General features: G+C 46.3%; 2 protein-coding genes across 2 annotated transcripts; both read right to left on the reverse strand.

The window, feature by feature from the left end:
* Positions 1–6135: 6135 nt before the first annotated feature.
* LOC309577581 (TLR adapter interacting with SLC15A4 on the lysosome-like) lies at positions 6136–7062 on the reverse strand (the record flags this gene model as incomplete). Its single annotated transcript, XM_082289708.1, has 1 exon — positions 6136–7062. The coding sequence occupies one exon, from the start codon at positions 7060–7062 to the stop codon at positions 6136–6138; it is 927 nt and encodes a 308-aa protein (XP_082145834.1).
* Positions 7063–12720: 5658 nt separating this feature from the next.
* Positions 12721–43036, reverse strand: SH3BGRL (SH3 domain binding glutamate rich protein like). The gene is made up of 4 exons (XM_082289160.1): positions 42923–43036; positions 20440–20625; positions 17715–17795; positions 12721–14775 (listed from the first exon to the last, which is right to left on the reverse strand). Exons 1-4 carry the CDS (start codon positions 42965–42967, stop codon positions 14743–14745), a joined length of 345 nt encoding a protein of 114 aa, XP_082145286.1. The 5' UTR covers positions 42968–43036; the 3' UTR covers positions 12721–14742.
* Between the last annotated feature and the right edge of the window lie 8169 nt (positions 43037–51205).

Below are 51205 nucleotides of genomic sequence, written 5' to 3' on the forward strand. Positions count from 1 at the left end.
GCTGACAGGCACCTTGCTCCTGGTAGGATGAGGAAGACTGGGAGAAGAACAGAGTTATTGTGGGATGTGATACCAGTGACCAAAATTCAGGCTCCTGCAATAAAAATGTGACATTTCCGCACCTTTTTCCCCAGGGAAACACTCACCTCCTGACCACAGGCAGCCCCACAAGTACCATGGTGGATTATCCGTGAGGGAGCTCTTGGCTTTCCCTAGGGAAACCCTTCAGTGCTCCATGCTGAACTCTGGGACAGAGATCAGCCAGACGATATTTGGGAGCACCCAGGTGATGTTTTAGTGTTACCGCTTTTTCTTTTTCTTGGTCCCTTTTTAGAAGCAAGCCTTTTGTTTTCAGCTTACCCTAAAAAGCTCCAAACCACTCATCCCACTTCCCCTTCTGGGAAGGATCCCACCCGCAGCTATTGCGGGCAGCAGGAACAGGAAACCCTGGAAAACCCCGAGCCATCACGTGGGGTTTGTCAGCACATCACAGGCCACGGGGACACAGAAATAACCTGGTGCTGCAGGGAACTGGGGAGCCTCGGGGGCACCCAGAGCCCAGGCAGGCTGAGGATTGATATAACATCAGTGATTCCAGTCAAAAATCTGCGTTTAAGGAGAATTCCAACACAAGTACATTAAGCAGCTGGAATATTGATAAGGAACAAGTTAAAAGGATACATCTCAGCAGAGGTGTGAGCACATTCTGCCTCCTAACTAGTGAGATCTTGGATATTTAATTCATGGATTTCATCGCAGATCAGTTCCCATTTATTGGCTGCCCTCAGGGCACCACATCCTGGTCCCACACATTGTCAGGTGAAATCCACGCTTTCCCTGAAGATTTTTACCTGCTGGATGCACCCTTTGGTTTCTCTCCATGGAATAAACATCAGCAGGTGGCTATTCCCAAGGATGTCTTTGTTATATAAAATACTCAATAAAGCTGCCCCCAAGCCATTTGCCTGGGATCAGTGACCTGTCCTTGCTGTTGGATGGCTGGAGCAGAGCCTGGAGAGCAAAGGGAAAGGGAGCTGTGCCCGTGGCCTTTCCCAGAATGCAAACACCACCAGCACCAACATCCACAAACAGCATTTCACACTCTGATTTGTACAAATTTAACATGTGCAACATGAATGATTTCTGCTTTCTATTCCAGGAAAGCGTCTTCTTGTAATTCAACTACCAGGAGAGAGGAACAAAATTTGTTCATTTAAAACTTCAAGGCAAGAATTTCAGGCAATTAGTGTGTAGTTCTCTTCCCTATTCCATTACATTCACAAATCCCACTCATTTGAAACAAAGAGCCAACTCAGCTTAAAATAAAAAAAAAAAAAAAAAGTGAGAGCAGGTCTGGATGTTCTCTCACTTCTCACTCATCCTTGTTAACTTTTGTTATCTCTCAGATTAGTAATTGATTATTGAAATATCAACATCGTAGACCTGAGCAATAGAGCAAGGGAATAAATGGTCTGTGGGCATTACAAATTTGGCAACAGAAAGCAGAAGTGTGTAATCACTACAGATGGGGAATGAGAACAAAAAACAGCAACACAGCAGATTAAGAAATTGTATGATTGCACAAAAGTAGAAACGTACTTGAGGGGAACAAGGATCCCTAAATAGCAAATGAGAGCCCAGGAAAGCAAAGCCTCTGTCTCCCAACACAGGAGTGAGAGGCAGGCAAACCCTCCTTGCACCAGCATGGGGAGAAAGGCTAAAAAAATTACGGGATGACAGACTGGTTTGGGTTGGAAGAGACCTTAAAAAAATCATCCAGTGCCACGCCCTGCCATTGTCAGGGACACCTTCCACTAGCCCAGGTTACTCCAAGCCTGCCCTTGGACACTTCCAGGGATCCAGGGGCAGCCACAGCTTCTCTGGGCACCCTGTGCCAGGGCCTCCCCACCCTCACAGCCAGGAATTCCTTCCCAATATCCCATCTCTCCCTGCCCTCTGGCAGTGGGAAGCCATTTTCCCTTGTCCTGTCCCTCCATCTCTTGTCCCAAATCTCTCTTCAGCTCTCCTGGAGCCCCTTCAGGCACTGGAAGGGGCTCTAAACCCTCCCCAGAGCATTCTCATCTCCAGAGCCCCCCCAGCTCTCCCAGCCTGGCTCCATAATAGAGTTGATATTCCCAGAGAGTTTCACAGAGTCCAGAGCCTGTATTTCAGCTTTACCCAACTAAAGCTGTACTTAGGAAAGATGCTGTTCCCACTTACTCTCAAGGAGGAGCAGCAGTGGTGGGACACAGAAAACCCCTGCAAATCTCAGCTCTTCTTCTGGGGCTGGTTTTAGTTCTAGCTCCTCAGGATCCCACTGTTTCCCTTCTCCAAGGGAAGCTCCTCAGCTCCTTGCTCACCTTTCTTTCAAAAACACCACAAAATAAAGCCGCAGGAAAAGTGGTGAGATGCCACATTGCTCCCAAGGCACTGCAGTTTAAAGGTTGCAAAAATAGCAACAAACTTTCTCCTCCAAAGAGAGCCCCAAACACACATCCCAAGGAAAACAAAGCCCTGACGGACACAGACCACACAGGACTCCCCACACATTCTGTGCAAGTTTCAGTAATTCAGCTCCAGAGACAAATCTGCCCCTGCTTTGCTCCAGTGTAGCAAATATTCCTCCAGATTTCCTGCCTTCCCAAGAGCACGGCCCACAAGTAAAGGGGAATATCCACAACCCCTACAAGGATCAGGATGGGAAAAGGAAGGTCTTCAACCTCCTGGGAGTCACAGCTCCATACTAAACCCTTTTATTTCCCCACAGAAGGCAGCCAGGATGGTGGACGTGGGAGTGGAAGGTTCATTAGCACCTGGGCACTCATTTACCAAACAACCACTGACCCTCACAAGTGATTTATATTCCCAACAGATTGATGGGATTACCACAAATAAATGAATTCAAAGGAAAAGCAGGCAAGGATTAAGTGGTGAGGATCTTCTGGTAAAGAAAAAGAAAATTAGGTTAATTACAATCAAGTGTCTGGATTTTTGAAATCTGTATGTAAAACGGGCAAAACAGAGAGGAAAAATCAGTTTTGCTATGCCATGTATAAATTAGCAGAGAGAAAGAAAGACACTGCTAAAAAGTAGATTTCAGCCCATGAAAAGCAGATTAGTATTTTACATTTTGGGTGAAAAAATAAGCCACTCAGATTTAGTCTCATTTGCTCAACAAGCAAATGGCATTTTCCTGTTTAAAAGAGAGATGAATGAAAAACACAGGTATTTAGTGTTAGAGATTTTTCTGATTGTCAGATTTTTCAGTCCCAAAGGGAAGGGTTTGGCCTTCCAGGTTTTAAAACCTTCTATATTTTAACTTGAATAGAACATTAATTGATGGAAGTGGTCGTTCTGCACACCTGGGCATCCTTTTTGCAGGAAATAATCCTCCCTCCAGAGAAAGACAGACTTTGAGATTTCATTGCAAAATGGTTGTAAAGCTCTGGAAATCCTGACCTGGAAGGTACTAAAGGAAACCACCACTAGATATCACCATCTGACTATTTAATAAATCTCAGAAAGATTGTTAATGTGTAAAAATCCCAATTATCCTCTAGGCAGATGAAGTCACCTTCTAGAGGGGCTTAATTCCCACAGCTGAGGCAGACTGGGGAACATCCTGACCAAAGGATTGGGGGAATTTAACTAGAGTTCAGCTTTCTACAGGGTCTGGGTCCCAGGACCTGGTGACTATTCCTCTGTTGGAACACGGAATGAGAGTTGGATATGAAGGTAAAAATTCCCTGCCAGCATTTCTCCTCCAACATCGATTTTCTGGCATGTGGATAAAAATCAACTCCAGGCAGAATCTGGCCGTGGATGTCTGCCCTGTAAAATATGGCACTGCTTTCCTTCGTAATGAAATCCAGCTGCTGCCCTTCAGCGGGCTGGAAAAGCACCTTTCCAGGGATTTTCCCCATGGAATTTGGGTTCACCAAGGCATTTTTCCTGCTAGGGAAAACTGGCACAGGTCCAGTGCAGCTGATAGAGCTTTACTCAAACACAAAATGGGACTCAGCATCTTCCAAATATAAATAGATCCAAAGCAGGTCACGGATTGCAACATGTCAATTAAAATAAAATTGAAATTAAAATAGTATTTAAGTGAGTAATAGATGAGTTTGTCTCATCTTTTTAGAAATTCCCAGATTTTGCCCCTAAAATGTATTCTGCAGCAACATCTTTCTTTCTACAGAGAGAAATTAATTCTGAGAAGTTACCTAAATTCTGGATTAAACCTGAATAACAAATGCTGGGGCGGGCAGAACATGGACAATATTTTTCCATGGGCAAAACTACATAAAATCAATAACAAAACACACTCTACTTTCCATTAACCACGTGCATTTATCTGCACCTTCATTTGTGCTGCGAAAACACAAGTCATTGGGGTGGCTCAAATTACCCATTTTCCTCAAAACACTGCTGTTGCGTGGTTTTATTTTCATTCCAGCTAAAATTATCCACATATGTAAAAAAACTAATTAAAAAATGAGCTCTGAAACCAGGCCTGAGAAGGGATGGGATGAACACAACTTGCCAATAACCTCAGGTTGTGCCAAACTCCCATTATTTATGTGTTTTCTCCTCTGCCACTCCATTTCTGTCATGGGGATAGAGAAGCAGATCCATCAGGGATTCTCCCACGGCAGCAGCTGCTGCTGATCCGCTGACTCCAATCCCTGGGGCTGGGACTGAGGTGAGTGGCACAGCAGAGAGGGGCTCCTCCAACGCATTCCTCAGCGCTGGGAAGGACTGAAAACCACCGGAGTCTGGAGCTCAGATTTAACCTCCGACTTCCTCATTTCCTGAGGAAGAACCGTGTGCAATTAACTTCTTTCCAGATTTCGGCCTGAACTATAAATAGATCCCGGGGGAACCAAGGGCTGGGGCATGGCAGCACAAATGCCACAGAGCACTTCTTGCCATGGATTAATTGCAAACCCTTTGGCTACTGATGCCCTCTGGAGTATTTCCCTCTCACCCTCAGTTAACTCATTCTCTGCACCTCCACCAAGGAAATCTGGAGAGCTCTGCCCACCCTGGACTCCTCTGGAATTTAATGAAGTCATTTGGCTTCTTCCAAAGGACTCCTGGCTTGATTTTGAATGCTGAAAAGGGGATTAATGAGACACACATGGAATTAGGGCAATGCATAGGGAAGCAAATCATCCTTTTCCTCTCATGCTCCTAGCAAGCAAGGACAAGATTCAGTATTGCTTATATTCCTTGCACCAAGGTCAGTGGGAATTATGGATCAGGCAATGACCAGTTAGGTCTTGGATGTGTATAAGTCTGATTTTATTAATTAATTTCCTTATCAGGAATTATCTTACCCTGTCATTTTAATCAGGACAGAGAAGTCTTTACTTTGCCCACTCAGATCACTTCTCCCTCAGGAGCAGCTTCTTCTCAATCCTACTGATACTTTCTTTCAGCTCAGAGATGATTTTAAGAAATGTCCAAGAAATAAAGATACTGGATTAAAACAACAAAAAAACACAAAAAACCAACCACAAGCAAGAACACCCAACAAAAAAACTTTATTAGAAAAAACTTCTGCAGAGCAGGTAACAGTCCAATTCATCTATCATTTTACACTGATGACATAATGAGTAATTTCCAGCTGAAATATTTTCTGAGAAGCAAGAGCAAGGGGAGAAAATGTGTTTGAAAGCTAAACAACAGTATTTCCATACCAAAATCTGCACTTAAATTTCCAAATGCAGATGCAGGAATCTTGCACTACTTTTTCAGGAATGCTGCAGTCATCTTTGCTTGCTGATTTTGCAGAAAATTAAATGCTTTCACATGTGGATGTGGCACTTGGTTTAGTGGCGCTGGGCTAATGGTTGGACTTGATGATCTCAGTGCTCATTTCCAACAGTTCTATGATTATATATATATTATAGAAACACAATTAACCAGTATTTTGGAGAGAAATTAATTTCAAATTCTCCATTAGAAAATGGAAAACAGTGACCTTTACTTCCCTTGCTACCAAAGGGGTTTAAGCCTTAAAATATTAATTACAACAAATGTAGTGTGTAAATGTTCCCATTTCCCAACCTAATCCTTGGAGTGAAACATTCATACCCAAATCCCATCCCTCTCCTGAGCTCAGCAGCTCAGTCAGGATGTGAATTCCATCCTGCAGCTCCATTTTGCACCCACTCTGTTGGAGATTTGGAGGTTTGGCGTGCTGAACTCGGAGCTGTTCCTGTTGGGAGCGTTGCGGGAGCTGAACAAAGCCAACGAGTGCAAGAGGGCTCCTCTGGCTTTGGATGTTTCTATGCTCTGCTCCTGGGAGATCTGAACACTTATCTGGTCCAGGCTGTTCCTTATCCAGCTGCCAGCGAGGAGGTTTGTTATGGAACCACATCTGGCCAGGCTTTCTTCAAAAAACTGTTTGTAGAGCTCTGCCACTTTGGCTTCCATGTACTTGTTGAGTGTGGAGTTGGAAAGAGGCTCCTCACTGAGCACAATGCTCCTTTCTCCAGCTTCATCTCCAGGCAGGGACATCGCACTGGGATTTTTGGGATGCTCACACGGAATGGGGGACTGACCTAGCGGAATATCTATGGAGAGCAGGACAGGGCCGTCGGGAAGTTCATCCCACACATGGTCCAGGACACAGCCGGAGTCACACGTGTGGCCCCCCACACGGTCCCCCCCGATCTGCAGGTCAGGATAGTTCTGGTAAATGCTGTTGCATGGCCAGGATCTGTACAAATCCACCCGGTCTAGGCTTCCTCCTCTCTTGGGGATATGTAAAGCTGGGGATGCAGTTCCTTTAGCCAGCATTTCCTGACCTTTTGAGGGCTCCTTTTCTATGGATCCCCATCGAGGGCCGCTCCCGGCTTCCACTTTGCTGCTTCTGGCAGAGAGCTCCCCCTGCTTCTCACATCCATCAGCAAAGCCCTTAATTTTTGGGATGTCTACAAGTTTCTGTCTCCAGATTCCCTCTTTAGCCTTTTGGGATGCAGGAGATTTGCGAGGCTTATCTGGATGACAGCTTTCTTTATAGATGAGCCTCGTTAGGATGCCTTCTGCCAGCATGGTGACAAGTGTGAGCAACAGGGATCACCAGAGTTCCATGGAGCCCCAGGACTGAAAGACAGGCACAATACAACAACAACAACTATTATATAATAATTATATTATTATTACTATTATTATTATCAATGAACAATGCACTTCTCACAAAGACAGTGATTTTTCTTTCTCTCTCAAGCATTTATTTTTAGCAAACATTAAACTGCATGCTTTTCCTCTTTACCATGTCCACAAAAATTATTCTGAAGATACAGGGAGGGCACTAATCAGCTGCTTCATCTGTAACATCCCAGGTCTCTTCTGCATCATGGCTACTTGAGACAGATTGTACTTTATAAGCTGTAAAAATCAGCAAAATCATTTTACTTGTCAGCATCAATACCATCAGTAATCAATCAATGTTTTCCATTAAAAGACAACAATTTCCAAGAGCTAAAGAGGTGACATAGAAAAGAAATAAAGATTAAATTCATATTTAGAGGTTGTTTCTGACTTGAGCCCTCCTGTAAGGTGCCAAGGAGCTTCAAAAGATACTGAGAGTTCTGCAAGTATAATAAAACTGTATTCAAATTCAGATCAAATGTATTTGGAGTCCCTCTTAATGATGAACTTAAAAGACATAAATAGTTAATTTGCCTTCCCCAACAGTGATAATAGTGAAGAGATAAGTGGCTCAAAATAATTTACTACATTTAATGATTCCTTATCATTCCTTTCCAATTCATTGACTGTTAAAATCAATGGGAATCTTCACACTAAGAGTCTGACCTGAACTCCCTGAAGAGATCATCACCGCTGCTTTTATGGAGGAATGGGAAACATGAACCTAAGAAAATCATTCAGTTCTTCAAATATCCTTTTAATCTCTCATAATCAAAGTATCCACATACCCAAAGGGTGCTTGTGGCTCAACACTTTTCACCATGCCTGTACACCCTGGTATATTTGAAACTCGCTACACTGGGTCACTTTTCAATCCCAGTGCTCCTTCCAGGAGATATTCTAAAACTTCAGTTATTTGAGAGACAGAAATTTTCACCTTCCCCCTGAAATTTACATGTTAGTACAGCACAACTGTTTGATTTTTTATTTTTGTGGGGTTCTTTATTTGGGGTTTTTTTATTTTTCCCTTCCTGAAGCTGAAAGTAATATTGGAATTTTGAGGCCAAAACAGGCAGGAAAGGCAGGAGACCTGGTTATCTACAGAGTTATTTACATATGCAAAAAGCAGGGCAACACTTTCTTCAGCACTTCAGGGACTTGATAAACCAATCTCCAAAAAAAGACGAATACTTGGCAGTCCAAATCTTGCTAAAGGTTGATGGAATTTGGAATGCTGTGTGCCTCGTAGGATGTGGGTAACCAGGTCCTTATCCTGGTCTGTAGGACCTCAAGGTACCCAGCTCCTTCCCTGCTGATAAATTTTGGTTTATTGCTTTGAAAGTGCTTGTGAAGAGCTAAAATATGGTAATCTTTGAAAAACAGATCCTCTCCAAATAAAGTAAGTGGTTCCCACGTTCTGGAACAAAGTATAAGGAAAAGAGAAAGGCACAAAAAGTCCAACTTACCAAGCCCAGTCGGGTCCGAGGAGGATTTCCCCGAGCCCAGAGCTCTCCTGCTACAGCTGCTGGGAGAGGGCAGATGCTTACACACTCTTTCCTCACTGCTGTCCTTGCAGAAAAAGTCTGACGCACTCATGATGCAGTTCCCCGGCTCTTTTTCCTCATAAAACAGAAGTGACCCCACTGGGAAAGGGTGCGGTTTTTGAACACAAAGCAAGGGCTAAGTCTAAAAGAGGATGTCTGAAAATGAATTGAGATGTTTCTGACCACAGTACAGTGCGGAGGAGCTGCTGACTGCCAGAGCAGGGCACGGGGAGGAGCAGAGGGTCAGGACTGTGCTGGGCGGAACAAAATCAGAACCAAATTCCACTTCCATCGGCAGGAGCTCGGTGCTGCTCAGCTGACTTGTGGACTTACACCACTTCCCCTCTGGAAACACGCAGCTAAATTTAGAGTCTTGTGATGTGCCACTGATAGGAAAGAAGTTGGCAACTTCCTTCCATCCGTTTTTTGATTAAATACCTTGTGTCTATAAAATGCAAACATGACCATGTGCCAATCTGAAAGCAGCAGCCAATGGACAGCTCTGCGCAATCGTGTTGCTCGTTGACCAAAACCACTTTTATGGGGCTCAGAAATTACCTCTGGCACGTCCCAGGTGTTCCCATGGTGGTTTTAGGTGTCCTCTTCTAGCTGAAGCCAAGTTTATGCACCGAGCCACTCCACCCCTCAGCACAGGGTCCAACCCACAGACAGTCTGAGGAGTCTTCTGTTGAAGCCTTTTCTAACTTTCCTTTTCCCAGAAGATTAAAAACCCCCAATACATAAGAAGCTGAATCTCATCTAAGTACTAGATAAAGGATTCTAAAAAGACACTGTTTAATGACAGGAGCAAGACACAAATGTTTATCCAGTGCCACCCCCTGCTTCCACTGTCCCAGGTTGCTCCAAGCCCTGTCCAGCCTGGCCCTGGACACTGCCAGGGATCCAGGGGCAGCTACAGCCGCTCTGGGCACCCTGTGCCAGGGCCTCCCCACCCTCACAGGGAAGAATTTCTTCCTAATATCTAATCTGACCCTGCCCCCTGCCAGAGGGAACTCATGCTGTGCCTTAGAAAGTAGGTTTGGAGTAATTCTGGCGATACAGGTTCAATGAAGTCTGTAAAATTACCCCTCTTCCCTCCTTTTCACCCGTATTTCACAGAAGACTTCAGTTTTAATGGAGGCAAAATGAAAGCTATTTTTACTCCCACCAAACTTATAAAAAACTCATTTAATGTTTAAAAGCTGTTCAAAATTATCTGATTTTTAGTAAACTTATATGAGCAATTTCTGTACAGAAAGTGTGGCTGGGACTCCAGCAGAATCACTGCCCACAGTCTTGGCGGGCAGGAACCAGGATGGATCAAATTCCAAGTAGTTTTAAACCTCGCCAGGCTTGTAATTAGTGCCAGCTGCAGCTGGAATTCTTGTGCAGCTGTTTCAACAAAACACAAAAGTAACAGAGAGAGAGGAAGGAACCAAGTCAGGTAATTTGTGTGGAGTGATTAAAACCAAGTCAATTTCCATTGCATACCCAGCAAGCTGATCTGTGGAAGATGTCCCTGCCCATGGTGACAAACCAATCTGGGATTCAGGTGTTAAATGTATCAATATCCATGGAAATCAATGTATTCTCTCAATAAGATCTTACCAAAAAGAAATCCCCTTTTATTTACAAAAATAAAAGTCAGAACGAGATAGAACCAAAGTAATTTCAGAAGCTGAGCAGAGTCTGCAGTTAGCACAAACAGCAAGGCAAGGATGTCAGAATTTAGAGACGAATATATATTGAAAAAGAATTAAAAATTACTCTCACAGTACCATTCGTATATGGAAAAAATAAATGCTACCACACTGAATGATATTATAGGAACTGTGACTGCATGAAGAGACCCTTCTTTCAGCACAGGCTGAGTATTGCATGCACATAAACATGAAATAGATATTAGCTGATTCGAAACGTTTTATGTTGGGGATTTTTCCCTAAGCACAGCTGTTGCGAGCCCTTTATTTTCCATTCCAAAGGGAATTTCACCCGAACAGCCCAACACCACCGCTATTTCGCAGGACCGCCACACAGAACTCCGCCGGCCGCCCTCAGCCGGCGCGGCTCAGGCGGGCGATGGGCGGGGCTTAGCGCTGACTGACAGCGGCATCGCCCAATAGAAAAGCGAGGAGGGCTCGCCTCGGCCGCTGAGTGGCTGCTGGTTGCCACAGCAACGGCGCGTGGCGGCGGCGCAGCGGGGCCCGGGCGCCATTGCGGGCCCTCACAGCGGGGCCGGGCGGGACGTGGGCTCCGTCCTGGCTCTGATCCACTTCGCTTCGTGTAAACACAGAATAACCTCCCCTGCGTGCTGCGAAAGGGCTCAGGAAAGAACTGAGGCCACATGGGAATTATAGCGCTGCTGGTATTGTATTAATGATGTGCTGGTTTCCTTTTATTTAAGGGTTTTGAAATACTGAGCAAATTAAAATGAAGAAATGGCCAGGTTCCTGATGATACCAATAAACTAACCTGTGAGAGAAGGAATTACTGTAAGGAATTATAGTATATAGGAATAACATATATTGTGTATGTGTATAAATATAGATATACAACAATATTAATAATTACTATATATTCTGCTACAATATATACAGAGCCAAGTCTGATACTTCAAGAATACAACACATGTATTTTGTACTAAATAAATTTATTTTGCATACTCAGTACTCACTACTGTGCTCACCTGTAGTAATCCAGCAATTTCTACTTCATCACCTCGATTTTTACAATCCTTTTGCATTTCCAAAACTTTACCAAGACAGACCAAAATTTTTAATAAAAAACTTCAAAATTGTCATAATGAACCTTTTAATCTAAAACATCCTACCAAGATCACAGAATATGGGTAAGTCACAGAATATTTCTGCAGGAAACTAAAAAAAAGGTAAAGATTTGGGAATGATTTATTTGTGCCATGGGATTAGGATCTGAGCAACCTGGTGTAGGGAAAGTTGTCACACATTGTGTGCACACATGTAGCTTGGTTTTTAAAGATTTTGCGAAACTATTTTTATTGAACTTTACATTAATGAATAACAAGTGGGGTTTTCAGACTTTTTAATTTAAAAAAAGCAAGAAAAGCAGCGATTTTTCTGAGTTGAACAAGTGGCGTGGATACACAGGGGAAGTAAATGGTATTCATTACAATTTAGAAATGGCATTCATGGCCCTCTTCCCATCTCATGGGCCAGTTCTAAGACACTACAGAGGGACAAGTGTGAGGGACAAGCAATAATCCCCTTGGGAAGGCATCCTGTGACTGATGGCGCTTGGCTGTGCTTTAGCTGCTCACACAGCAGCTGATCCTGTAAAAATTACAAACCACTCTTTAAAAGATCAGGTTATTGGTTTCCTCCAGAGGATGTGAATTGAAGTCTGGAATTTGGGCAAATCCCAGGGCAGGTCAGAGGCAGAGAATGCCATTTCTGTAACTCTTCAGATCTTCCAGGGGGTGCAGAACTTCCAGCGCGTGAAGCCGGAGGGAGGTGCCTGCTGATGTACCAGGCAAACAGGGAAGGTAAAAGTGAAGTTTCAGTTTAAAATTTATCCTGCACTGCCCTGTGGCAACACAAATATGAAATACCACAGCTCCCTGCTGTAAGCAGCATAAAGCTAATTAATTACAGTTTGTAAACAAGCGGGGGAGGGGTGGGCGAGCTCTGTGAGTGTGGGAGCAGCTGCTGTGTCCCGGCCACTTCCAACCGGTCCCTGCCCTGGGGAATGAGTGGGAAGGCAGGATAATGTGGGAAATAACCCAAACCTTGACACACTGGTTTGGGTAGGTATATCCTAAATTAAATCCCATTTAGTAATTAAATCCCATTAGCTGCAACAGGTGAGGGATCCAGCCCAGCAGACTTCACCCACAGCAGCAGCGAATCCCTGACGTTCACCTTGTATAAATCCTGAACTTTTAAAAAGCAGTATTTTCATCTGAAAACTCCACTTTTTTTCAGCTTCAAACCGTGAACAAAACATGCAAACAAGTCATGGTGTGAGAAAGTGTCCTAAAACAACTTTATTGGAATGATAAAGGAATGGTTAATATACAGGTTAAATCCTCAATGACTGCTTTCTACATAGGAAAAAAATAAGAAAGAAAAGAAAAAATTCAGTTCTTGCACCCATGGAAACAGAAAACCAGCACAGAGGTAACAGATTCCTGGCACTCCTAAAGTCATGCAAGAGATCTGCATCAAAAAACTCAAGTTTTACACACACAACAAACAGATTTTCGGTATTTTGTGTCGGTGCCTTGTTCCCCAGACAAAGGAATAATTCAGCCTGGCTCACCAGAGCTGCCTTAGGAATGCTGATACAGTTTGAACACTCCCATATGGCAAGGGGGGGACAGACGAGGGCAGTGACTTTGCTTTCTTAAACTTGGCCATTTTCTTGACTGTTGAGACAGGGATTGACCTCGTTCCAGAATGTTTTGGGTCGCTGAACTGACAGAATTTGGCAGCAACTTTTAATTACAGCTTCTCCAAAATAATGGCTGTAATTCACCAAACTTGCACAGGAAACACAGCAAATTGGGGTGGGTGTAGAGACTTGTGTGTCAAATCCCACTTTCCTCACCAGACTTCATGTAGTATTCCACAGTTCCCAAACACTTGAGCAGGAATTTAGACACAGAGGAAGATTCAGCCAATATTAAGAAAGAAAAATCACCTCGTTCAGAAAGATGAAATCATAGTGAACAACAAAAATCTGATGCTGGATTTAAAACAACCGAACTTCCATCCCCAAAAGATCTTAAATTTCACAGAACTGCAGTAATTCCTGACGAAAGCTGTTAATAAAAAAGTACAGTTGTGTGTGTTAATCTTTAAGGCAAGGCAGCATCCATCCCTCCCTCTGCCTTGTGATACTGTGCTGCTTTTGTAAGCACAAGCTTCAAACTGCTTCCCAGGCTCCCAAAATGATAAATCAGGAATTAAAATATGGCCAGGAATTACAGGCTCCCTCATGAGCACTGGGAGAACACACAGGTTAATATTGCACGTGGTAAATTCACCCACACAAGACACTGAGAGATTTGCAATTCCTGTGATAGCTTTATGATATGGCAATAAGAGTGGAAATGAAGTTTTTAAACCTTAAAAAAAGAGAAGTCTTGCTTAATTACAATAACTTTTGCTATTCAAACATTTATTTCCTCATTTGGAAAAATACTATATGAACCTAATGGCTACTTGCACATGCAGTGAGATGTTTAATGCTCTAAGCAGTGTGAACTGGTATTTTTGTAGAGAAATACATTAAAGGCTTTCACCCTTACACAGGTAAGGAAATGCCATTTCTGGCCGTTTTGGCTTGTTTGCAACATTGAATCTTGCCCCAGATGTGTCATCGCTCGTGCTTAGGCAGCTGTGAGGAACCTGTGTCCATTGCCCACATCCCTTTTTGTCCAAAGAGCCCACACAGATCACTTAAATGAGAAATACATGGGGTTTGTTGGGGTTTTTATCATCTGTACAGTGTGTAACAATACAAACCTTAAATATCCATTCTACAGAAGACAAACACAACTTTCCAAAGTGACTACAATGGTCAAACTACACGGTACCACCTACAAATTCATCTGAAACCAGGAAAGACACTGAAAAATTACTGTGTAACTCAGTAACATTTTTGAGGCAGCTCAGGCACTAAATTAGTATCTGACGAGGTTTTAGATGCTGTTTTCCATAGTTTAAATAGCCAGATCTCTAAGTAAAACCCATCTGCATTTTTAGTACTAAAATAGTTTCTTTAAGTTTACACAAAATGGATGAATTGCCAGGACAGTTTAAACTAAATGTAACTCATTCATGTCTGATTGCTTCGGCTTCCATCAGAACCCGCTCCTGCTCCCTACCCTGAAATTCCCATTTCCATCCTGTGTTCAATTTGTGTTACTGACAGTGAATGCTGCAAGCACCAATCAAATGTTAGAAATCACATCTACATTTCTTGAAGCAGAGACAGTTGGACTATTTTATAAAAAGCTGTGGAAATTCCCTTTACAGACATTTAAGGCAGTTGAAATTCACGCTTGCTGCTTGGCCAGTGCTTCAGCTTCCTGAAACAGCAGAAGAGAATTGCATGTTAGTAGTTTCTCAGTATGTTTCAGAAACAAACACTGTAAAACAATAACCTGCATTTTTCAGTCTTCTTTCAGCCTTTGTAAGGTGATCACAAATGGGAACAGAATTACAACAGAAGAAATGCAAAAGGAATTAATTTCCTTTTGGTTTCTCCGAGTGTACTTTTGACTGCAGATTAATTCAACTACCTGCTAGCAGCACCATGACCTACAAGGAGACAAATGAGAGACAAATTCCCATTGCCCTCAGTGCAGCACCTCAGTGGGGACAGCCTGGCTCATTCGAAAGGACAAAGTTCAACATTTGCTAAGATGTGTTGGAGCCATTTGCTTTTGTGACTGCACAGAAATACTCAAGATAACAGATTCAGTATCATTGTTACCATGAGCCAGCATTGCTGAACAAACAAAACACATGAGGAGAAAGGACTAAGAGGGGAATTTCCAAGAAGTCTGTAAGATTTTTTTTAAGAGAGGAGACACAGTGGGCGACCCCAGCCTGCAGGGCAGGAAGTCCCACGCGTATCTCCCGTATCTTGGACGTGGTGGATCACTCTGGTTTTCCTGGCTAACTGCCCTCATTCTGCCTTTGAACTCAGGGCGTGGGAAGAGCCTGGCTTGGAGCTGCTGTGCTCCTGGCCCCTGCTCTGCTCTGCTGGCCTGTCATGGGTCAGAGAGCGGGGCTACGATGGTACTGTGCACCCATAGGCCTCATGCGAGGACATCCCGGCCATCCGCGGCACAAAAGGCAGGTGAACAATGAAAGGAAGATCAAAAAAGAGCTACAAAGCCTGGAAAAAAGCAGCATGGTTGATATTCTCTAAAAGACAAGCGGTTCTTTGAATGGTAAGAAAGAGGAGAAGGTTCCCGTGGCTTTGTAACAACTCCCTTAACCAGCCCAGGGCACTGCAATGGTGACACCTCACTGGCTTTCTTTTTGCAAGACAAAGAACTTCTCTTTAGAACAGACAGTGGAAAGCTGGAGAGGATTCCTGGTATTTCCCTCACACCCAGGAAGGCTGATACAAGTAACCTGCTAACCTATTCTTCTTGGAGGTCAAACTCCATTTCCTTGGGCATAGTCCTGCAAGTTATCTGGGAGAGGCTCAGCTTTCCAAGCTTGACACTGTCCCTCTTTCATAGTTTTCCTTATTTCTCCATCAAGGCCCCTCACTGAGCATCCTCTCAGTCCTTAAATCCATAATAAAGAAATAACTAAACATAGCTTTTAACTCACAAAATCCTCTCCCTTTAAAATCCACCCATACTGCTTGAAGTAGAGATATTTAAGGTAAACTGAAGGCCAGCCTTTCCCAGAGTTTGTAGATCCAAAGGACAAACTAAACCACTGGGGCTCAGAAAATAGTTACTTCCATTTTCCATGCTCACTTCTAAGGCAGTCCTGTTTAGCATTAATATTAAACCTTTGTGTTCAGAGTCAAATAACTTCCCAAATCTCTCCTGATGATGTGAATGAAAGTTTCCTGCCAAGGCTTCTCCCAGCCTCCTGCCATTTTCTGCAGATGCCATGTCATTCCCTACAGCATTATATCCAAGCTGCACACAGCTATGCTGGAAATGACGATTTCAGCACCTACAAATCCATGTACCCTCCTCAGCAGCAGGCAGTCAACCTGACTGGACATCCTAATTGTGGGAGGGACTCCCAAAATCAGCCCCAGAGCAGGATGCAAGGGATACAAGGTCCCTTCTGCAAAGGTTATTTACCGTCAGCAGCCCAACACAACATGGAAATTCAGCAGAGTACAACTGTGTTCTAACCCTCCTGTTTAAAATTCACCTTTTCCTTAGGTGAGGACAGAATGGGAGCATCCCTTAGGGCAGAAGCAGAGTTCCTGACAGCCATGCAGGCTGCTCCTGCCAGCCGGCAGGTCTGGGAAGCAGCGACGTTCCCAGCGTTACTGAGACAGGTGACCTGATTTGTTATGGCAGCAGCTGCTCTCCGCTACCCCTGCACTTCCCAGGGGAAAGGCAGGAGCTTCCCTGCATCCCACAGTGTCAGGATAGCTTCCTGGTTGCTTGGCTCCATCCTGCATGCTCTGCGGAGCAGTGCACTGCAGATGTTCCAAGGAACCTCACCAGGCCCTGGGCGCAGCTGGTCTGACGCTGCTGGTGGGTGATGCTGGGGTGCAGATCCTGGGCTCTGCTCTGTGGAACTCTTTCCTCATCACATCATTCCCATCAGTGGAGCTACTACTGGAAATTTGGCTCCCAAAACCGCTTCAGTCTGCCCCACAACCTGCAGTGCTCACTGCTCATGGGTCACCATCCACCTTTAAAATTAGGTCTCTTAGTGATGTGCACAGCGTGACCTTCGACTCGTACATGAGTAAAGCTGAAAGGGAGCGGCGTGTTTACCCATTGGAACAAGAAAGCTGGAAGTGACCTGGAGGATCCTGCTGCTGTCAAGTGAAACGTATAAAGCAGGCTTGTCTTATCCTATCAAAATCAAAAGGAGAATTCCAGCCCATTGCATCCACAAAGCAGCAGCCCAGTTTGTAATTGGCAAAGGAAAATAAGCTTTGGATAACAAGCTGGAGGAAGAAATTACTCTGAAGCAAGACCATGTTATTTCAGAAACAGTGGCTCTGGTTTCAAAGGATTTTCTAGTAGAAAAATCTCATCAAAATTTCACATGACTTAGTTTTTTTTACTGAATTGAAAACATTCTTTTATTTTGGGATAATTTTTTTCATCTAGATTTCTTATGTGTTCTTCAGTGCAAATATTAACTACTCTTTTGAAGCTGAAGCCTGGGAGCCTCTGGAGACTGAGTATCTCCCAGGGAGATTGATGGGGGCAATGACACCACATGTGCCAGATCCTATTCTGAGCGGAGGAGGAGGTGGTGTAAGCCACAGGCTGGGACTCACTGTGAGGAGGTGCTCACCTACCTTTGACCCAGGAGGTGCAGTCAAGCCCAGAAACGCATACACGGCGTTGTTCTCCCGCGCCTCAAAGAAAGCATTGTAGTCCTTCATCATGGCAGAAGGGAGAGGGAACAAAAGACAGAGGAGTGAATTGTCAGAAGTAAGCTCAGCTCAGTTTGACTTGTCACCCAACCCTCACCAAGCAAACTGCTTCCTGTGGCCAAATGCAAAATCCAGCATCACCTCAAGTACGTGGCATTAGCACTAACAGCATACAAACTGGTCTGGCTGGAAAGGGACAAGCTGGGAATTCATTCTATATCCCAACGAGATGTAGCTGTGAGGTGCTCCAGCCTTTCCCAGAGGGACAGACTCCACACAAGGCAGGTATTTTCACTGATCTGGTATGGACATTCCTCCTGCAGTAGCAACTGAGACTGGACCTTGTCCTCAGAAACCCTGATGTTCCCAGATGTCATTGCTAATTCCTGATAATGATGACAGCTGTGCAACTGTGGACTCCAGCTCTTAAATCTGTCAGAAGTTCAACTGGAACTTTTACACTGAAAGTGCACCTTTCCCACCACATTTCCCACTAAGGATTAGTCTGTGCAAGTGAAGGCAATGGGGCGGCACTGTTCACTCACAGTGTATTACAAATGCCCTAGACACACACAGCCACTTCCCAGGAAAATTAAGGTAATAAATAAATAAAAAGACATACCAGTTGTCAAACCCCAACTAAAGGAACTCAGAAGTATTGTGCAATCTCACTGTTGTTCAAGTTACTACACAATTCCCTCACTTCGACTTCTCAACTCAGCAGGGAACAGTCCTGTGATTTTCCTGCTCTCTGTTTTTAACTGATGCACATTACCAGCCTCTTCTAGCTTTCCTGGGTAACGTTTGGATGCAGCAGTCCTGGGTGGGAAGCCCAAGGCAGGCAGTAGCTCAGTCTCAGCCTGGAGTCAGGGAGAGCTGTTTAGGGCACGCTGCTCCAGATTCCTGACTGACTAGAAGGTAAAAGCTTAAGGAACAGCAACTGCTGTTTGAAAACAGCAGAGAGGGGCAGCTCTAAGGAGAAGCTGCTGCAGCTGGAACAGAACAAAGTACAGGGACCAGAAGATTCCAGCTGCCTGGACTTCAGGGATATCAAATTATTGTTTCATTTGCACATGAAGCATTTGCATGCTGGTTTGATAAAAATGTGTATGATTATGGTAAATCCTCCCTGAAGCCCTTCCGTTGACAGGACTGGGGCTGCTTGATAACAAAGGGATTGTTTATCTTGCTGGTGCATAGTCCATGAGCCTGCTCCACAGTGTCTCCCAGGACAGGAATTCCTGGGCCTGAGGAGCAGGGCTCATGCCAGCCCACACAGCATCTCCAGTTCAGCCTCTCTGCTGTGCACGGGCCAGGAAAGCCAATTTGCTCTTTGCTCTGCCAGTTGTGCTGCATCAGATGGAACAAACAGGGAACTTCATGCTTGAGAGGCATCAGATAAAGACAGAAAGAGGTTCAAATTCTGGGCACAGAATTAAATTTTACCTTCCTGAAAGCTGAACTGTAGCCACTCAAACCCAGCAACATTAAACTGACCAAATTTCAAAAGTTCAATGTTACATCAACCAAAATTCTGGGGATGATATAAACCCATATCAAGAACCTTGTGACCAGACCCTGCTCAGACAACTACTTATCTGTCACTCCAAAACAACCTTTTTCCATGTCACAACCAGTCAGTAAAATTTTGAGAGCCAAGTGGCACAACAGCTCACTGTGGATATTATTTCAAGTTCTGCTTCTATTACAAGCAAGAAAAATTCTTGGCACATTGAGAATAATTTCTTTCTGTAGGCACAGATTTGTCTCACAAAGGTCCAAAACTGGCAGGTCCTGACTTACAGACTGTGCAGGACACAACCAGACTTCAAAAGGACCAGATGAATGCACACTGTGAGCTCTGTTCAGAAGATACTAAGTTTTAAAAATAAAACTAACAGTTAATCTAATAATCATTCAAGCATAGCCTGCTGGGTACAAGTACTGCAGGGCAACTTACTTTTCATCAAGCATTAAAGTAATTACAGTAGGATTTGTGTTTGCAACACGAGTTTTAATCTGTCCAAGGCACTGGAGTAAGTGAACCACAGCAGCCTTCCTTGTGCAAGCAGCACACAAAGCTGGTCCCAAGAAGGATCAGAAAACTGATTTATGATCATGGCAGACATCATTTCATATCATCTGGAGATTCACACCTACTGGCAAACCCCACATGGGCAGAACTTGCTACAGAACATAAGGTTGGTGTAACAGGGCCAGATTTCTGTGAGGTGTTAGTTCACAATCATGGGGAAAATGAGGATTAAAAAAAACCTGGGAATTTTCAGAGCCATAAGATGGGAAAAAACTCCTAGGAAAAGAAAATTACATATGCACTGTAAGGTAGGATCCGAATCAAGAGGTCCACATTTCAATCTCTCCTATGGTGTGACTGGAATATTCAAAAATCAATTATTACTAAAAGCCCAAGATGGGGGAAATGTCTAACACCTCCCACAGCCTTCCCAGTTTGGACAACTGCAGCTGGGCAAGCCCTGCCTTGCTGCTCACCGCAGTGAAGCACAGGCTGTGGCAGCGAGGCAGAGGAGTGGGATGAGCACAGGGAGAGCTGGAGGTGAGTGGGATGAGCACAGGGAGAGCTGGAGGTGAGTGGGATGAGCACAGGGAGAGCTGCAGCAGCCCTTACCCCGAGGTATCGGCTGTCGTTGAAGAGCCGGGGGGGCAGGGGGTTCCCGCTCGCTGGCCGACTGTCCTCAGGGACGTTCTCCCGCATCCATTTCCGGTTCTCCTCATTGGCCGCGATATCCTTCTCCTCAAATTCAATTTTGTTGGCTTCCAAGAAGCCTAACACATCTTGTTGCTGCTTTTTAATCTGTCACAAAAGAGAGATGGCAAACAAAATCAGCTAAATAATTTTAATGCGGTTCCGGGGTTCGCTGCAGAAATCAGGGGGTGCAAACCAGGCTGAAAATGGGAGCGGTAAGAAAATTCTTAGAATCAGAAAGTATTTTCTGAAGAGTCAGAGCTGAGCCTTGACTTGGCTCCTACAAAACTGAACAGGCTGAAGCCGAAAGATGCTGTTCCTACACACATGTGCGTGTTGTGAACCTTAAAGGTGCCCACCCAAAAGCAGAAGTGTGAGCAGGGCCCTTGTGCTGGCCAGGTTTTACAGTTAACTCAGGGGAACGTTGTTTTTTCAGGTGCACTGGAGTTTGCTGGAGGCACATTTGAGGTACACACTGCTCCCCTGTGCCCTTGGAACCACAGGCTGAACCCCCCTTCCTTCTAGAGTCCAAGTTTTTGTCCACCTCGGTGCCAAAAGAGACCTCACCAAGCATTTTTGGTTCATGCTTGTTTGCACAAAAACCCCTCCCCTGCTGTGTCCTGGGTGTGTCAGCAGGGCAGGTACAGTCCCTGGAGGGCTGTGACCCCACACCCCCATCCTCACTCGTGTCAGGGAGGCTGGCTGAGGTCCCACACCTGATGCCACCCATTCTTGTGCACTCACACAGCATCCAAGGGAAAAGCAGGATCTGTGAGGCAAGCACGGTGCTGGCTCTGCACATGGAAGGTGGTTTTTATTACTGTCATTATGAATGACTGACTTCTCGACACAAAGATGTTCTGCTTATGCTCTGCTGTCCCTTTGCATGACTTTACCACCACAAAGGAGACTATTATAACCATGCACATCCTGGCAAACAATAAAAAAATGGAATTTAACGGGAAATTTGTTTTCTTCAAATTACCCCCTTCACTGCAAAGCCAGTCCAAGGCCTGGCTTTACCCTAATGAGCTGGGTGCCCCAGGAGCAGCGATTCACACAGATGTTGCACTGGTGCTAACTCAGGTCAGCCGCAGCTCCCAGAGCAGCCGCTCCATATACGGCCACAGGCAAACCCGGAGCTGCCGGGGTCAGGGACAGCCAGCCTGGAGCCAAATATGGAGCCCGTCCCCCGGCTCGCACAGCCCCGCACCCACGGGCACCCAGCCCCGCACCCGGCCCTGTCCCGGCCCGCACAGCCCCGCACCCACGGGCTCCCGGCCCGCACAGCCCCGCACCCACGGGCACCCAGCCCCGCACCCAGCCCTGTCCCGGCCCGCACAGCCCCGCACCCACGGGCACCCAGCCCCGCACCCGGCCCTGTCCCGGCCCGCACAGCCCCGCACCCACGGGCTCCCGGCCCGCACAGCCCCGCACCCACGGGCACCCAGCCCTGTCCCGGCCCGCACAGCCCCGCACCCACGGGCACCCAGCCCTGTCCCGGCCCGCACAGCCCCGCACCCACGGGCACCCGGCCCTGCCCCAGCCCTGTCCCGGCCCGCACAGCCCCGCACCCACGGGCACCCAGCCGCGCTGGGAGCGCCAGGAGCAGCAGGGAGTGTGGGGACAGCGCTGCCCTGAATTATGTGGGCTGCGGAACACAGCCCAGCAAATCCAAAGAGGGAATCTTCAAGCGCCCCCTGACTCGGCCTGGAGCTGCTCTATCCATGGCAGGTTCAAGCAGACCTCAGGAGGGGTGCACCCAGCCCAGTGCAGCACAAAGGGACTGATCCTGCTCTCCCGACAGAGGGAAATGTGCTCCCAGCTCCAGCAGGGAAGCTGCCTGCCCCGGGCTGCGAAGCCAACGTAATTCCTCCGACCACAGGAGCCGCTGGACTCGCTGTGTGAGCACCCCAAAACACAAGGATAATGCTAATTTTCATCATGGCTAAAAATAAATCAAACTGGAGGAGTTAATACTGCCCCGAGGAAATAATTCGTGTAGAGGCTGTATAAAAACATTCTCAGCAGACTCAAAGCTCTGGATAAGAGGTTTCCTTGCCTGCCTCTAACAGCAGCAGGAAGGAGCAGGGGAAGCTTTTCTCCGTTGTGCTCTACAGCTCAGAGGGGGAAAAAAAAGGGAGCACTTCCTTCATGAACTGTTCTGTAGGGCTAAGATAAGGGAAAAGTCTTTGGAATTGTAAACTCCTCTGTCAGTACAACCTAGTAGTAAATGTAATTTCAGATCCAAGTAGTTTTTATTACGCTCAGGTCCTTAACTTGTCCAAAATCCATTGCTCAGTGACAACACACTTTGAGATGCCCCAGAATTATTAAGGAATTAGAGAAAACCAAGCTTTTACCAACACTACCATTAACCTGTACACTCTGCCATGTAAAAGAAGAGCTCTGAGTTGGACAGGAATCAGCATTTTGATCCCCTGAGAAGTCACTTTATTTTTTAAATCATTTTGACTATTAGATTGTCTCAGAAACACACAAATCCTCACACCCTCCCAGCATCTCAGTGGGACAGTCTCTGGGTTGTTTTTTCAGCTCCAGGAGGTACAACCATATCCCAGACTGACGACTGTGGCTCTGAAGGGTAATCACAACCCTCTCTGCTTGTTTTTAAAGAGCTGGAAAAGCTAGAAATGTATTTTTTTCTGCCAGAAAAAGCACTATTGTAAGGCAAGCATGAAGTCTGGTTTCTGTGTTGCTCTCAGGCCATCTGTAGTCAAGGGAGGTAATTCTCTAGAGAACTCTACAGAAAAGCAAGGATGGTGTTGATGCATGAGGGATATTAGTCTGGAACCCTTGTTTTCTGGCCAGACAAAAAAGAAGTTGGAAGATTAAGCAGCAATGTTTTCTCCCAGCTCCTCAGACAAGTCTTCTGGCCACGGTGATGAGCACTTACACAAGAGCAGCAAGTGCTCCAGAGAAACGGGGCATGCAGAAGGGACACCGAGCTGCCAGATCCTGTTATTTTATGGGATTTTATTTAGAAAACTTCCATTAATCTCAGGCAGTGGAATAGCACTGAGAGGGAAGGGCCGAAAATAGAGCAAGAGACGTCTGCTGCTGCTTCAGGGTGTTTTGTCTTACTTGAAAGGGCACACGTTCTCCTCGGGACAGAGCCTGGAAGATGGTTCCTGCTGCCCATGTTTGGGAAGGAGCGAGGATCCGTTCTTCAGGATGCGCCTGTCAACACACAGCGCTCGCTTCCCAGAAAACCTCTCCCAGTTGCCGAAGCAGGCATGGACAGCGGCCAGCGCCTTCCCAGACCCCGCACCTCGGCCTACGTAAACAACTGTCATGTCTGAAGCTGCTCTGGCCTCTGAAGTGCAGCTCACTGCAGTTGGCAAACACGAAAATCCTTGTTTATTCCAAATGCTCCTGACACACTGTGCAAGGCCCAGAGCAGCAGCTGAGAGCTGGGAATGCGCCCAGAGTCAGCACAGGAGCCGAGGAGCCAAGCAGGGCCCTGAGGCTTGGGACCAGCACTGGGTGGGGCAGGAGGATTTATGGAGACACAAAAGCACAAGAACAGAGAAATGAAAGACAGGGATGGACAGACAGCTGTAAGGATGGGAAGAGGCTGGGGGAAGGAGCAGAGGGAATGAGCAAAATGGAGCAGGGGAAAATCCCAGTGGGATGGAGACAGAGGGATCGAAGGAGAAGGGGTGGGAGCAGGTGAAGTCAATACTGCTGGGAGGAAGGGCTGCATCCTCTGGAGCTCCCCACTGCCCTGCCTTGGAACAAGGATGCCCTCAAACAGCCTGTCTTGCTCACAGGTGCCTTTATCCCCACCCCAGAAAAAGAAACACATCCTGGTTTCTCTGCCTCAACACACACTTGGGAGAAAAACAACTCCTAAGGTGAGTGGAGATATTCTGCTTCTTGCTGATGTTCCCAAGATACTACTGAAAGGAACATTTAATGAAATAAATCTATTTTCTCTTTGTTTTGGCTTTCAGGGTCTGTTCCCAAGACAGAAACAGCTTTGTGGCAAGTTATTGGTGTCTCACCACACACTGTGATCCTGTGCTAGAAAATCCACTGGGTATCGAGATTCCCTTCTTTTCCAGTTACGAGCCAATCATGGAACATTAAGCTTTCAACGGAGCATGGACACAAAATAACATAAAAATTAGTGTAGAATTGTGAACAAGTACTACCCATCACTTCAGTACACATAAGAAATTCAATTTACTGTTCTTAGATCTAGCTCCCATCAGTGATATCAGTAACACAAGAGAAACCACGTCAAAGCTGCCAAGAGTACAAACAGGTGATGTTTGCCAACAAATCAGCCCATCAAAAATAAAGTTTTAACCCCAAAGTGGGAATAAACTTTCCAGAAAATGCTGCAACATTTTAGATTCTCTTCCAAATCTTTACTCATTGAAAAAAAAAAAAAATTAAAAAAGAACTCGGCAAAAAGATAATAAGCAGAAAAGGAGGAAGGGATGATGCTGTGGGACCTTGGTCCAGCGAGCAGGCAGCATTCCAGCCTTAGCTCCAGCCAGGACTGTGCTGGCTGTTCAAGAGCCAACTTCTCCCAGCACCACCCCACTGCAGGGAAACACTTATTTTAAACACTTTTTGGAACATCACAGAAGGTTCTATCTCAGGCACACACACAGCGCACAGTCCAGTCCACGCTGCTGGCCAAGGAAGGGTTTGGGTTGGTTTTCTTTCAGTCTTGTTATTTTTTCAGTTTATAAATAAATCTCTTGTTGGACAATAGACATGTTTTGGAAACCTATTTATGGACCATTGGAACCCAAAGTAAGTTTACAGTCTGAGTGCTGCTGTTTTGATCCAACAACAAACTTGCTGACCGCGGCTCTGCCGTCCTGGCCCTTGGCACGGGGCTTCTCCACCACTTCTGTGGGTCCTGTGTCCCAACTTCCATGCAGGGGAAAAACACAGATTTTATTAATTGCTTTCCCAATCATGGGATTAAATGGCTCATGCTTTATTGTGAGGATTTAAAAGAATTATAAAGAGATTTCTTATGATGTTTTCAGCCATCGTTATATCATCAGTTATAGCATCAGGACAAAAGGAAATGGCCTCAAATTGCACCAGGGAAGGTTCAGATTAGGAATTAGGAAAAAGTTTTTCATGGAAATGGTTATGAAGCATTAGAACAGGCTGCCCAGAGAAGTGGTGGAGTCACCATTCCCTGGAAGTGTTCAAGAAATAAGTGGATGTGGCATTGAGGACACGGTTTAGTGCTGAACATGGGGCTGGGGCTGGGTTGATGGTTGGACTTGATGATTTCAAAGGTCTCTTCAACCTTAACAATTCCATGGTTCTGTGATTCTCTCCAGCTCCTGCTGAAGGTGTGTCCTGAACTGCCTCTCCCAACCTCACAGCTGGGATCCAGCACCAGGACAACAGAGAAGCAACACCTTAGAGCAAATCTTACACATTTGATCTTACACATTTCTCAATTAAGTTTCAAGACAACACCACATTTAAAAGGGGATTTTTTTTTTCCATTTCCAATTCCAGCCTTCTGGGTTCTAGATAAGCAAAAGCAACTACAGCATTAAAGCAGTTGTATTGTATGCCAATGATGATTTTAAAGACGCTGCTTCATACTTAGTGGGAGCATATCTTTAAATCCCAGAAGCAGCTGCTTTGTGCAGGAAGGTGAAGTCCAAACTCCAGGGGATGCTACTGGTTGTGGCCAGACTTGCACCCAGCAGTTCTCCAGAAGCTTTAGAGTCTTCTGAAGATGGATAAGCTGAAATGTAAGCAGTGAATGGGAAAAGTGCAGTGCAAGAAATGTTCAGCAAATTCCAGTGGCAGCCACCAGCAGCAAGGTGGAAACCCCCAGGAAGTGATTTTCCTTGGAGGAATGGGCAGCACAAGGAATGCCAAGTGCTGCCAAGACAAATTGACTTGTTACAGGGTGTCCTGTGGACTGAGCTGTGGCCACACTGCCACACTCCACTGCCACTTTTCGGAATTAGAGTACCAACTATTGGGGGTTTTGGTTTGGTTTTCATATGTCTCACCTAATTTCTCAAATGGCCTTGCCTTCCTCACCTGAGTCCCTAATGCAGAAGCTCATCCTTGCAAATGAGCTGCAAAATGCTTAGAATTTCTCCTCCCACTACAACCTAATTTGTAGGAATTAAACAGCCCAGCAGCTCAGCCATGGATTTAAATGTCACAGATTCCTGACGGCCCCCTAAGCTCATTCTCCACCCCAGCACACAGCAGCAGGGCGCCCTTCCGAGCAGCCTCAGTCCTGGCCTCCATCACAGTTTTCCTTGCTTTTACTCTAATATTCCAGAAGCTGTTTTTTTGTCTGGAGTGGTTTTGTTGGTTTTATTTGTATGAATAAGCCAATTTTTTCCCCCCTATAGTTCTGGTGGTGCCACTGTAAATGGTGGTCAGAGGGTGGGAAACCTGCAGGCAACTCCAACAATGACCTGGCTTGATCAGAGCTTTGCCAGGTGTTTCCCAGCAATTCCTGTCTCACTGTTACTTCTCCCTGCCTGGTAGAACATCTGCCTATTTTTAGGTCTGGGTAATTATCATCACAGAACTCAAAGCACTTCTTTGTTCTGGTTATTTTAAGCAGAGCTTTACATGTAGTGGTGCCATCATTGTCTCTCCTGATGGTTCCTGGTCTGGAGGGAATAAGATTGAGGACAAACACAGCAAAACCACCATGAACTTATGGGACCTAAATCAAACACAGGAGGCTGGAAAAGCTCACACTGGACTTGTGCTGCTCCTTTTTTTTTTTTCCAGAAGTTCAGCAGTGTCCAGATGGACTCCATATGTACTGACTCTCTCCCTGCAGGGTCCTTTGGGGAAGTCCATGGGATATCCACATGATTCCTGCACAGCAGCGCTGGTTTGATGTGGTTAGACCCCAAAAGCTTAAAACTGGTTTATTTGGAAATGGTTTTTACCACCAGGCACCCACCAACCCTGGGTTGTGTCAGCATCACCAGCCCAAAACCTGGGGCAGGAGGGAACAGGCTCCGGCTCCCACTGAGAGCAACAACCACATTCCTGCTGTTCACATGTGGGTTTAGAAGACCCTTTATAAAAGCAAGAAAAGGTGAAAAGGGACCCCCACTCAAGAGCGAGGCTGGGGGAAAATCCAGGCTACCAAAAGGTTTTTGCAATTTAACCTGGAGGTTACGTCACGTCTGGCAGCACATGGCCTGTCTCCAACAGGGCTTTACCCAGGCATAAGGTACCACCCCACAGACCAGATTTTGGAACACAAGCCAAAAATATAGCTGGAACAAAGGACAAAGTCTGTACTTCCCAAAACAAGACCATGACTTGCTCCAGAAACCATAGAAAGTTACATAAATGAAAAAGCTGATTCATGAGAACAAAAATAAAAGCTTCTCTCATGGATTATAATGCCATTGTAATTGCATTCATTCAATAACCCAAAGCCTAAAAACTTGTTAAATCCCACACCAACAACACCCAAGTCCAAAGATCCATGTGCGTTCAACAAGTTTTTTCCTACCCGAAGAACTGAACAGGAAAGTTAACGTCACCTCCATGTACTAAAGTCCTGGGGATCAGGATTCTCAATGGAGCCAAGGGCGCTTAGAGACCCAACTCCCACTCACTTTTATTTACTCTGACACAGACTGCAAAGAGAATAAAATCCCAGGGGGATTTGGCATTTAGTTCCCTTGGGCTACTTTGGGAAGTTCAGCCAGCAACACCGGCCTGGCCTTTCTGACTGGCACAGCCCAGTACAGCTGTGCAGGTTCCTAATTGCCACACTGCCAACTTGCTGTTGGAGTTCAAGGAATTAGTTAAGAAAAAAAAAAGAAACCTTTTCTCTCTTGCTGCAGCAAGGAGGGTTTGAGTTCAGTGTTCCAGCAAAGTTTTTCAGTGTCACTAATTTGGTGTCAGACACGCAGTACAGCCAATTCCACCACACCTCGACTACAGTCAAATTCTAACAAGATACTAAAAGGCCACAAATAAGTCAGAACTGTTTTGCTGCACCACATCCAGTGTCTGTTTAGCTACTTTCCCCCTGCAGTGGCCAAAAGCAGATTCCTTTATCCATTAGTCAAGTAGGAGGACAAGTAACATTTCCTTATTTATATCTCCACAGCTTCTGGCCCACAGCAGCAGCAGCACTGCCTAACGAAGCCCTGATGACTTTTTAATGTGTTTTAGGTTTACTTTCTATGAAGGCACCTTAAGGATCAATGTTATTATCACAGCTTAAGGCAAATTCCGCTCTTAACAGATGATATCCAAGCACTGGGGAAGTGTGTGGGGGTGAATCCATTCATCCTTTAACACCTGCGTGTCAGGGACTATTGTGGTGTTACTAGGATTCTAACAGAGAACATCTTATCAGCAACACCTGAAGCCTGTGTTTAAAAGTGCCATTTAATAAACTTCCCGTTTTGTTCCAGTACATGAAAATGGTTCTGTCAGCTGAAACCCCACCTCTTTTCCTACTGAAGCACTGAATTCAGAAGTACATCTTTCTTTTTTTGGCTGCAAGGAAAAGGTGGTCAGGCACTGAAAGGGCTCCTCAGGGAATAGTCACAGCCCCAAGGCTGCCAGAGCTCCAGGAGCATTTGGACAACGCTCCCAGGCACAGGGTGGGATTGTTGGGGGGTCTGTGCAGGGCCAGGAGTTGGACTTGATCCTTGAGGGTCCCTTCCAACTCAGGATATTCCATGACTCCCTGAAAAGAAGGGTAACACAGAGCATTCTCCTTTAACTCTCCTCCTTCCCAGCTGCTCCCCAACACTTTCAGTTGCTCATTCAGCATTTCCTGGCCTGTCCAGGCTCCTGACTGCATCCAGTTCTTTTGCCCAAGAGCCCAGCTCTGTCTCAAGCCTACCAGAGATGCACAAACTCCTGGGAATGTTCTGGGGGGCCACCAGAGCAGATCAGATCAGATGCACCCTCCTTTAGCCGGGATATCTGTGTCCTCACCACAGCCAGAAATGACACATCCCTCTACTCTCTGCTTAGATGCTTCTGTTCATTCTGTAAAAGGCTTAAAGAGGGTCACTATTGCCAAGTCAAAGTCACTCAGAGGTCAGGATACGCCAAAGCTCTTCTCCCACAGCAATCATGGCCTGCTCAAAGACTGCCTCCCCAAACACAGACTCTGCATCCAGAGACTGACTTTCTGTTTCTTAGGGATTTTCCTTCCTTTTTTCCTTTTTTTTAAAGTTCTGTGGAAAGTGACAGCAATGCCCAATGGGATTATTTGCCTGGATTTTAAAACCAAACAAAGCCCACACAGCCAAAACTTCCATTTGCAGGGATTTTAATGCAAGACTTTAACATTTAAAATCTCATTCCATCATCAGCCAAAGAACAGAGACGTTTGCTCATGGGATGGCAGTGAGCCTTTTTACACTGTACTTCCATGCACATGGAACACAAGATCCCCAGCAGCTGGGCAAGGGAGAAGTTAAAACCCAAAAGTCCCAGGAAGTTCTGGCAGCACTGGAGCTGGCACAAGCAGAGGCACCAAACCTGCCTACCTACTTTTTGTAGACAACCCCAGAGCCTGAACACAGAAAACCAGGGACTGTGACTGAAGCTTCCAACTGCTGAATGCTGGGAGGTGTCCCAGATCTGGAGAGGTGTCAGACTGACACTTGGCCCCTCACACAAGGAAGGTTTGATTGGAGACATGGAGGGTGCCTGACTCCTCTTCACTCTGCTCAAGCTGGGAGCAGGGACAGCAGCCCCAGAGGCAGGGACAGCAAGAGTCTCCCCTCCCTTCACGTGATCTCTGCAAACAACCCCACCAGGAGCTGTGTTTGATTAGGGATGAACTTTGCACAGGAAGCAGCCTGAGTCTCTGGAGAGTTTCTGGGCACTGCCTGGCAGCAGCTCCAAACTCCTACAGACTGACCCCTCCAACATCCAAAGCCTGCCCACCCTCATGGAGGGGCTCTGCATAGGCTACTCCCAAACCTCACCTCCTCCAGCGCTGGGGCTGGGCAGGTTTATCCAGGAGAGACGGTCAGGGAAGCACAGCTCCTTACTGGGACTGTATACACTCAACCTGCATCAATCAGGTTATGGAAAGAGACCTTCTCCACCAACTCCGAAGGCCTGTTCCTGAGCAAGGATTCACCACTTCTGAGAACCATAGACTCACAGAATATCCTGAGTTGGAAGGGACCCTCCAGGATCATTGAGTCCAGCTCCTGGCCCTGCACAGGACACCCCAACAATCCCACACTGTGCCTGCTGTCCAAACGGTCCTGGAGCTCTGGGGCCGTGACCGTTCCCTGGGGAGCTGTTCTAGTCCCTGACCACCCTCTGGATGAGGAATCTTTTTATAACATCCAGTGAACCTTCCCTGACACAGCTCCAGCCATTCCCTGGGGTCCTGTCCCTGGTCAGAGAGCAGAGGTTGGTGCCAGGCTGTGCCTTGGCTGGGCTCCATGGAGCTCTGAGCAGGGAATCTCCTCCAGTCACACAGCAGTGCTGCTTTGGGAACCCCAACTCAGCTCACAGATGACACAGGGGTTCTTGTGCCATCACAAGGAATGGGAAGAAATGAGCCAGGGGAGGCAGGACTGCCTCTCCCAGCAGCAATAAGGACTGAAAGCAGGGATCAAACCATGGCCTTGGGCCATTCCTGCAGCAGGCTTTTGCTTCAGTCAGCAACAGGAAAGACCTGCAAATGCAAATACTCACATATCAGGATGATTTTTTGTCTTTTTTTTAATGACTACTGAAGTTATCCAGGATAAACATACCTTGCAAAATCAAGCTTCCAGACCTAGGCTTCCTCTTATCTTCCTTTAGGCGAGGATGTAAAGAAACCCTGATGTATGGTAAACCATAGCATTAACCACACGCACTGACACTGTCCACGAACCTCTGCAGCACCCGGAACTGTCATCATCCGAAGGAAAACACCACCATCACAATACTAAATAAATTGACCCTTGGCAATTTTCTAAGTCAGTCTTGTGGCATTTGACTTTTATAAGCCTGAAAACTGCTCATCTGGTCCAAAACCAACAGAGAGCGAGCTTCCTACTGTGGAATACAGGCTCCATTATCTCAGTTATGCACTAACAAAGCATAAGCAGCAGCAGAATATGAGCTCTTCATTTATTACACACAGTTGTTTTCTGCAGCAGACGTGGAGCTTGGCAGGCTGAGTTTCCCTGGAAGTCTCCATGTGCCTTGTCACAGCATCCAAACTCCATGCTGGGTTAAATAAAAACAAACAGATCCAGTCCTCCCAAATCCCAGTACCAAACTAAGAACTCCTGAACAGCACAGGGATGAGAGTGGCAGGACCTGGAGCATTCCCACCCATCAGCCAGCTGTTCTGTGTATTCCTGGTGTCTCCACAGCCTCAGCACCTCACTGGACTCTCTTACCTGAGTTATAAACAGGGAAAGAGGAAAGGGGAATGTGGAAGAAAAAAAAAGTCCTTAAGTCCAAGCTACCTCTGTCACAGACTCCTTGAACAATTTTCTCTTCACCTCTCAGAGCTCCTTTTCCTGAGCTGTTAGTCAGCAGGAATAATTATTTCTTCAAATCACTGCTTATTTACTTTCAGGGATCATTTCTGGCTGATTCTACAAACAGTACCAACACACCACAGCCCAGCCCCACAGACAGGCTTTGCACACTGTCTGTAAAGCAATTTACCACACAGAAGACTGGTCTCCAATAAGACAGTGAGGCTCAGTATCACAAGATGCAGAAAACTCTCTGACACATGATATATTCCTAAATACTCAAAAATTGACCATGTGCTTAGAAGAGCAGGGGAAAGGCCATGAAGGTGCTACTGGTCACCTGACTGCTTGCTCTGGAAGCTTTAAAAAGTCCTGATAGTCTGGAGCTCACCCCCGTTGTCAAGTTCTGAATCTGGTTTTTTCAGCCAGCCTCTTTCTGAAAGCCAGAAGAATTATTTCTCCTTTATCTTCAGCTTTGTGGAGATCCCAGGACAGGTCTGTGCAATGCTGGCAGCAACTCCACGCTGTAAGAACTGACACAAACAGCATAGGTCCCACCTCAGTGCCCCTGAGACTTCACCCTCTGCATCAGCCCAGCACTCCAATAATCTTTCCAGGGAGGCAGCCTGAGATAACACACACAGGGCTGCAGTTTGAGGGGTTTATTGAAACAGCTGCTCCTGTAATTATTTTTCAGAGGCTGTGGATTTCTGCTGGCAATGGGGAGCCCTGCAGAGCAGAGGGAAAACAGGTTTGGTTGTGCTTGTGTGACAAGCTCAACTCTGGTTAGGAGAGGAATTAAAAGCACAGAGAGTTCTGCACGAGGCCCCTGTGGTTTACAATAAAAGCAAAGTTTATTTCCTGTATGGTTTAGCACACAGAGGCTAAATTAACTGACAGGACTAAAAGTTTACAGCATTAATTGCTGTTTCACTGCCTTTATATTGCCAGGCATTTATTCTTTAAATGAAAAACTACTTTAAGAAGAAATACATGACCTCAGGGATCCAGGTGCTTCTGATGTGTATTACTTTTTATCTTTGAAGAATTCATATACCACAGATGTTATTTAACAAAGAGTCTTTCTGCTGACTGCTAAAACTAAACCACGTAATTCTTTTAAGAGAACAAAGCTTTTTTCTTCAACTAAAATACCTAAATATCATAATACAAAGGAAGAGAAAAAACTATGGATTAAATGCAAGTTTTCCTCCTCTTTCCAAGAAGAGCCAGGCTGTCTTGATATAGAACAGCATCCCAAAAGCATCCTGGAGAGGAAAGATTCAGCAGACCACAGCTCACATGGGCAGCAGTTTTCTGACCCAGTAATTGATTGCCCTGGGTAATATTTCAAGTGTGAATCATCCTGGAGGCCTCAGATCCTTCTTTATGTTACTGTGACAAAATATTGTCTAAAAACTGTGTCTTTAAGAGGGAGAGATAAATTCTTCTCACAAGATCTGGCCACAATGCAGTTTCTAACACTTTGGGCAGCTGAAACAACACAGGAGTTGGCCAAGCTCTGGCTTGCCATAGCCAGGAAGGCCAGTGCCTGGGGTTTGCTCTCAGGACTGCTCAGGAGACATCCTGAAGTGACTCTTTCAGGAATTAACAAAATGGAGCATTTTCCAACACAGTCAGGTTGTTCCCATCACCAGGCTGCTATCATCCACTGCATCCCTGCAGCCCAAAGGGAAGTGGCACCTTCACCCCAGAGCAGGAGCACTAATCTGGATGCTGCCCATGCCTCGGAGTCACAACCTGGAGCCACTTTGCAACTCCCCACTGTCTTTTTTAAGTTTTATAGATCCCTCTTGTCACCATGGTATCTGCCTTTTTTTTTTTTTTCTAAACCACAAGCTTCCTTCTGCCTCAGTGCAAGCCAGCATCTGCTTACCCCAATCAGAAACTAAGAAAAATACACACTGCATTTTATTTTTTCAAAGTTTAAGTTCCCAGCTGTTTATTTGCTGTGAGATGGAGTTCTCCAGGCCTGGGCAAGCAGCCAAAATGGCTTCATTCCCCTGCTGTTCCTCAGTCTCAGCCTAATGCTGATGGCTGGCAGTGGGAGGTGATGGCTCTCCCAACGCCTTCCAAGCTGCCAGCTTGGGTCCCAAATCATTCTGTGGAAGCCGGTGCTGTCTGTCCAGCTGCTCCTCAGTTCATCCAGGTGTAAATTCGTGGGGGGGAACATTTCCCAAGTCAGCATTATGGATTTACTTTGATCTTCCCACAGCATGCACAACAAACCCCAGTTCTCTGCAGGTGAAGGGAAGCTCTCACAGGGACCTCCTGGTACATTTTAATGTGATGGAAGGGAACAGAAATTTGAAAAAAGACTGCTCAGGCAAAAAGGTTCCATGGACTGAGCTACCAGAACCAAGGGACTTGTTTATCTGCATTACAGGGTGGAATTTCCAGTTCTTAATCAGGATTACCGGGGCACTAACAAGGAAATCTGCAAACCTGCCCCTTTATATTTCTATTCACTTATATTGTATTTCCTGCCTAGGGGAAAAAAAAAATCACCAAACATCTACTAGCCATAAATCAGCTTCACTTGAACTGCATTTCTATCCATATCCAGTGAGAACGTTTTAGGATATTTTTAATTTTTATTTTAAATTTCATTCACAGAGTTATTCTGCTCCTCTCCTGCTCTGCCAGTTGTTCTGCAGCTGCTGCTCTGGCCAAATACATTTGCAACATGTGCACAGGAATGCCTTGGATAAGCAGTATTAAATGTTTCCTAAGGAATAAAATCTTGTCCTGCTGTAGTCCATGGCAAAATTCCCAGCGATACAAGCACAGCCAGAGGTTGATCCCATGAGGTGAATACAGATGTGCTGTTTAAACCTGCCTGGCAATGAGTACTCCCATAAAAACGTGGGTTTATGTGAAAACTGTGATTATTTTTCCCAGAGGCTTTGTGCTTGCTGTTTCCATCAGGTTTTTCCAGTTGACTTTGATCTATGCCTAAGGCAGGAGAGGTGTCTGATCATCTACCCTAAACATGGTCTAAACGTGCAGCGTGTCAGTATCTGCACAATGATGGTCTTTGAATCACCAACTGCTTGTTTCATATGTAAGAAATGCTGAGACACCAACCCAACATATCCCAAATGCACACATATATTCTTTTCCACCAAACATTTTCCTGGACAACATGGTCTTATTTTTTTTAATGCAAACTGTTAACATAATTTTGGAAGCAGAGCCAATTTCATTCAAGAAGAGAAGAAAGCTTTACTGGGCTGGATCCAACACTTGTCTAGCCCAGTCTCCTGTCTCCACTGGTCACAGATCCCAAGGAAGAGCATGCCAACAGACTGAGCACAGAGAGCTGCTACACTACTACATCCAGCTTTCTTCCCAGATGCCAGTAATTCACAGTTTTGAGTCACAGGTGTAGTAATAACGTTTCATACGTTAATAGACTTTTCCCCTTACTTTGTCTCACCGCTTCCCGAGCCCATGAACTTCCTGCTGTATACCACATCCTCTGGCCAGGAGTTCCTCCCTGAAATCTGTGTTGTCGAACAAAGCATTTCATTTATTCTGAACCTGCCACCTGCCACTTTCACTAGCTCTCCCCCAGTTGTTCCATTATGAAAAGTTATTAATAATGCCCTCCTGTTTGCTCTCCCATGCCTGACATGATGTTATCACATTTCAGACTTTTTCAGCTCTTTCTTCCTCAACTGCAGAATTCACAGAATCATGGAATGGTTTGGGTTGGAAGGAACCTTACAGACCATCCAGTCACACCCCCTGCCATGGGCAGGGACACCTTCCACTAGACCAGGTTTCTCCAAGTCCTGTCTGACCTGGCCTGAAACACTTCCAGGGATGGGGCAGCCACAGCTTCTACCTTATTACCCACAAGTTCTGCCTTATTTGCTTGTTCCTCCCAAAGTGATCACTTCACCCTACTTTCTTCCCTTTTCTCACTGTTTTATATAATTTAAAGACAACAATTCCAATCTATTAAAGACAGACTCACCACACATTTATACAGTGGGGTTTAGCCTTCTCCCATTCTAAACATTCCTGACATTCTCTTTGCTTTTCATGGCCATGAATATGGTATTTTTGTAGAATTACCTAGTATAGCTCCAAGACCTCTCTGCTAATTTTAGCAGAGTTTAAACCTTGTTCTTGCATAGGACAATGATTGTTTCTTCCCAGTTTTCCAGCTGGGACAGCAACAGCAGGCTGTTCTTGCACTGTTTGCTTGCTTACAGTCCAGCAGAGATCTCTGTGGGAATCTCCTGGTAATTTCTGCAGATTGTAAAAGCTGCCTGTATATTCCCAAATCTTGATTGTTATCAGCTTTCTGTAACTGATGTGCAATCAGTTACGTAAGCCAAAAAGAAAATAAGTTATCCTTTTCTCTTATCCCACAGAAGCTTAGTTTCTTTCTGAAAAAGAAGACTGTAAACCTGGCCAACACTTGTCCAAAACTTTCTAGAAGTCCAGGGATTCAATATTATGGATCAGCCTCCCTCCTATGCTCCAAGTAGCTCAGGCATGAGGCACAGCTTTCTCCTCTGACACTGCACTGATTCTCCTCCCTGCCCTGTCTCTGTCCACACATCCTCTGGGAGTCAAGATCAACATCCATTTGTGCAGCACCGGAAGATGGCTCGCAGCTCTCAGATTTCCCTGAGATCCTTTTTTCAAACCACAGCCGCCTTTGGCTCCTCTCTTCACCCCAACACCCCAGCAATCAAACAACAGGTAATAGTTAAAATTTTACGCTCGAGTGCCTTTAGAATTTCCAGAGAGGCTGATTCATGCACGGAAACAGCCCCAGTAAAACTGAACTTCAGATCATTAATTAAAGAAATAAATCACCACATCCATGTCTCACAGGGGAAACAAAGTCCAGGAAGGAGCTGTAAGTCAGGATGTGAAAACAACTTCAGCTGTATCCGGACAGCACGAACCTCAGTCAGGCCAGTTGGATGCTGACCCTTCACATTCTTTCTGGTGCTTTAAAGCTCAGTCTCACTCTGCTGCCTTTTCAGTGTTAGAAAATGGCCTTAACACTGAGCTGGAGGTGCTGTCCCAGGAAGGACGTGCTCCTGGACTGAGGCCTTTTTTCTGGGACAAACAACAGTAGATAAGCATTACAATTAAAGCTCTTTCAGGCTTGATTAAATATCTGGCCAACAAAAGCATTTAAATTTAATCAGAAACTGAAAGTCTCCCCTGCATACGGCCAGGGTTAAACAAATGGCCTGAACACCGAATTTTCATGTGTGAGCAAAAACATTCCTGAATAGCAGAATATTGATATAAGATGTGGATTTGGTTCAGGTTTCCAGCTCTCCAGTCAGTGCCAGGAACTGAGATTGGTGCTTCCAAGGCTGAGGAACACAAAGAACAGGCAGAGCTCACCTCCCTTTGGCTATGGCAACGATGCACCCTTAGCTCTTCTTTTTGTCATAGAGGGGAATATTTCTATTCTGTTTTGAGCTTGAACAGCTGAATTCTGTCAATGTTGGTGTAGCTCCCTTTGTTCTCCTCTCTCCCCAGTTCCTCCTTTCCTGGAAGGAGCAAGAATAACCTTGCAGAGACTCAAGTCTTGGCACCCTCTGCTCGTTGACGCAGATGCCAATTCACTGACTTCTACAGGAATTTTCTGAGTGTAACTTTAATGCCCCAGGGCAAGGAAAGTTTCATGCTCAACTCTATAAATATTTATTTAAAACCCACAAGTGCTTAGCCCTAACATGACGCTGTGTGGATCCTGTCTCAGAACGTGCTGCGGTTCAGAGTTCAAGGGAAAGCCGGCACAAGCTGACAGCATCCAGCCTCTACCAAAATCTGCCTCTTCTCCCCAAGCAGAGACATAATCCTGAGCACCACCTCAGAATAAACACTGTCCTACCTGCATATACAACCTAGAGAAATTCTCAGCAAAAAGCCGTTTCTGGCTTTGACTGTGGAGTAGAATTTTCCATGTTTCTCCTGCTGTCAGAAACTGGTTTTATTTAAGCACAGTAGAGTGTTTTTTATTTTGATATATTAAAACTATTGCAACAACTGCAGCCAATTTAATCTCTGGCTCCATTAAAAATTTGAATGCAGTATTTTAAGAAAAATATTTGACTTATCTCGAGTTTGGAACAATGACTTTACAAAAACCAACCCAGGAGGCAGATGGAACACATCCGAGCTTGAGCCACATTACGGATTTTGTCTTCTATCCCAAGAGCTCTAACTCAGAATAACTCCTACCTTTTTATTGAGAGAAACTCAGTTTGGTGAACACTGGGTATCCAAAAAAGTCCTTTACACATATTATGTTTCCACAAGAGAGGGGTTTGAAGATCAATACCCAGCCTAACAAGTCACTTTTCACCCATGGTGTATCTACTGCCTGAGCTGAGCATCACAAAAACATAGATACACGGTAAGATTGTTTTTGTAACTACAGATGCAGCTTATTTCCCCACAGTATGTGAGTTTAGCTAAACTTGCGTCATATTACAAGACTATTTACCAAAGATTTGTATCGGCGTTTTCTTCCCACATGAACTGCCCTGCCAGGCAGCTGAAGGAAGTTCACGAGCTGCTCCTGACAGTCTGCTGCCACGGCTCGGGGCTTCCACAGCGACCAATGTGACCACAGACATCCGGGCTGGGACAGCACGCTGGGAATCTTGAACGTGGCAGCGGAACAAGGGACACTTGTGATCCACACTGATAAGGACTGGATGCACAGAGCCACACTGCTGGGGCTGCATTTCCCCTCAGAGCCACCTCCTGCCACGGCCCGGCACCACAGCAAAGCCGTTGGACTCCATGAGCTGTGAGGCCTTTTCCAACCTGAACAATTCTGATTCCATGAAACCTCACAGCAGCCAAACAACACAAACACAAAGCACACAGACTCTTGCTCATTCTCTCTTCGGGTGGTATTATTTGCATTTATTGTGACAATCTGAGAAAAAAGGCCCTTGAGGTATTTAAATGCAAAATACAATTTTTTATACAATCTCCATCTCTCCATGTATTACTTCCCTGGGATTCAAACTTCAGAAGGATGAAGGAGCCTCACCAGCCCTCCCAAAGCCCTGAGCTGTTGAACAAGGACAAGAGCTGGTGGTTACACACACTCATCATTTCCAACAGCTCTTCTCCAGAGCTGTTCTCCCCTGGAATGCTCTAGGAAGTACTTGACACTTGTTACATGTCCCCAGTGGCACCAGCAAGTTCTCTGGTGCCTTACTGGGAAAAGAGAAGAGTAATTGTGAACAAATGTTCACTCTCCAGACCATAGGCCACTTTCTTCTTCATTTCCTGGTAGGTGGGGAGAAGACCTAAATCCTTTCCCAAGCAAGAAGACAATACAAGAAAAATAGAACACCCCCCCCCCACATCCTTAACTTTGTGGATGAAAAATAAATTAAAATTTCCTTTCCTCTCTAAAACCATCCCTAAACAGCAGCAGGTCTGTGTAATACAGGACCCTGAGTCTGACTCTGGGGTCATCTCTTCTTTCTGCCATGTCTGCAGTCGCAGTAGGAGGCAAGGAAAGAAAACCACCCACACAGCCATCAAAACAAGGCAGGGGGAGAGCTGGGAGAGATGGAAATATGGGATGTAGATCACAAAGATGAAGTGCCTGGCTCCAAGGAGCATCTGGACACCAGACATTTGATGTGGCAGTTTCCAGAGCCCACAGCACTGGCAGTGGCACAGAGTAGAGCTCAGCCCACCACATCCAGTGCTGGCACTTCAGTTCCACAGCCACAGCCTCCAGTTTCACCCGCAGCCCTGGAACTGCAGGGGGATGTTGGATGAACAAATACAATTCTCTCAAAGTCCGTACTCAAGACCTGTGCAGTTGTTGGCAACAAATGCACACTCTTAAGACCGAGAAGAATTTAAACAGCTGGTTCCCTTCCACATGAGATCAATAAAATGGGCAATCCAGCTGCCTTCAGGAAGAAAGGGATTCTGGTGCTGGGCAATCTCTTGCCCCAAAATCAACAAAATACCAAAATCCTGTGGAGAAAATCACACACTGGGTTTGTGGCATTCAGCTTTTTCCCTCCTTGTATCCTTTTCTCCCAGGAGCAAGAGTCTAATGACTCTTTGGCCTCTCTTCCTTCTTCCTCAACCTCCTGAAGGATTTGAATGGGAAGTCACAGTGAAACCCCTCTCCTAGCCGGCACAGCCTCTGTTCCCACAACGCTCCTGCACTTCCCAAATGCGGCATTTGTGTCTGTCATTTCTGTCCGTAGCCTCCACCACTGTCCCAGGCTAAGGACAGTGTCCCACTGCTCACTCTGACTGTACGCCAGGCAGGAAAACTCCTGGACAGCAACTCCACGTGCACATTCCCATGTTGGGTGTCCTCACTTCATCTTTGTAATTACAGTCCCCGTGAATCCCTGCCCAGCACAGCATCCACGCTGAGGAAGATTAAAGACAAGGGGCCACTTCCCAAGCAAGCCCTTCAAACACAGCAGGAAACTGGTGCTGTAACTATCATATTATGGGGTGAAACTCAAATAGGAGGCCAGACGAGATGTCAATCATCGTAATTTCCAGAAATCCCTTGAAACACACTCATAAAATGTTTTTGCTTAGACATGAGCTTCACACAGTGTTTTTTCCTCACAGATACATCATACTGAATAAAAACATTATGGAGAAAAGTGCCTCAGGGAAACATTTTATATACTGTGATGTGGCAAATTATACCATATAACAAAGCAGGACTTTGCCAATAACAGACCACAAAATTTGGGCACCCTCCAAGACTCACAGCCCCAGGGCATGAGGTGAAGCAACCTCAACCCTTTTCCATTCAGTGGGAGACACTTTCCAGTCTCACAAAAGCTTCTTCAGCTTACAGAAATGGGGCAGGAAGGAGGAGATTTGATACTTATTTCTGGTTTGCTTCTACTCAGGCAAATTAGCCTTTTAAAACCCAAAATAACACAGAGCTGGGTGTCACTAGAGTACAAAAATGACTTAGCAGGAGCAAGAGCCCTTCCCAGGCTGATGTTACCCAGTTCAGTCACTTTGCTGCAAACAGCCTTGTCTCTGTTCCATCTCTCTGTAGCAATCTTCTCTGATGTGGATTTTCCATTCCTGGAGTGGGTTATTTCAAATTCAGCACCCAGAAAGGCTCCTCTGGTCCTCCAAGCAAAGCCTGTCTCACCAACGGTTTTAAGAGCCACAGAAACAACTCATTCCAATTCCCTCCAAAGAGGTGCCTCTCTGTCTTACTTTAGGTTGAAACATCGATTAAAATTCTTATACTGGAAAGAAAACATCACCCAGTGAGGTGCTGGGCCGGTCCTGCCAACAGAAACACCCTCAGTGTACGCAGGAATCTGAGAATGTGCAAGTCTTGCTCATTACCACAAGATCCCTTGAGCTGCTCCAGCTTTAGACACAGGCATGAGTGTATGTGTGTATATATATAAAAATACATACGTCATAAAATTGGCAATTATGTGAACATTACACTCGAATTCCCCAAAAAACAGACTACACCAACGCTACATTCAAATTCCACAGGCAGGGATGCACAGAGGAGCCTGAAACGCAGCAGTTAGTCAGACTGGAGCCTTGCAACATGTACAACCCACACAAGGATGAGGCAGCACTGTAGAAAACACTAAGCTAATGATTAAAAACTTAACTTAAAACCAGAAAAACACAGTTGGGATTGAGATCTGTGGTTGCACCCCTGGAGCTCAGTATCACCAGACAGACAGAAATCAATAGGTGCCATGAAGAGGGCACTGATAAAAATCTATAGCAACTGAAGCAGTCAACTTGAAACCTATTAACAGCTGCATTAGAAAGAAAGGATTACTTTTCCAATCTGCTGCTTTCCTTCCAGATGATCATTCTGTATGAACCCAGGAGAAATCCATTTGGATCCCTTTTATGAATGAACTACTCAGGATTTCAAGACCCTCCCCAGATCAGCATCAAATAATCCTCTGCTTTTCACCACCGGCACCGGCACTGTCGGCGCTGGCATCAAATTTAACAAAAATGACCCGGGAAGGGAGGGACAGCAGGAACACCTGAGGCACAGGCTCCTGTGCCATCTGCAGCCCATCACCCCAAGCTTACCAACTGGCGCTTGATCTGCTGAAGCCTACAGATCAGTGGCTGCACTCAAGCAAAGAAGGAAAACGCAGTGAGGGTTTGTTTTTATCTTCTGTACATCCCTGTCCTCCCAAAGTTTGGGGACCTGAAGCACGAACAGTGACAGGAAAAGGTCATCACACAGCCACAGCTCAGACTCTCTATCTCGCAGTAAAAGTCACTGATCATTAACGGCAATAGCTGACATTTTCTGAGTCTCTGGCATTTTGTAGTTCTCCAGCACATCCATACCAAGTGCAACCAAATCCCCCGGATTTCAGCCTCGGAGCATCTCTCACACGGATCAAACAGAAACCAGACGATCCTGAGGACACAGAGCTACACCTGAACCTAGACACAAATCCCGCTATTTCTGTGTACCTCTTTATTTTCCCGTTGAAAAACACAGTCCGAGCTCTGCCTACAACACACTGGGCCACGAAAAGCGAAATCCAGTATTCCCAACAGGGCAAGAACCGGAGGCTACTGGGACAGTGGCCACACACGCCTGCCACAATCAGCGACGAATAAACTCATCAAAACCGAATGACGGGAGACACATTTAGAATTTAACTTCAAGAAAAACAAAAAAAACCCCCAAATACTGGTGGCTCTGCCTTCCCAGCACAGGGCGAGGGGTGCGGGATCACCGAGGAAATGCCGCTTTCCGTCGGCGGCAGCCGCAGCACCGCCCGCACAGCGCCGGGCGCCGTGAGGGGACCGCGGCTGCCCCGGCCTCTCCCCACGCTGACCGGCCGCCCCCCGCCCGGCACAAGTTTCCCCCGTGCGCCGCTTACCGCCGTGGAGCCGGAGGAAGAGGCGATGTAGACCTTGATGACCATGCTGGGAGCGACGGGATGCGGAGCCGGGCGGGCAGTGGGTGTGTGAGGGCGGCTCGGGTGCGGGCTGGGGCTGAGGCGGGAGGGCGGGCGCGGGGAGGCGGCGGGAGCGCTCGCCCCGCCTCGCTCCGCAGCTGCCGCCGCCCGAGCCCGGAAGGGCGGAAAATGGTTTTTTAAAAATTAATTAAATAAATAAATAGTAAAAAAGGAAAGGGAAAAAAAAAAAATAAAAGGAAGAAAGAAAGGGGAGAGGAGGCGCGTTCTCGACGAGCCGCGCGAGACGTGCGGGGGAGGGGGCGAGGGAGCCATGGCGGCGGGGCCGCGCCGAGGGGACGCGGGGGCTCGGGCGGGGCGCCTGCCTCGGGGCGGGGGGTGAGAGCGGCGGGGGGAACCGGGGGGCACCGGGCTGGCAAAGAGGGAGGGAGCCAAGCGTGCGGGGCCGCCATAGCAGCGGCTGGTTCCGCTCAGCGCCGGTTCCCCTCAGCAGCAGCTCCCCTCATGGCGGGTCCCCTCACGGGCGCTGCCCTCGCGGCCGGGTGCCCGGGGCCGATGGGCCCGTGCTGGGCTCCGGCGGTACCGGCGGTGCTGCAGCCGCCATGGCCCTGCCCCGCTCCCGCCCCGCCCGCGGTGCGACGGCAGCGGCAGCGCCGCCACCCCGGCCCGCCCGGTGCCTTGGCCGCTCACCGGGAACGGGGGCACGAGAAGTCAGGGGCGGGTGGTTGTTTTTGGGAAGTGGTATTTTGAATTAAGAATTTCCTTTTAAAATTTACTCCAGCATGGAAGGTACTGATGTGCCAGCCCATGCCAAAGGACAGGTGGCATCCAGTGGAGTTCTTCGCATTCCTGTGATTATTGTAAAGTATCTTCCACACAAATAAAGCATCAAATCCCCCACATTTTTAATTTTTATAGTCATGGTGACACGTTTTTTAAGGAAATGTATATCCAGCACCTGTCTCCCACTTGCCTTTGGTACTCCCAAATATTACCTCATATATATTTTATTATATATGCTGATAGCAGGTTCACAACAAATGGAAAATATGTACAGTGATGAGCACAGGAAGCTGCAATTTTACAGCTACAAGCTAAGATGAAAGCAAGATGTTTGTTCTGCTCTTGGCAAAAAGCGAGATATTTCTGAAATGAGTTTTCAGAAAGAGGTTTCCTGTTTCAGATCATTAGCAGTTTTTCTAAAAAAAAACCCAAAACTTCTGAAAACATTGAATTCAAAAGTATTGATTAAGTCATCTGTATTTGCTTTATGAATTTGCCAATAGTAAAGGAAAGAAAACTTTTGAAGAGGACATGCCTCAATTTGATATTACTTATGATACTTATTTGAATCTTTGAAGCAGTCATGAGTTTTAAGTGTGTGAAAAATCAATAAACCAAAATGTATCTAGGATGATGGTATGCCATAAAAATTCCCTGGTTCAAGAAATTTCAAAATTTAATAAAATAAATGGGGTATTTTTTAATCTGTTTAAAACAAACCTAGTTAAATCCAGGAGATTAAAATTCTTCAAGGATTGTCTCTTCAGTTGTGTTTGTGCAGCCCCTTCCCAGCTGCTTGAGAAACACCTTGGGAATTCCTGTTGCCTCCAGTGTGTAACCTGATTCATGGCAAGGAACGCAGGAGGGAGAAACCACAGCTTATCAGAAAGAAGGAAAAAATGCAGGTGGAGAACGGGAAAGGGAGGGTCACTTGAACTTTGGGCTCCCCTGTCGTGCTCCTGGCTGCCTGCCTGCCTTCTGCAAGCTCTCCTCTCCTTGGAGACTTGGAATGGGCTCCTCAGAGGTGAGATTCACCTGGAGCAAGCTGTACCTCATCCTCCTGCCTCCTAAAAACGCTGCTATAATCATTACTCTCAAAAGTGCACTCTAGGAGGCATTTTATCATCATGAAATGAGATTTATTAAGTTAAGAGCAATACACGAATCAGGTATCATTGACACAACTTGGTTTTCTTGACTCATAAAAGTAAATTTTCTACTTTATTGGTGGAAAAGTGAGATATTTTCTATTCCCATGCTACTCCTGTAAAATCCACAGTGTTGTTTCTGTTTTCGTTGTTAAACACTTGTGAAGCCGTGAAATATCTTTCTCAATGTAGACCAAAACCTCAAACAAAATTACCAAATTTTAGATGCTCCCCAAAGGGAAGCCCAAGGGATTGGCCATCCCAGAGTCATCCTAGGATTTCACATTAAAACACTGCCAGTGATGGCAAAGATCCATTCGCTTTTTCCTTAGAGCACAGGCAAGGATGGAGCCTTCTCAATGCTGTCAAATTCAGCTGCTTTAAGAAAGAACTGTAGGAGAATCTCACAACGAAAGATACTGCAGTAATCAACTGCAAGTTCCATCTTGTCCAAAAGGTCAGGAAGAACATGCTCCACATGCTCCACAGCTGCTTTGTAACCACGGAGAGAAATTCATCCAGAATCCACCTATGAGTAACGTGAGGCTGTGCCAGGGTCTCCTCGCAGATTGTGCTTGTGGCCGAGGAGATGATCCGGATCTGTGTGAAACGGAGAAGGTGTGATGGGCAAGGGACATCAGCTCAGTGCTCACAACAGGAAATCAGAAATCCTCCTTCATTCCCAGTCCCAGCCTGGCAGTAACTGGAGCCAAAGGGCAAGCCGTGACTCGGAGCGTGTCTCCTGGCTTTGCCCGTGCCCTGCTGCATCCCGTGCCATGGGAGGTGCAAACTGCTCCCCTGCTCCAAAGACTTTCTGATTACAGGTGGGGAAATACAAGAAATCTTTCTCTTCTGGAAACTCAGCAGGGCCGGGTTTCCTTGATTTACGCGGAATTGTGGCAGGCACACGGCGGAGGAGGTCACTCACAGGGCCGGAGCAGGGACTCTCACTCCTCTACAGTGGAACCAATGAGTTACATTACGGTGCAGCTCCCCTAAAACCGTCCCGGCTCAGCCTCCCCCCAGGTCCCCCTGAGCCCCCCGGGCCCCGCTGAGCTCCCCAGACCCAGTTCAGCCCCTCCCCCCAAGCCTCGCTGAACTGCTCAGACCCGGCTCAGCCTCCTCAGACCCGGCTCAGCCCCCCCAGACCCGGCTCAGCCTCCCCAGACCCGGCTCAGCCCCCCCAGACCCGGCTCAGCCCCCTCAGACCCGGCTCAGCCCCCCCAGACCCGGCTCAGCCTCCCCAGGCCCGGCTCAGCCCCCCCAGACCCGGCTCAGCCCCCTCAGACCCGGCTCAGCCTCCCCAGGCCCGGCTCAGCCCCCTCAGACCCGGCTCAGCCTCCCCAGACCCGGTTCAGCCCCCCCAGGCCCGGCTCAGCCCCCCCAGACCCGGTTCAGCCTCCCCAGACCCGGTTCAGCCTCCCCAGACCCGGCTCAGCCCCCTCAGACCCGGCTCAGCCTCCCCAGACCCGGCTCAGCCCCCCCAGGCCCGGCTCAGCCTCCTCAGACCCGGCTCAGCCTCCCCAGACCCGGCTCAGCCCCCCCAGGCCCCGCGCTGGCTGCCGGGGCGCGCCCCCTGCTGGCGCTCGGCGGGACCGCGGCCGGAGCCCGGCCCGCTCCCCTCGGCCCGAGAGGAGGAGGAGGAAGAGGAGAAGGAGGAAGAGGAGAAGGAGGAAGAAGAGGAGGAGGGAGTTGCCGGGGGCTCTGTGACACATTGGAGGCCTGGGGACGTCCGCACTGGTGCCTTGGGGGATGGGGGGTCAGCAGTGCTTTCACAGAACCATGGAATCATTTAGGGTGGAAAAGCCCTCTGAGACCATGGATCCAGCCATTCACACACAGCACTGCCAAGGCCACTACTAACCCATTTCCCCGAGTGTCACATCTACACAATTTTGAATCCTTTCAGGACTCCACCACTTCCCTGTTTCAAAGACAATGTCCCATCCACAGTGGGGCTGGCCACACACAACTCCTCGCTTACCATTTAATCCCTGCTTTTCCATGTGCTCCGGACTGGCCATCTATCCTCCTAGCCCCGAGCCAGCAGCCAGCCTGGGCTCTGGCAAGTCCTGAAGGCTCTGGCCTGTTCTTGAAGGGCATTGAGTTACCCTGGAGTACCCGAGGGAAGTACATGGAAGGGAATACCACAGCTACAAGACTACAGATATATTCAAGGGGTAACGGCTTCCCTCTGACAGAGAGTAGGTCTAGATTGGATACTGGGAAAAAAATGCTTCCCTGTGAGGGTAGTGAGGCCTTGGCACAGGCTGCACAGAGAAGCTGTGGCTGCCCCACCCCTGGAAATGTCCAAGGCCAGGTTGGACGGGGCTTGGAACAACATGGGATAGTGGAAGGTGTCGCTGCCCATGGCAGGGGGTGGAATGAGATGAGCTTTAAGGTCCCTTCCTGGGACTCTGTGATTCTATGAAGTGAAACATAAAGAAAATTGTGAAAAACCAGAGTTTGACACACAACTTACAAAAAATTCAAACCCACAATAACTCATTTTTCAGTCTTGGCAGGAGCAGGAGGCCTGAAAGATGATTTCTAGAACCAGTCTGCTATGGAGGGCTAACAGGAACATGCAGAAAAGACAAAATTGGGGCAGAAAACCCCAGTGAGTTTTTTGCATGTGTTTGTGGAGGAGGAGGAGGAGGCTGGGGAGTTCCCAGACAGGAACTCATGAGCTCGCCTGAGGATCTGTCTCGCGCCGAAGCATCGGGTTGGGATAGAATCAATGGACACAGCGAATAATAACAACCTAACCATTGCCAGATGGTCCTCCCTGCAGCCCTGGAGTGGGTAAAACTGCTTCCACACAGCCCCAGGACACGGCTGGTGCTCCCAGCTTTTACAGTCCATTCCCAGGGAGACTCAGCAACTGAGAGGGTTGTGACCAAAAAAACCAGCAAAGTTTTACGAACCATGCTACCTTAGTACTGATTTTGAACTTATTTTACTAGAAGTCTTCCCAGAAGCCATTTGGAGATTCCCAGAGAATTTGGGGGCAAGCAAGTCTGTGAGCAGACCCTTTGACCAAAGCTGACGCAGTCCTAGGAGACCCCAAGGCCTCCGCAAAGTCCAAGACTCGGAATGCATGGGCCATCTCCAAGTACATGAAAACCGCCAACACCTTCATGGCAGGCAACAGATACAGATCTGCAGCTCCATTTCCCTCCTTCCAGCTTGCTCCAAGCTCACAGCCAGTGGGAACTGCAGGTTTCTCACAGGATGGGCTTGGGAAAGGCAGGATTTAGTGTTCAGAGCACAAAGTGTGTTCTGTCCAGCCCAGTCCTGGGTCAGAGGGAGCCACGGACCAGACACGGCTGTTGGCAGATTTCAGGGTTGTGTCTTCTGCCTTTCAGGGCAGCAACCCTTGAAGGCCCAGTTGAACAAAGTGTCCTAAAACAGCATTAACAGAACAACCATTCCTGTTATTTGGGATTAAAACCTGCTATCTCATAGAACCTCAGGATGGTTTGGGATGAAAGGGACCTTAAAGCCCATCCAGTTCCACCCCCTGCCATGGGCAGTGACACCTTCCACGATCCCAGGTTGCTCCAAACCCTGTCCAACCTGGCCTTGGACATTTCCAGGGATGGGGTGTCCACAAGCTCTCTGGGGAACCTGTGCCAGTGTGTTCTAAGTGCAAATAGACATTTCCATTTATTTTTATGCACCAAATCTGTGAATAATCTCCTTTGTGTTAGATGAGGAAATACATTTTCCGGTTTAGAATGCTGATTGAACATCTGTCCTAGAAAGGAGCTCCCAAAGGTCCCGGCATTTTTCTGTTGACTATCAAGGGAGTCCAGACAACTCCAGTGTAAGCTCCTGCTTTGGGATAGATGCCTGAAGCTCCCTGGAAGTCATTCTTGTATCCTCTTACCTGTGTTTTGTGTTTAATACAAGTTGGGTGCATGTAGTCACCCCCTTCACTATCAGGGACCAGGTAAGATGCTGCAGCTATGCCAAAGGTTTTACTGAAGCACAGGTGAAACAGACTCAATGAGAATCCTAAATTCCTCATCCTCATCTTCCCAAATTAATAAGCTCTAAATGTTTCATTGCAATCAATACTGAATTTGACACATAAATCAATTTTTACCCAGGACAAACCACAGGATCACCCAGGACAAACTATAAAATTAACCAAGCACAAACCTCTTCTATAGATCAATAATCCACTCATCCCAAAAGTTATATAAAATAAGGCAGAAGGACACTTTAAACACCAGATACAGAACACAAAAATGTGTTTTGTGGTATTTTGCCACAAAAATATGTATTAATATTACTGGTCATATATGCCATGACTACAACACACAGTCCTAATTTCCCTTCCTCTGAACTCGTGACTGTGGGGCTGTTGCACAGTTAAATGAACCAGGCTGAGAGCAGAATATGTGGAAAGGAATCTCCTAATGTTCCAACCCCCATGAATTTTAGCACAAAGGAATGAGAAAGGAACATATATCTGACTCCCTGTTCCAGGAAGGTGAGAAGTCGATCACCCAGGATGGACTTTGGTGTGATTTGCCTTTATTCAGGAATGTCCTGATCTACTTCGGTTCAAGAAGGCGGTCCAGGAAAACATTCCTGAAGTACTACAGGTCTCTGACATCAGAAGCAGACCCTCCTCCTCTGCAGGACATTCATTCCCAGTTTTCAAACCATTTCTCAGCATTTGAGCATCACTCTGGAAGTGTGGGCTGTTCAGACTGACCATCCTGTGCTGGTCACTTCTGGTTTGACATAGTCCCATGTTTCTGTTTGCAGACTGGATGTTTTTACCTCTGGAGTCAACAACTTTACAGAAAGATAATTCAAATTTTAGCATGGAATTTTCTCATGGAAACAGCGACACACACAAAAAAAATTAATTTCTGATTTTTTGCTTTGATTTGAGATGATTCGTAAATTCAGTTTTAGGTGATTTTGTACTGAATAAAAAATGCCAGTTTTGGCAAAAACATCCAAAAAGTCACACGTTACAAAGTAATGCTCCAGAATAAACTTATTCTCCTGGCTACAACCAGGTCTGTAATTTCCTGCATAGTTACAGCCATTTACACTTGCAGCATAACAGCATCTCACAGCAGCTTACCCGGTCTTTTTAGAGGGAAATGATCTCACTAATGATTAGTTAGGTCAGTTTGTGGTTTAATGATTTTTTTTTTTTTTTAAATAGAAGTGTTTGGGAAGGTGAAAAAGAAGGCAGAGCAAATATAACGCAAAAATTACTTATGTTATGTTATATTATATTATGTTATATTATATTATATTATACTATATTATATTATATTACACTATATCATATCGTATCATATCATATCATATTTTGAAAAAATATATATTATATATTGCAAAAATCAGTTGTGAATTTTAAATCTGCTCTTCACTTGCACATTTTGATCCAAACCATTGGTCGTGCAAGTTGTTCAGAAGATATTGACAGATCCTTCAACAAATTCCTGTTCTTCTTCCACAAATACTTCTCCCAGAATATAGAAAGGATGAAAGAGTAACTGCAGGGAGACAGGAGAAACCTCCTGAGGCAACTCAAGCACAAACCTTGATGGTAATGGAGAACTCAGAGACCAAGAGCTCTTGAAAAGTGTTTCAGGCCACTTTTCACTCAGAAGATGGAGGAAACTGTTGGAAACACCATTTAAAATCTTGATTAACGCAGGAGAACTTGAAGGAGGCCTGATTTCATTTGGTTACATGGTTACAGTGAGGCTAGAAAGTGCCTTTGCCAGGATTCAGGAGACCACTCAGAGCCATCCTTAAATAATTGGTGTGTTTTAACAAAATAATCATGGCATTGATGGATCAACATTGACTGGAAGAAGGGGGAGAAGGGTGGCTCCACGGACAGAAAATTGCTCATCTTAACTGCAAAGTGCAGGAAGATAATAAACTATTGACATCTCGGCCCTTGGAGAGGGAGGTGACGTAAAAAGTGACAAATCAAAAAGTCACCATGAGTTTGTCAAGAACGGGGGAACAGCTGTTCAGGGAGCAGCACTGAAAGGGATCCGGGGATTACAGGGGATCAGGAGGAGCCTGAACCAACATGGTGATGCTGGTGCTGACTCTGCAAATGCCACGCTGAGATCCGTTACCTAATTAACCTGATTAGTGGATACAGACCTGGGAGGGAATGCAAAGTTGAGTCCAGGGGAGCCTAAGAATGACAAAGGGTTTAGAAAGTATGGCCTATGAGATCATGAGGCCTCTGAGAATTTGTTTAGTCTAGAAAAATGAAGATTTAGGGAGAAAAACGATAATATTATGTGAAATGACTCAG

This window comes from Coloeus monedula (genome assembly GCF_965178545.1).
Source record: "Coloeus monedula genome assembly, chromosome: 12".
Classification (NCBI taxonomy): Eukaryota; Metazoa; Chordata; class Aves; order Passeriformes; family Corvidae; genus Coloeus; species Coloeus monedula.

Excerpts from the sequence above, each read along its gene's own strand:
- SH3BGRL (XM_082289160.1), bottom strand. The coding sequence starts at position 42,967 with ATGGTCATCAAGGTCTACATCGCCTCTTCCTCCGGCTCCACGGCG. Across the intron at positions 20,626-42,922 it reads CTTCCTCCGGCTCCACGGCG|ATTAAAAAGCAGCAACAAGA; the intron begins GTAAGCGGCGCA and ends CTTTTGTGACAG. Across the intron at positions 14,776-17,714 it reads CTGCACCTCCTGGGTCAAAG|GAAGCTGAAGCACTGGCCAA; the intron begins GTAGGTGAGCAC and ends CTGCTGTTTCAG.